General features: G+C 47.3%; 1 protein-coding gene and 1 non-coding gene across 3 annotated transcripts; both read right to left on the reverse strand.

The window, feature by feature from the left end:
* Window positions 1-18,816: 18,816 nt before the first annotated feature.
* Window positions 18,817-60,224, reverse strand: MTARC1 (mitochondrial amidoxime reducing component 1). 2 transcript variants are annotated; one of them, XM_086694318.1, is made up of 7 exons: window positions 59,751-60,224; window positions 56,105-56,278; window positions 49,759-49,921; window positions 48,425-48,565; window positions 44,106-44,167; window positions 43,937-44,008; window positions 18,817-19,579 (listed from the first exon to the last, which is right to left on the reverse strand). In XM_086694318.1, exons 1-7 carry the CDS (start codon window positions 60,035-60,037, stop codon window positions 19,552-19,554), a joined length of 927 nt encoding a protein of 308 aa, XP_086550444.1. In that variant the 5' UTR covers window positions 60,038-60,224; the 3' UTR covers window positions 18,817-19,551. The 2 variants fall into 2 exon arrangements, with proteins under 2 accessions (XP_086550444.1, XP_086550443.1); XM_086694317.1 differs by lacking the exon at window positions 18,817-19,579 and adding an exon at window positions 30,421-37,078 and having other exon boundaries at window positions 59,751-60,222.
* On the reverse strand, window positions 23,801-23,923 carry LOC112864862 (U6atac minor spliceosomal RNA). The gene has a single exon (XR_003224019.2). It is a non-coding gene; the product is annotated as a U6atac minor spliceosomal RNA (small nuclear RNA).
* Window positions 60,225-60,948: the final 724 nt, after the last annotated feature.

Here is a 60,948-nt window from a genome sequence, read left to right on the forward strand (position 1 = left end):
CCACTTATAGGGGCAGCCTTTACCTCACCTGATACAGAGTTTACTTGGTGTGAATGGCCTTTTCCTGGCGTCATTTATCAAAACAACCAACAACAATTGTTTAACCTCACATCTACCTGAATCTGCAATAACAGTTGGGGCAAACACGAACCTGGTCAAAGTATGGTTTTAAAACGTCGGGAGGGGCGCCTGGGTGGCGCAGTCGGTTAAGCGTCCGACTTCAGCCAGGTCACGATCTCGCGGTCCGGGAGTTCGAGCCCCGCGTCGGGCTCTGGGCTGATGGCTCAGAGCCTGGAGCCTGTTTCCGATTCTGTGTCTCCCTCTCTCTCTGCCCCTCCCCCGTTCATGCTCTGTCTCTCTCTGTCCCAAAAATAAATAAACGTTGAAAAAAAAAATTAAAAAAAAAAAATAAAACGTCGGGAATGAGGGGCTCCTGGGTGGCTCAGTCGTTGAGTGGCCAACTCTCGATTTTGGCTCAGGTCATGATCCTAGGGTCATGGGATTGAGCCCCACGTTGGGCTCTGAGCCGAGCATACAGCCTGCTTGGGATTCTCTCTCTCTCCCTCCACCCCTCTCCCCAGCTTGTGTGCTCTCCTTCTCTCCCTCTCTAAAATAAATTTAAAAAAATTTTTTAAGTCGGGGAACAAGAGGTCTCCAGGCAGCCTTATAAAGCTCTGGCATATTCCTGAGAATCTGTAAGGCCATGCACACAAGCAAAGGCTGGCATGTGCTCAGGATAATCTGAGGAGCCCTAATCTCCCATCTCTGGCTGACCCTGAGGATGTGCAAAAGCAGGAAATAAAGGCTAAAATTTGATCGTAAACTGCCGGCCACAGCATTAAAGATGCACCCTCGACACATCCACAGAGCCTCTTGGCAGAGGCAGGAAGACGTACCAGTACAAGGTATATAAAGAAATCTCTTCCCTAGGGGTGCCTGGGTGGCTCAGTCGGTTAAGCATCTGACTTCGGCTCGGGTCATGATCTCCCAGTTCGTGGGTTCAAGTCCCGCGTCGAGTTCTGGGCTGGCAGCTCAGAGCCTGCAGCCCGTTTTGGATTCTGTGTCTCCCTCTTTCTCTGCCCTTCCCCCACTCACGCTCTGTCTCTGTCTCAAAAACAAACATTAAAAAATGTTTTTAAATAAAATGCTTCGATATGTGTGCACGTTAATACTTTTCCATCTTATTATTTTCTTCTTTTATGTTTAACTTTGTGATTGTTATTATTTCTGAGTTGAATGCTTTATTTATTTTTTAAATGTTTATTTACTTAATTTAAGGGGGGGAGGGAGAGAAAGCAAGAGCAGGGGAGGGGCAGAGAGAGAGAATCCCAAGCAGGCTCTGGACTGTCAGTGCAGAGAGCGAGGCAGGGCTCGATCTCACGAACTGTGAAATCATGTCCTGAGTCAAAATCAAGAGTCAATCGCTTGACCAACTGAGCCACCCAGGTGCCCCAGGATGCTTTATTTTTAAACTTTATATCTCCTAAATGATATACATTTTAAAACTCCAAAATTTCCTCTGAGTATTGCTTTGGCCATATCATTTGTTCTGATAACTTCACTTCTTATCATTTATTTCTAAATAGCCTTGATTTACTTTTAACCCCAAGAACCTAGAAAGACATTTAAAATTTTCCAAGTGGAGAGGCTAATATATGTGTGTGACAGTCATTTTTGGCAATTTTTATTTTTATTGCATTGCACTCAACGAATGCAACCTGTATGATTCCATTTATTTTGGGATATGTTGAAATTTTCTCTGTGGCTCAACATGTGTTCTAATTTTTGTAATGTTTTAAAAAATAATCTGTGTTGGGGCGCCTGGGTGGCGCAGTCGGTTAAGCATCCGACTTCAGCCAGGTCACGATCTCGCGGTCCGTGAGTTCGAGCCCCGCGTCGGGCTCTGGGCTGATGGCTCAGAGCCTGGAGCCTGTTTCCGATTCTGTGTCTCCCTCTCTCTCTCTGCCCCTCCCCTGTTCATGCTCTGTCTCTCTCTGTCCCAAAAATAAATAAACGTTGAAAAAAAAATTAAAAAACAAACAAACAAAAAACAAAAATAATCTGTGTTGTCACTGGTGAAGGCCAAGTTTTACATATATCTATTAGGTATATACAGGTTATTCAAATGCTATTATTATATCATTACTTATTTTTGTATACTTAATCTGATTTTTGTGTATCTTCATCAGTTTCTCCTTGCATTTCTATTGGTTTTATTTTGGTTTTTTTTGAAGTTGCTGTCAGATGCTGAGGTTAACAACTTCTCCGTGGACTATACTTCTAATCAATATAAATCCATTTCCCTTTCCTTTTAACCTTCGGTTCTAAATTCCATTTTATCTTATATACATACTCTAATTTAAATTTAATTAAAATTTTTTGGTAGTGTTATAGCCACATATTCCAAACTTGAAAAGAAATAAAGACATATTCAGAGAAGTTGACTTTTCACTCCAGCTTTCCCCAGCCGTAGAATTTCCCTCCCCGGACACAAGTGTTATCAGTGCATTTAATATATATCTGGATTTGGGAAGGAGTAGGGAAGGCCAGCTCACAAGCTCAAGCTGCCATCTTGATTCAGTCTCTGACTATTATTTTCCAGTGTTGTGAATGCAGCCAGAGTATATATAATCTTGCATTAGTCTAGAGCTGTAAATTCTCACATCAGACCCTAGAAGAATTTCTTGTGATCGTTCCATCTCAGGGCTTTGTGGCCCAGGAAAGCCCTACTGTATTCCAGGACCCAGTTTGTTGGTGGGAGGAGAGAGAGGAAAGGGTAGTGGGTGTGGAAATGTTGACATAGGTTTGAGCCCCGACTTAACTCATCTTGAAGAAATTTTCCAGTTTTTATTTCTTGAAATGCTCACACATGAGAGATTTTCTAGCATTTCAAAACTTTGGTACTCAATAATTAACTGATCAATCAACCAGCAATTTCAACTGATGCTCATTGTCTTAATGTAGATAACCATCACAGACACAAGCTAGTTCCTATCATTGGAAAGCTTAAAATTGACATGCAGCTAAAAATATTCATGAGACAAGTAATAACATGAAAAATATAAAATCAGCTCTATGCTTCAGGATGATCCTGTTGGTGTGAGAAAAGTGCTATTGGGATAGTTTACATAACTAATAGGCAGATGATAGATAGATGATAGATAGATAATAGAGTTAGTTACACATGGTTATGGTGCATTTGATATATAATATATATTATATAGTGTTATAGAACTCATGTGTGTATGTGTGTGTGTGTGTGTGTGTGTGTATTTCACAGAACTCCAATATATATCTTTAAACGGAGCATTGTTTCCTGCTGGCTGTTCCTTGCACAAAGCATTTGAAACACAGCCCTCTGATCTTTACAAATCATACCCAAAGCATGATTTGTATTAACCGGCCATATATAGTTGCCGATACTTTGGGCCACAGATGGAGAATTAACTCTTCTCCCATTCATTTGCCACTTTCTTAATTTTCTCCCCATTCTTAATCTTGTTCTATCTTCTCTTTCTCTCTCTCTCTCTCACTCCTTCTCCTTTCGGTCTCCACTATCCTTCTTCTACCAGGTCTGATGTATTCCCCGCAAGCACTCTGAACAAACCGTCCTCTGTGGGCCTCCCTCCTGAGAAATTAGGTGGCTGGGTCAATGCCTCTGATGCCTATTTTTACACTCATGTTTGTCCGGAGTCTGACGTGGTTTATCACAGTCTCTCCAAAGGCCCATTGTTCAGCGCTTCAAGAAGAATGTTGTTATATTGACTGTTAGTGCGTCAGCCCCGCTCTCTCTGGAGGAACTTTTGGATGAAATTAGATAATTTCCATTAGGAGACCGTGCATTATTAGTCCCCGGTGCCAAAGTGGAGAATGAGCCAAGATGACTATTTCTGGCCAGGCTCACCTCAGGAAGGAACCTTCTCGGCTTTAATGGGATTTTGCTATTGTTGGTCGCCTTCTGTTTGACACTAGGCCAGCCCAGGGTTGGAAATTGTTTAGAAAGCTGCATGAAATATAATAGAACCCCAGCCATTTGCTGAGGCACATTCCTGCACAATGTTTATTTTGAAGAAGGAAAAAAAATATATTGTCCTTGGCAGACAACAATAAAAAAAAAAAAAAAAAAAAGCTGTAACTTGAATCTCTGACCATATGCTTCTTGTTGCCAGTTGTGTTTAAAAACTCCCTGCTGGTATCACAGAATTTCACACTGAGGTGATAAATCTCTTGTAATATTTATAAGCAGCTTCATTACAGACTCAGAAAGATATTTAAAGTCACCAAGGCCTTCAAGGCTGACTTCGGAACGGGTGGGTGATGTGGAGGAGATGGGCACCGAAAGCTATTCCAGGCTCACCCTGGTCCCAGTCTGGGCCTAGAGGTCAAGTCCACAAAAATCCCTCTGCCCTGCTGTCTCGCCAAGACCTTCCTCATCCAGCTATAGGAACCGAGCCTTTGTGAGCTAGCTCTGAAGCCAGGGAAGATGGTAGGCATTAACCCCTCTTCACTCTTGAGGAAAAAGTGTAAAGGTCAGCTTTTGAGCAGAATGGTGGGGTTTTGGGTTTTGGTTTTGTTCTGTAAAAGCTGGCTCACCATCAGAGTTGACTTTGGAGCAAAAGTTGTCTCTATTTTGGCAGCCCTATTGCATGAACTGTCTAAGGATATTGAAACCTTGGACGTTTTTAAATGATATTGAAATCCCTAAATTGCTTTCGTACATATTTGGTTAGTGTCACAGTCCTGGCCTTTTTTATTGTCCAACTTAGGCTAAGTGTATGTATGTGAAAATGGTAAACAGAACAAAGCAAAATAAAACCAAAAAAACTTAAGATAGGGTCTCAATAGACAACCCTTGAAAAGGCAATCAAATTCCATTTATAAGAGTTCCTTGGTTGAATAGCGGTTTCCCAAGACTGTTTAAAGATAAAATCTTCAAGTCTAGAAGCTGATTCCATCAATTGACATTTAGATGTCCTCAGACATGTTGCTTCCTTTCAATTATTTGGCGTTAGCCTTGGCCTTTTCCTTTTTAGCTCTTTCAATAAATAATATGTACAACTAAGTCTTGACTGTCGACAACAATAGGGGAGAGGGGAAGCAGAGATAATTAAAAGATAATCGCCAAATCTAATCACCAAATCAACTTTAGACATAAATGTCGCCGTTTTCCCATGAAATCTTGCACTGGAAATGCTGACCCGTGACCAAAACTGACTGATGGGTGGTAAGTGAGCCCTGCACGAGAGGAAATGGACACACAGAATTCCAAGTGCGCGTAGCTCACGAACAGAATCTGCGCCGGCCCTGCCTACATGATGGGATGGGGTCCTGTTTTCACCTGAAGGAGGCCAACACATCCACAGGCACCAGGAACGAGTTCCACATGGCAGGCGGACTCCTAAGATGGCCCCCAAATACCACTCCTGGGTGGACATGTCCAATGTAATCCCCTCCCCTTGAGTGGGGACAGGCCCTGTAAGCAGGGTGGAGTATCACGCTTGTGATTAAGGTAATTCTAAGGTAAAGATGGAGAGATTTTGCAAATGCAATTGAGATCTCAAATCAGTCAGTCTCAAGCAAAAGGGAGATTGTCTTAAGTGGATCTGACTTATCAAGTGAACAGCCTTTTCAAAGGAAGCCTCAGTCCTTCCTCAGAAGAGAGATATTCTCCTCCTGGCCTTGAAGAAGCAGAAAGCTATGCCGTCAACTGCCCGTGGAGAGGGGCAACATCTAGGAGTCAAGGAGTCCTACAACTGCCAGGAACTGAATTCTGCCAACAGTCTGAATGAACTTGGAAGGGGAAGCTGAGGTCCAGATGATACCACAACAGCCCAATAGCTTTGTCTGTAGCTTTGTGAGACGCTGAGCAGAGGACCCAGCTAACCCATGTCCAACAGCAGCTGTGAGATAGGGTGTTTCTGTAAGCCGCTACGTTTGTGGTCATTTGTTATGCAGCGATAGGTGACTGATACAAGTGCCCCATGGACAACTTGGCCAGTTTGGAAATGGTAGAGCTCTACCTGACGTCTGCTATTGCTGTAGGTAAATCAATGGCGGTTCATCTATGGGGATACACCGATGGTGGGCAGAAGACATTGCAGGGTCCGTGCCTGAGATCTCTCGATGACTTTCGGTGACACATGACTGCCTTCCTGGAGCTCCTGAGGCCCTCAGGGACCAGTGGCCACTTTTTTTTTTTCTTTAGTCAGCATTGCGGATAGTTGGGGGACATGACATATTTTGAGACCATATCCTCCTGGGTTTAAATGCCCCTTCAGGGGCGCCTGGGTGGCTCAGTCAGGTAAGCATCCGACCTCAGCTCAGGTCATGATCTCACAGTTTGTGAGTCTGAGTCCCATGGGGGACTCTGTGCTGACAGCTCAGAGCCTGAAGCCTGATTTGAATTCTATGTCTCCCTCTCTCCCTGCCCCTCTCTTGCTCACGCTCTCGCTCTCTCTCTCTCTCAAGAATAAACATTAAAAAAAGATTTTTAAAAATTCTTAATGTTTATTTATTTTTGAGAGAGAGAGAGACAAAGACAGAGACAGAGTACAAGTGGGGGAGGGGCAGAGAGAGAGGGAGAAATCCAAAGTAGGTTCCAGGCTTTCAGCTGTCAGCCCAGAGCCCGAGGCGGGGCTCAAACCCAAGAACCGCGAGATCATGACCTGAGCCAAAGTTGGACGCCCAATCGACTGAGCCACCGACGCACCCCAAAAAAGATTTTTTTTAATGATATTTGTTAGCCAGGTAACTTGGTCAGTTCATTTAATCTCACTGAGTCTCAGACTTGTAAATGGAGACAGCAATATAATTTCCAGGGTTATCAAAGACGTACGCGAATTATCCGTATGAACACCTGGCCCGGAGACTGGACTACCGCACGTGCTACATACGTTCATTTTCTTCAAGACGTCGCTTGAGCTCTGTGGGACCACCAGCTTTGATTCTGCCTCTGCTGCCTGCTGGTAAGTCACTTCACTTTCTGCTTCCATATCATCATGAATGAAATGAAAACAGCATTAGTACTTACTATATTTGGTTATTGTAAGCATTCAAGAAAATCATCCTGGGGGGCCTAGGGGGATCAGTCTGTAGAGCATCCGACTCCTGATTTTGCCTCAGGTTGTGATCCTAGGGTTGTGGGATCAAGCCCCACATCGGGCTCCCTGCTGGGGCCCTCTCCACGTGTGCACGCATGCTCTGTCTAAATAAATAAACACACAAACAAATATGTGAACAAAATATAGAAAATAACCCAAGTAAAGCACTTAGCACTTGCCCAGCACATAGGCACGTTAGTTTGTTATTATTGTTACTCCTTTCCCAGTTCCCAGGCTTGAGTGCATCATTTCCTATTCCATGATCTCATGAACCTTGATTGATTGCTAAGATACCACTTCTCATATTCTGAAACAGGTGTAGTATAGTAAGCTATGTACATCTCTTTCTCTCCCATCCCACCATTTCCTTTTTTGAGGGCATGAGTCATGACTAATTCATTTCCGCAGTGCACGCAGAGCTTTGCCCATTGCCTTCCACGTAGCACAAGACCAAGAAGTATTGACTTGATCAAATTTTCAACTGAAGTAAAGAGGCCAGGATGAGATAGGAGCTGACTATGGAACCCAAGAAACAGTAGTGGTTTTGTAAGATCATTTGGTCCTTCATCTCAGTAGATCAAGTCGGCCAAGAACAATGCATCTCTAGTCTTGGTTGAAAGATCCCTACATAAGTAGTTGTCCATACCATTCATTAATCAACCAATCGGGCATCTGTTTCTGAGAATAGATATCTAGTAGATGCTGTGGCGGTACAAACCAAGAGATGGGAGACAGATCTCTGCCCCCAGAAGACTTCTTTTTCTTTTTTAAGTTTATTTATTCTGAGAGAGAAAGAGAGAGAGAGAGAATGGGGGGGGGGGGGCAGAGGGAGAACAAAAGAGAGAGAATCCCAAGCAGTCTCCACCCTGTCAGCGTGGATCCCAACGTGGGGCTTGAACCCACAAACCAACCGTGAGATCGTGACCTGGACCAGACCCAGATGCTTAATCCACCGACTGAGCCACCCGGTCACCCCAAGCTTCTCGATTTCACAGGGAACGTGACCCCCCCTAGACCAAGAACTCTTTTCCCTCCATATCCCTCCCTCCCTGTTGAGGCTCTGCTCACATCCTCTCCCCTGAACCCAAGACAGCTGTTCCCCATCCTCAGCCACATGACCCGCACATACTTAAGGCCCATTACCGGGTCACTCCTCAACCCCTGCATCGCTTAAGCTCTGCTTCTAAAGCGGGGATATTGATGACGACCTGCCCGGTGGGGTGACTCAGAAATAACTCATTCAAATGGCTGTGTGGTACAAGGAAAAGGCCAAGGAACAAGGCCGCGCGGCTTTCCCCAGCACTCCATTCATTTTCGAGGGAAAACAGCTCTGCATCGGAGCTATAAAAAGAACGTTGAAGATAAAGTCTGCGTCTCTCCCCACCTCCAGGTCTTTGTTTTCAATGAGGACCCAAGCACTTGCCCGCCTCCTTTCAGACTTTATCACAGCACATTCCTCATCTGCTCTTTTATTCACGCGGGCTCATTTTCATTGTCTCCTGCTCAGAAGTGTTTGATAAGAATCTAGCTGAGTGGCATTAGGAAAATCCGCTGTTCAACAAAGGAACCTGCCATTGTGCCCCGAAGCACTTCAAAGCTCTCACAATATCTTATTTTTATTATTCCTTCATTTTTTTTTTCAAAAGTATGAACAATGTGTTTTGCATCCTAGACCGTCTGTGGGAAAATGTAATTCTCATTCGTTGCATCCTGAGCCGCTATGAGTGACAAAACGCTATAGTAATTCATGCTAAGATTTGTAAACAGGCTTCAGTTCTTTTCTCTTCTACTGAAACGGACAATGGTGCCGATTAGACGTCACTGCGGGCATCGGGAGAAACCAAGGGTCGGAGGTCGCACATAAATCATTCCAGACTTCATGTTAGAACATCTTTGTTTAAGTATTAACTCATTGTAACGGAGTGTTAGGGGTGAGGAGAATGAAAAGAGCCTAGATTCTCACAGAAAGGGCCTGATGGGTCCCCCAGACCCTAGAGTAAGGGACAGTAACAGGGGCAGACGAATGGTACATACAAAGAGCGTGAGGCTCAATGGATTTTAAATTCTTTTAATGTTTATTTATTTTTGAGAGAGAAAGAGAGACAGGGTGGGAGTGGGGGAGGGGCAGAGAGAGAGGGAGACACAGCATCTGAAGCAGGTGCTAGGCTCCCAGCTGTCAGCACAGAGCCCCACGCGGGGCTCGAACCCACGAACTGCATGATCATGACCTGAGCCAAAGTCAGACGCTTAACCGACGGAGCCCCCCCCAGGCACCCCTCAAGGGGATTTTAGACCCAACTCGGGCTTCGCGATTCTATAGATCACTCTTAACAGACGTGGGGCTCGTTTCACAGATCAAATTTATCAAAACAAAACTGATGCTTCATTATAGACACCAGGAACTAAGAGGAAATACCGCAGAAGGCAAGGAAGCATAAACTGAGAGGGAACGAGAAAGTTGGTTCCTGTGATGCAGTCCCAGAAGCAGAAGTAGTGTAGACTCAGCCAAAAGCGGTTCTTCCGGACCCCTTCCTCTCCAGTGCCACCCTGGGCCTTCCCTGGCGGCGCGTGATGAATGCTCACTCCTCCGGCTTAGTGTCCTGGACGGGAAAGCGAGGGCCCAGAATGTTCCTACTTTACCCAGACCGTTCACCCAGCGTCTGGCAAGGTGCTTGGTGCTCAGTAAGTATGTGTTGTATGAACGAAATAATGAATAAAAACCTGAGTCTAGGGGCGCCTGGGTGGTTCAGTCGGTGAAGCGACGGACTCTTGATTTTGGCTCAGGTCATGGTCTCATGGTTCTGTGAAACGGAACCCCTTGTTGGGCTCTGCCGTAACAGCACGGAGCCTGCTTGGGGTTCTCTCTCTCCGTCTCTCTCTCTCTCTGCCTCTCCCCTGCATGCTCACACACTCTCCTTCTCTCTCAAAATAAATAAAAACTTAAAAAAACAAAACTGAGTCTAAGAGGCATCTCAGCACTTCCTCCCCTCTGCTTTGTTCTGCTGTTGTCGTGATGGTTGGACACAGTGGCAGGTATTGAAACTAAACCTCTTTCTCGGCCGTGTCACACCCTCATCATCAGTGCTTGCAAGTCCCCTCCCTTAGTTACCTTTTACTGTGTGACCTCCTCCCCCTACTCCTCCAGCCCGACTCCCATCTCCCTCTCCTCACCGGCCCCAGGGTATCCAATTTATGTTCTTAATTCCGGGCACACCTGTAAATACCGCGGTATTATCGCTGTGTATGTGTGTTTGATTCTCACATTCACCGCGGACCTCAGTCTGTTTCTCATCAGGAGACGGTATATGATAAAAATCTAGTCATGTTGTTGTACATCTACACATGTTGGTTTTTTGTTTTTTTTTTTAATTTGAAAGAGAGAGAGCGGAGGAGGGGCAGCGAGAGAGAATCCTAAGCAGGCTCCACACTCAGTGCGGAGCCGGACTCGGGACGCGATCCCACCACCCTAAGACCAAGACCCCAGGCGAGATGGAGAGTTGGATGCTCCACCAACTGAGCCACCCACGCTTCCCGCGTATACCTATTTTTAATTCTGACAACCACATTGTCTTCCACCGGTTGTGTATACATAGCATCTTAGACTTATCTGTTCCCTTAAGAAGGGACAGATGAGGGGCGCCCGGGTGGCTCAGCTGGTTAAGTGTCTGACTTCGGCTCAGGTCATGATCTCGACTTTCCTGAGTTCGAGCCCCATGTCGGGGCTCTGTGCTGACAGCTCTGTCTCTCTCTCTCTCTCTCTCTCTCTCTCTCAAAAATAAATAAATGTTAAAAAAAAAAAAAAAAGAATGGACAGAGATTGCCTTGAGCTCTCCACTATTTCAATTACTCCTACTAAACAATCAACTCTTTCTCCGTAGATTTTGTTAAGAATTTCTAATTTTGAGGGGCGCCTGGGTGGCTCAGTTTGTTGAGCGGCCGACTTCAGCTCAGGTCATGATCTCGCAGTGAGATCATGACCTGAGCCGAAGTCAGAAGCTTAACCGACTGAGCCACCCAGGCGCCCCTTCCCTAAATATTTTTAGTGCCTTTTTCCTTGAGAGCAAGAACTTGCTCATAGGTATCACAGTTTTATTATCAAAATCAGGATATTAGTTACTGAGTGCGTAATTCAGGGTGCATATTCAAATTTCATCAGCTGTCCCACTAATGGTATAAAGTTATTATGCTTTTCCAGTCCAGGGTCGTGCATTTTGCGTCTCTTTAATCTCCTTTTTTTAACGTAATCTCTACACCCAATATGGGACTCGGCCTCACAACCCCGAGATCAAAAGTCCCATGCTCCACTGACCGAGCCAGCCAGGCACCCCCTCTTTAATCTCCTTTTATTTGGAATATTTCTTCAGCCCATTTCTCAAGCTTCACATTTTGAAAAGTGCAGAACAGTTCTTTTGTAGAATGTTCTTCAATCTGGGCTTGTCTAAGGTTTCTTGATATAAGGTGGTGCCACTGTAACAGGAGCACATTTTTCCTTCCTGAATAATAAGTAATATATTTGAAGATCCTTTGACACCATGTAAATATTCTGTTCCTCTCCAAACTTTTAGTCATTAGTTTTAGCGTTCATTTAGTATTTTCTTTTTTTTTAAGATTTTTTTTAAGTTTATTTATTTATTTTGAGAGAGAGAGAGAGAAAGAGAAGGGTGGGGGGGGCAGAGAAAGAGAGGTAGGGAGAGAGAATCCCAAGCAGGCTCCACACTGTCAGTGCAGAACCTTATGCAGGGCTCGATCCCACAAAGCGTGAGATCATGACCTGAGCCAAAACCAAGAGTCAGACGCTGAACCAACTGAGCCACACAGGCGCCCCCATTATTTTCTAATTCCACCGTGCCTTCCATCATAAGAAAGAGCTTGCTCTTTACCCACATTTATTTATTATTCGTTTATTCATATCACTATGGATTGGTAGATTCTCATTGTGTTTAATGAGCTCAATCCTTTACTGTTTTTCCTTATTTTGATTATAAAATTGTCACAGATGTCGTTAGTGATAGCCACTTCAAACTAGCTTCAATATCATTTTGACATATCCCAATTATTGGTTGAATACTTCCTGACTTTCTGGCACAACAAAATGCTCTGGACTCACCTTAGAAATTCCTGCCCTCAGGGCTCTGGGTAGCTCAGTCGGTTAAGCATCTGACTTTGGCTCAGGTCATGATCTCGAGGTTCATGGGTTCAAGCCCGCATCGGGCTCTGTGCTGACAGCTGGGAGCCTGGAGCCTGCTTCGGATTCTGTGTCTCCCTCTCTCTCTGCCCCTCCCCCACTCACATTCTGTCTCTCAAAAATGAATAAACATTAAAAAAATTTAAAAAAGAAAAAGAAATTTCCTCCCCTAGCCCTGGAATCAGCCTTTTCTTTGAGGATCTATCTATCTATCTATCTGTAATTATATGCGAGTGTGTGTATATATACATGTAATTATATATGTGTGTATATATATAATTATATATATGTGTATATATGTAACATATAATGATTTGTAATCTAATTATAAAAAACATACTCTGTAAGATTTCGATCTTTTGAAATGTATTCAGACTAATTATACAGCCCAGCATGTAGTCTATCTTAGTAAATGTTCCATGTGCACGTGACAAGAATGCAAAATCTGCAGGTGTTAGTTATAATGTTCTATAAATGTCATTTAGATCAAGATATGTTGATAATATTATTCAGATCTTCCATATCCTTAATTATTTTTTTGTATAGTTCTATCAACTTCTGAGAGGTAAAAGTATCTTTAACTATGATTGTGGGATTGTTTATTTCTCCCTTTAGTTCAATTGATTTTTGCTCAATGTATTTTGTAGGTCTGTTATCACACACACACACACACATCTTTTGGGTAATGTTAGGTTTTCCTGATGAATTCGCCATTTGTGATTATGAAATGCCTCTCTTATCTCTGACACTATGCCTTGCTTTGAAGTCTATTGTGCCTGATATTAATATGGTCACTCAAACTTCCTCTTTTTTATTTTTATTTTTATTTTTTAAATGTTTATTTCTTGTTGAGAGAAAGTGAGGGAGGGACAGAGAGAGGGAGACAGAGGATACAAAGCAAGCTCTGCACTGACAGCAGCAAGCCTGACGCAGGGCTCGAACTCACCAGCTGAGAGATCATGACCTGAACTGAAGTCAGAAGCTCAACCGACTGAGCCATGCAGGTGCCCCAGTCCTTCAAACTTTCTTATGTGAATTGTTTGTATTGTGTATCACCATCTGCTCTTTACTTTCAAACTATCTGTGTTCTTATATTTAAGGTACTTCTCTTATAGACAGCAGGTAGTTTGGTCTTGCTTTTTTAATCCATTCCCACAAATTCTCCTTGTGAAATTGATCCATTTACATTTGATTTAATTACTGATGTGTTGGATGCAGGTCTACCATTTGCTCTTTGTTTTTTGTTTCTCCCAGTTTTTTTTTTAATCTGTCCTTTCATATTAGAGTTAATATGAAAATATAAGTACTATTATAATAGTATAGTATAATAGTATAATATATTATAGTAGTATAGTATAGTATAATAGTATAGTATAGTAGTACTATAGTATAGTAGTATATAGTATAGTAGTATAATATTATACTATATTTTATATATATATATAGTATACTATATATATATAGTATATAGTATAATAGTATATATATATAGTATATATAGTATAATAGTATAATAGTATATATATAGTATATATAGTATATATAATAGTATAATAGTATATATATATAGTAGATATAGTATAATAGTATAGTATAATAGTATAATAATAGAGTACTATTATTTTTGCTTTAAATAGTCATACGTTTTCAAGAAATTAAGGAGAAAAAAGGAGTACTTTCAACCACTGAGTTCTTTATTTCAACTGTTATTATTTTCATATTCAGGTTTGCCAAACGGAAATATGGCTCATATTCATAAGTTATTATTCCTGCTTCATGTTTTTAATATTCTTCATTAAGGCTTTGAAATATTTATTAAGTTTATTTTACATTCCCATTCTTCCCTTTTCATTAATTCTGCTTCCTCTAGCATATGTTGTTCAGTTTTTGGCCTTTTTTTCATGATGTTTGTATTCCTTGGAGATCTCTTTTTTTTTTTTCTTCTGAATTTAAATCCACTGGACACTCCAAAAGCCCTAGACTTCATGACATCCAAGTGAGTTGGGAGATGGAGAGTCTCTCCATGCTACAATTTCACTATAATCATTACCTATGTAACTACCCCTTCAGGAAATGCCTAGAACCTCGACCCTGGACCTGCTCTTTTTCAGAGACGATCTTTCTCTGTGGTCATCACCAAACCCAAAACCATCAGCAGGGATGTTTTAGTGAGGGAGTACTCAGAGGGGGCTAGCTAGCCTCCACTAACATTTCTAAGCAAAAGCTAGGATCATATTCTGCTGCCTTTGAGATACACAATTTTTTTTTGTTGTTCGGTAAGGTCCATGTGGTGGACGTGATTCATCTAAGTTAATATGAAGGAGAGAAAAAAATCCAACTGGAAAGTACTTTCCTGGCACAACTATTGTGCCTTAGTCAGGGTTCTCCAGGGAAACAGAATGAATAGGTGATCAATCGATCAATAGATAGATTAAAAGGAATTGGCTCCTCCAATTATGGAGCTTAATAAGTCCCAAGACCTATAGTCAACAAGATAGGGATCCAGGAGAGCCAATGTGTTGATCTAGCCCAAGTCTGAAGGCCTAAGAATCAGGAGAGCCAATGGTGTAAGCTTCAGTCCAAAAGTGGGCAGGCTCGAGACCGGAGAAGAACTACATTTCAGTTCAAGTCTGAAGGCCAGAAAACACTGATGTCCCCACTCAGCAGTAAGGCAGGAGGGATGTCCTCTAACTCAGACTTTTTTGTTTCATTCAAGTCTTTGATTCATCCACAATGGGGAGGGTAATCTTCCCTAGTCATCTACAGATTCAGATATTAGTCTCATCCAGACACAGGACAGCATTTGACCAAATGTCTGGGCACCCCATGGCCCAGCCAAGTTGACGCCTAAAGGTAATCGCCATGTCCTGTCCTTGCCCCCTTCCACTCTGCATTCCTGTATCCCACCCTCACCATGATCCCTAGACTCTTCTCTTAAGCTCCAGGATCCATCAACTCCCTCTCACTTCTCCAAGACTGGGCTCTGGGAGGAAGCCAGCACCCTGTGCTAGGTGACCATCTTTTGTGGAACCTGAAGCTCTCAATATGTTTAATTTCCACCTTCTTTAGAAAACCCCTGATGGTGAGAGATTTCTTTAAAAGGCGTGAAAACCTCATTAGCAACGTTCTTAACACTTAACCCTTTTCAGATGTTTAAGAAACTTGTTATTTACCACGTTTTGTTTGGTTGGGGATTTGTGCTTTGTTTTTGGTAAATGAGTTCTCATAGTTGCAACTCAACATAGTAGCCATAGGAGAAATATGACAGGTCATGGGCCAAACATAGTCAGCTATAGGAAGTGGAAATTCTCAACAAGGCAGTTAATAAGATTCACTGACTGATAAATATAGTACATGCAGCAAGCTCTTAACCCCAGAGGAAAATGATTTTATAGACTCGGCATTATTGATGGCACCAGATTTCCCCTTCCCCCAAGGAAGCGTTTCTCAGTTCTTCATCCAAACTTCCCGTTGCTCCCCTGCTCTCTTTTTCTTGATGGATATCCCCAAAGCCCCAGTTAGAGAATGCTCCTGGATGAATGGAGAGGTGCAGAGCTTCAGCCTGAAAAAAACTAATAAAATACAAATAAATATGCCAAGGGGCGCCTAGGTGGCTCAGTCAATTAAGCGTCTGACTTCAGCTCAGGTCACGATCTCACGGTTTGTGAGTTCGAGACCCACATCGTGCTCTGTGCTGACAGCTCGGAGCTTGGAGCCTGGAGCCTGCTTCGGATTCTGTGTCTCCTTCTCTCTCTGCCCCTCCCCTGCTTGCACTTTGTCTCTCCTTTCCTGTCCGTCAAAATAAATAAACATAAATTTTTTTTTTTTAAAACAAAGATACTAAGTATCAAAGTGCTATTAAGAGCTTCATCTGGACTCTGGTGTGGTCTGTTTGTTCTTTTATTTTATTTTTTTAATTTTATTTTAAAGAGAGTGGGGGAGAGGGACAGAGGAAGAGAGAGAATCCTAAGCAGGCTCCAAGCTCAGTGCAGAGCCCGACTCAGGGCTTGACCCTGGGACCGTGACCTGAGCCGCAATCAAGAGTCAGATGCTCAACCAACTGAGTCACCCAGGCACCCCCGGTCTGCGTTTTATGTTGCACTTCAATATGCGTTAATCCGTCTCTCCGTTCTTGAGGAAGAGGGGAGGGCATGAGATTTCCACTGCACCTTCCCCCGTTCTGTTCTGTGCAGAGCAGAGCTCTGGCCATTCTTGTAGAAGGAGGCAGGTGTAGGTTTGGCCACATACCTTCTTTAGGTTTTCCTTCCACCAGGTTGCCAGGACTCACTCAGATGGTGAAAGTCAGAAAGAACTCATTTTACAGGGGTAGGGGGAGACTGAGGCCTCGATGGAGTCAGTCATTCGCTTAAGATCTCACAGTTGCAGAGGTGGACCGGAAGCCGGGTGATCCGACTCCTCCCGATGGTTTTTCTACCAATAAGGATTGCCAAAACCTGCCCTTTATTTTATTTTAAATGTTTATTTATTTTTGAGGGAGAAAGAGCGTGGGAGTGAGGGAGGGGCAGAAAGACAGGAGGAAAGGGGATCCAAAGCGCCCTTCGCACAGAGCCCGACGTGGGGCTCTAACCCACGAACCGCGAGATCCTGACCTGTGCCAAAGTTGGATGCTTCACCAACTGAGCCATCCAGGCGCCCCTAAAATCTGCCTTTTAAAGCTCCCATCTGGGGGCGCCTGGGTGGCGCAGTCGGTTGAGCGTCCGACTTCAGCCAGGTCACGATCTCGCGGTCTGTGAGTTCGAGCCCCGCGTCGGGCTCTGGGCTGATGGCTCAGAGACTGGAGCCTGTTTCCGATTCTGTGTCTCCCTCTCTCTCTGCCCCTCCCCCGTTCATGCTCTGTCTCTCTCTGTCCCAAAAATAAATAAACGTTGAAAAAAAAATTAAAAAAAAAATAAAGCTCCCATCTGTTCGGGGTGCCTGGGTGGCTTGGTTGGTTGAGCATCCAGACTTTTGATCTTGGCTCAGGCCATGAGCTCACGGTTGGTGAGATTGAGCCCTGCATCAGGCTCTGTGCTGAGAGCAGAAAGCCTGCTTGGGATTCTCTCTCTCTCTCTCTCTCTCTCTCTCCCTCTCTCTCTCAAAATAAATAAATAAAACACTTTTTTAAAAATAAGAAATAAAGCTCTCACCTGTTAAATGGAATTAGGTTTCTCATCCTGAATGAATGGCTGACCTTGGTTTTCAGAGATAAATTTTTTTTTTCTTATTTGTTTCCATGGTTTTGCTTCTTCACATTTGGGGGAAGGCAATGGGGGTGATGGGTAAAAGGTAGAAATAAAGTAGCCTAATTCGAAACAATTCACATTTGCCTTTTTGTTGTTGTTAATTTGTTTTGGTTTGGTTTTACAGTGTATTTATATTTATTTTGAGAGCAGTGGGGGGGGGGGGGGGGGTGGGGTGGGAGGGAAGGGAGAGGCAGAGGGAGAGGGAGAGAGAATCCCAAGCAGGTTCTGCACTGCCCGCTCAGAGCCTGAAGTGGGGCTGGAACTCGCAAACCGTGAGATCCTGACCTGAGCTGAAATCAAGACTCAGACTCTTAGCCAACTGATCCACGCAACTGGTCCTTGCATTTGGTTTGTTTGTTTTTGGACCCAAGTGTTTCTTTCTTCTTTTTTTTTTTTTTTTTTTTTTTTTTTAATTTTTTTTTTCAACATTTATTTATTTTTTGGGACAGAGAGAGACAGAGCATGAACGGGTGAGGGGCAGAGAGAGAGGGAGACACAGAATCGGAAACAGGCTCCAGGCTCTGAGCCGTCAGCCCAGAGCCCGACGCGGGGCTCGAACTCACGGACCGCGAGATCGTGACCTGGCTGAAGTCGGACGCTTAACCGACTGCACCACCCAGGCGCCCCTCTTTTTTTTTAATGTTTATTTATTTTTTGAGAGAGCGAGAGAGCGAGGGAGGGGCAGAGAGAGAGAGAGGAAGACGGAAGATCTGAAGTAGGGCTCTGCAATGAGAGCGCAGAGCCCGTGCGGGGCTCGAACCCACAGACCGCGAGATCGTGACAGGAGTCGAAGTCAGACGCTTAACCGACTGAGCCTCCCGGGCGCCCCAGGACCGAAGTGTTTCTAAAGCGGTGGCTGAGAGAGACGGAGTAGAACACAAGAAGACCCTCCCTTGCTCACAGCCCTGAATGATATGCAATAATCGGTGGACCAGCTCGGGCCCAGCTCCAGCTCGCACTGCTGTCCCAAACTTCCAGTGAGTTGCATTTTAGTCACCTACTCTCCCCGGCGTCCTCCATAGGACCAGCTCACGGTCGGTGGCAGCTACTTATTAAACGAATGAGCACACAGAGAAGCATTACAGGTTTTGCAAACACCAGGTAGAATGTATAAAGGACCGACTACTGTGTCTACACACACAGGTAGCAAAACCAGCAGCCACAGGTTAAATCTGATCCACGGACTTTTGTCTTTGGCCCACGTCGTGATTTTTAGAAACTGAGCCACATTTGACTTAAAAATTTCCATTCTCTTACTCATAAATATGGAGAACCAACTGAGGGCTCCGGGAGGGGTTGTGGGGGGGGGTGCTAAATGGATAAGAGGCAGTAAGGAATCTACTCCTGAAATCATTGTTGCACGATATGCTAACTAATTTGGATGTGAATTTTAAAAAATAAAAAATAAAATTAAAAAAGATATACATATCGATTCTCTTGAAAGACCAGCGGACTCTCTGGCAAACAGTGCATGCTTATTCCGGAATGATGCCACCTGGTCCGAGCTACGTGGAACTTAGATCCCTTTCAATGGAGCGCAGGCCCAGAGGTGATTGTGTCCCTGCCTGTCATACTGGGTGGACTTGCGCGCCTCACCCAGACGTCTTCTCTCATTTGTGTCACCGACGAGGATCCCGGAGGTGTTTCAATCTTGGTCTGGACGGTCACAACGGTGGAAATGCATGTGGGGAACAGTAGGTATAGCTGGGGGACCTAAAGGAAAGATTTCTGGAGTCCCAAAGGCCCGTAGAAGTGCAGACAGGTGGATGTGGGGACAAGGCAAGCTGGAGAGAGGGCAGCTCACCCTTTGCTAACACTTAACATTGGCCCCGCCTAAGTGACCTTTGAGGACAAGGAAGGCCTCGCCTCCAGTTTCCCTCCTGAGAAAGGAGATTTTCAGTCGATGCTGACTTCTCAGGATGGGGCTGGGAGCTGCTGGTTGAATTGCTTCTCTGTTGAGGTTCTCCCAGGAGAGACGAGGAGTGTTAGCGCTCCAAAGAAACCGGGGTCCTGTGATCCGTCCTCACGTTTTGCCTTTGAAGAAACTGAGGCTGAGACAGGAAAAGTGGGTTAGCCAGGGTCACACGGCAAGGTTAAGAGCCGAGACTAAAACCAAACTTCTCGGGGCGCCTGGGTGGCGCAGTCGGTTAAGCAGCCGATTTCAGCCAGGTCACGATCTCGCGGTCCGTGAGTTCGAGCCCCGCATCGGGCTCTGGGCTGATGGCTCAGAGCCTGGAGCCTGTTTCCGATTCTGTGTCTCCCTCTCTCTCTGCCCCTCCCCCGTTCATGCTCTGTCTCTCTCTGTCCAAAAAATAAATAAACGTTGAAAAAAAAAAAATTAAAAAAAAATAAAACCAAACTTCTCTCTTTTGCTTATTACCCCACCAGAGAAATACATCAAAAGGGGAGGAGACGGAAGAGATAGGTTCACAGAGACGAAAATATGGAACAAGTGCTCTGCTTTTAGGATAATCAACTCTGAATTCAGAAGGTCTTTTCTTTTTTTTTAAGAAAGGAATGTGTTTTTATCGTCCACTTCAATGGCCAGTGGCGGGGGGAGGGGGGGAGGGAGGGGGGCAGGGGAAGCCCTTCAAATCCCCCAGGGAATGTGAGAAAAAACTCCATTAAATTCTAGTCTTCAAGTCTGTCTGGGTCATAATAACTATAATAAACTCCGGGAGTGTGTGTTTTCTTCGGGTTTCTCTTTTGGTCACTTATGTAAGGGGTTGAGAGGGGACAGCAAAAAGGAACAGGCAAGTTTAGTGTTTTTTTTTTTTAATGTTTATTACTTACTTTTGAGAGAGAGAGAGAGCGTGCACAAGCAGGAGAGGGGCAGAGAGAGAGGGAGACACAGAATCCGAAGCGGGCTCCAGGCTCCGAGCCATCAGCCCAGAGCCCGATGCGGGGCTCGAACTCACGGACCGCGAGATCATGACCTGAGCCAAAATCAGACGCTCAACCGACCGAGCCACCCCGGTGCCCCATGGAACAGGCAAGTTTTACGTGGATAATAGGAAAGTGGACAAATTGGGATGGTTTCATAATTAAGCACAGCCTCTCTGTGTCCAGTCAAGAAACTACATTCGCAGACTTCCGGAGGTGTCGAGATGAGAGGCTGGGGGTCGGATGGGGAGAGGCAGACTATGGCGTTACACCCTTCTCATGGAGGAATACGGACATATGGACTGTTTGCTGGAAATGCTTTTCCCGACGTCTGACCCTAACCTCCGCCACACCCTTCCCTGGGCTGAGGCCATTATTCTTCAGGACTCAGCTAAAACACCCCCTTGGCACCCTGCATTTCCCCCTTCAGAGCACTCATCACACTTGCAATTAATTACCTGTGTCATTCGTTGGTTAATGCCAGGCTCCCTTACTGCACAGCCAGTTCCATTAATGACTGCAATGCCTGTGTCTGTCTTGCTCATGACTAATGGTGCCTCACCCGTAGTAGGTTCTCCATAAGTATCTAGTGAATGGCTTCAAGATCTCATCCTTACCTCTAGGACCTCACAATCTCATGGACAACACTCAGAGGGCAGCGAAGCAGTAAACGGGTGTTCAACATGGCTGCCCCTGGCCTCCCTTCCCCTCTCAAATGTTCCCTGGCACATCTCATCTCCAAACCGAGGCGTGTGCTTGAGGAGGCGGGTAGAGAAGAGGGGGAGTCCATTGGCCTGGGTCCAAATAAGCAACGTAGAAAAACTTCTAAAGGCGTCAGTTGCTGTAGAAGAAGTGAGTCTCGGGACGCCTGGGTGGCTCAGTTGGTCAAGCGTCGACTTCAGCTCGGGTCGTGATCTCACGGTCCACGAGTTCGAGCCCTACGTCAGGCTCTGTGCTGACAGCTCGGAGCCTGGAGCCTGCTTCAGCTTCCGCGTCTCCTTCTCTCTCTGTTCCTCCCCTCAACATCATGCCTCTACTATGAATGTCTGCACAGAGGTCGGCAAAGCCCTGGTCACACATTCAGTGGAACCAGAGCTGGAGCGTGGTCGGGCTGCTCTCCTGGCCACTTGCCCGTTCCCTCTTGCCTGTCACATGAGGGCCAGAGTTTCTTCCAGGGAAAGCGGACGATGATGATGTTGGGACCTGGAGCCTTCTGTTCCAGCAGGCAGGCGGACCCCTGGACGTGAGCGCTTCCGCAGGGGTCAGTCGGACCACTCCCGGCTGTGCTCCAACGCAAGGGAAACCTCCCCACAGGCAGACGACCTTGTTACTAAGCTCTCTTGACCTGGCTACCTCGTGGTGACCCCAGCATTTGGTGTCCCTGGTGCAGGGGAGAGTGGGGAGGGGGTCCCCCTGCGCGTATAGCCTTGTGTTCTTTGCACTTCAGAGGTGGGGGGCCGGGGGCCGAGTTTGTGAAGCCCCTGCCCCGGGGAGGGGGGTGGCTCTGGGAAGCCCGTCCAGCCCGGGAAGTTCACTGCGGCGGGGTGGGTGCAGGGCAAGGAGGGAGGAGCCGGGCCTGGTTTGCAAAATCAGTCTCCAGGCTGTTTTCTCCAGGAGAGGAGATGGGGGGGCGGCGGCGGCGGGGGGTGGGGGGGGAATTGCAGTCCCCAGCACAGAATCAAAGACTAGTAAGGGAGAAAGCAGATGAAGCTGCTTATCTCATTTATTTATTTTTCCTTCCCCGCTTCCGCTTATTCTCCTCCAACCCACGTCCCCCGTGCCTCTCCCCAGCCGCTATCTGGCTAACGAGCTCCCCCATTAGAACTCCCGGCCCCCCCCCCCCTCCCCGGCATCTCTTCTCCAGACTTGGCTGAGGGCGGGATTTACCACCACCCAGGATTTCCGTGGGTGATACTGCAGCCAGGGCCCCGCTCACCCCGGGACTGTCCCTCCGAACGCGACCGTCCTCAGAGTTCTCACCTACGCCAACAGCTCAGCCCGCCTCTTGGGTCAGCGACACCTCACCCTTGACACCCCTCCGCCCTGGTCTCTGAGGGCCTGGAAGCCCCCAGATGGAGAGACGGGAGATAAAGTACCAAGGTGAATTTTCTTTTTTTTTCTTTCATTTTTTTTTTCAACGTTTATTTATTTTTGGGACAGAGAGAGACAGAGCATGAACGGGGGAGGGGCAGAGAGAGAGGGAGACACAGAATCGGAAACAGGCTCCAGGCTCCGAGCCATCAGCCCAGAGCCTGACGCGGGGCTCGAACTCCCGGACCGCGAGATCGTGACCTGGCCGAAGTCGGACGCTTAACCGACTGCGCCACCCAGGCGCCCTGAAAGTACCAAGGTGAATTTTCTGAGGTCACTCACAGGTCTCTAGACCGGGGAAGGACCTCCAAAGGCCCCCTCCTCTGGGCCTCTGCCGACGGCCCTTGTCAAGCCAGGTCCCTGGCGGCCATGCTCACGAAACGTGCATTCACCCTCTCCAGAGCTGTCAGCTTTCCACTCAAAAGAGCATGCACCTCACAGGGTGATGTGTTGTTGGCTTTTTAACCTTTTATGGATGTGCATTCGGGGCGTTCGGAAAAGTACCCCAGCCCCAAGCCCCACAGAGTTTCACAAGATGGAGACACTGAGATCATCAGCGACCAGACCCATAACAGAGTATGTCCCACAGCCCTTTATTAGGCCCCAACCTCACCACCACCCACCTCCTCCCGACCCCCAGCCCCCACCCCCCTCAACCACTGTCCCGGCTTCCAACACCACACTCAGTTCGCCTCATGGGATTCCCTCTGAAGAAGCCGGATCCCAGAAGTGCACAGAAAAGATTTTATTTTTTCTCTTCATCAGCAATATCTGGGAGGCAGGGGCTGAGCCCGAGCTGGGTGCTGTCTTCTATTTCCAACCATCAAGATTCCTAACTCCTTAACGCCACATAACCTGTGAGGAATTTTAGGGAAAGAGTCATCTCAGAGAGAAACCCCCCGCAGCGGGCAGAAGGCCAAGTGGGGAGGGACGTGGAGTGAGATAAGAGGAAGGCAGTATGAGGAGATAGGGGCCCCGGAAGAAAAGCATTCCAACCGCTCCCACCAGACGTCAGCCTGTCCTTGCCTCTCTCCACCTTTTTCTCTATTTCTAGAGACGCTGTTTTCAGCAAAGCCACACCCCCACCTCTCCGCTTGAAGCAAACGTTGAAAACAGAAGTGTAACGGGAGACACATAAGCAATTTTTTATGTTGGTAAAATACACCGAGCATACAATTTATCATTAGTGACACTTAAGACATTCACGCTATTATGGAACCAACGCCACTGTTTATTCAGAATATGTTTGTTATCCCAAAAGGATACCTGGTACCCACTCAGGGGTCACTCTCCTTTTCTCAAAACCACGTTTAGATGCCCTCAAGTAGGTGGCAGTGTGTTGTAACTATATGTGTGCTGCACAGGCCCCCTCTTCTATCCTTGTCAAAGGGGATGCTAACCTTCTCTCCTCCATGCAACATCTACATATGTCATTTTAAATTTCCTAGTAGCAGGGCGCTTGGCTGGCTCCCTCGGTAGAGCATTCAACTCTCGATCTCAGGGCTGTAAGTTCACGCCCCAAGTTGGGTGTAGAGATTACTTAAGGATAAATACATAAGTAAATAAATAAATAGATTTTCTAGTAGCCACATTAAAAAGAAACAGATGAGGGGCGCCTTGGTGGCTCAGTCGGTTAGGCGTCCGACTTCGGCTCAGGTCATGATCTCTCAGTCTGTGAGTTCAAGCCCTGCATCAGGCTCTGTGCTGACAGCTCAGAGCCTGGAGCCTGCTTTGGATTCTGTGTGTGTGTCTCTCTCTCTGCCCCTCCCCCACTCATGCTCTGTCTTTCTCTCTCTCTCTCTCTCTCAAAAATAAGTAAACATCAAAAAAAAAAAAAAAATTAGGGGCATCTGGATGGTTCATTCAGTTAAACATCCGACTGTGGCTCAGGTCACAATCTCGAGGTTTGTGAGTTCGAGACCCACATCGGTCTCTGTGCTGACAGCTCGGAGCCTGAGGCCTGCTCCGGATTCTGTGATTCTCTCTCTGCCCCTCCCCCACTCGCACTCGGTCTCTCTCAAAAATAGATAAACATTAGAAAATATTGTATTTTATAAAACAAATAAATTTTTTTTAATTTAAAAAAGAAAAAAAGAAACAGATGAAATGAATTCCAATAATTTACTTAATCCAATTTATCCAAATTGTTATCACTTCAACATGTAATCATTTTAAGAACGATTGCTGAGATACCTTATACTCCTTAATTTTTGCGAAGTCTTAGAAATCCTGTATGTACGTTACATGTACAACGTATCTCAGTTTGGACCAGCCACATGTCAATAGCCCCTAATGGCTACCATCTGGACAGTGCAGCTCAAAATAATTTGTAGAACGCTATTAATATCCTAAATCGTCTTTGTAAAAGGTGATTATTAAGTACACAAGTATTCTGAGGCTATAGTTCTATTTTTAATGTAAATGCATTATCCTAATTGTGAAAAATAATAGAAAAATTACCCATAGGTGCCAACACAAGAAAAACTGTAATAACTGAAAAACTTTTTTAAATGTTTATTTATTTTTGTGAGAGAGAGACAGAGCACGAGCAGGGGAGGGGCAGAGAGAGAGGGAGACAGAGGGTCCGAAGACGACTCTGTGCTGACAGCATGGAGCCCGACGCGGGGCTCGAACTCACGGACCGTGAGATCATGACCTGAGCCGAAGTCGGACGCGTAACCAACTGAGCCACCCAGGCGCCCCTTGTGATCACTTTTTAACGCTCCGTATGTTGACTTCTTTGTGGTTCTTTTCTCATGATGGTGAATGCCACACACGGGCACCACTACTTTGCAGTGGAAACTGAAGGCCAGCATGACCGCTGTCCAGAGGCAAACGTGGAGCTTTCCCCAGGGTCACGATTCTCTGTCATTGCCCAGGGCTGGGGATGACCCCCAGGGACGGCTGCAGTTTCGTCATGTAGCTGACAAGCCTCTTGTTCCCTAACAAAGCTAGAGGCCACCGAGCCTAACCTAGAAACCTGGCCTTGGATTTCGAAATTCCTCCCCACCCCCAGATTCGTATGGCTTTCTCTCCCACACGCATTTGAACCTAAGTTTGAAAACATGTCCTAGGTAATGAGGAGGCTGGTGATCTAGCTCGTGCCTAAGAGCCCTTCCAACCTGAACATTCCAGGGTACTCGGCTGCATTCATTTCTCCACTCGACAGGCACACATGGACACACAAACAGACTCACACACACACACACACGATCTGGGTCACCAGTTCTGCCCCAGAGAAGAGCTTGCAAAGAAGGAAGAACACCTCGACTCAACCTCGCTAACTCACTGGGAAAACACAGAGATCTAAACAGAAGCACTCGTATTTAGCATTCATGCTCAGAAGGAAGAAAACCCAGCAGAAACCAGTCTCAGTACCCAAGAATGTAAAAACATTTCTTTCTTTTTTTTTTTTTTTAGGTTCTCAGAAGCTTTGTACCACAATGCCCCAAGTTGGAAAAAAATGTGCCATTTCATATGTTTATAACAACATCTGATTTAATATTATACAGTTTTGCTTAGTCACAAACCAGAACAAATACTTTCAGATTTATTACATCCTTCTATTCAGAGACTTAAGTAATCACAGTTAATAATGCAGCCATTCCACAGCCCAAGGAAAAGCTTTATAATTTGAGGGGACCAAAAATTCCTGAGAGGCAGGTTATTTTCAAGAAGGATTTAAGGTTTTAGAGGTCTCAATGAAGCTTGAAATTCATCTTTTCCAGTTCACACGGAAAGGGTTTCCTCCAAAGCTTGGCTGGGAGGTAGAAAGAGAAAAACCAGTAGGCACACAGCGTCTCCCTGTGCCCTTCGAGAATGTAGCAATTACCCATCCATTACTAATCCTTACCTTGTCTTTTTTTTTTTTTTAACATTTATTTTTTTTTTGAGGGGGGAAGGGGCAGAGAGAGAGGGAGACACAGAACCCCAAGCAGGCTCCAGGCTCTAAGCTGTCAACACAGAGCCCGACACAGGGCTCGGGCTCACAAACCATGAGATCACGACCTGAGCTGAAGTCGGACGCTTAACCGATTGAGCCACCCAGGCGCCCCATCCTTACCTTGTGTTTAAACATTTTTTAAACCCATACCACGGGCTCCCATGCTCTTTATGTTATTAGCATTTTGGTCCTCCTTCTTACGTGTTGATTCATTGAAAGGCATCAATTGATTTAAAAAAGAAGCAAATATTCTTACAAAGCATACTTTCTCATTTCTTCCCACCCCCCACACATGCACATGGCGTTTGTTGCCCAACTTGTAAACAACTCTTAAACCCCAAGCATTGCCCCTTCCTGGCAAATTAATTCAGGAGTAGTTAATGACATGGCAGTGAACTCAACTGCTCGGAGGCTTGGGTCATAGGTTTGGTGGCTTCAGAGCTCTACTCTCTGTCAGGGCACAGATGGTCCTCCACTGCCTCCAGAAGGGGGACTCTGGCCCCCTGAGGGCTGGAGGCGCCTCTGTGTGTTTGGATGAGTATAAACCCATCATCCAAACTGTGTGCGTCCATGTTGCACTATACGTATTTAGTGAGTTCCATGTTTCAAAGAAAGCTGGGATCTGTTACTCCAATGTTTCTTTAGCCACCATTAAGGAGAACATCAGCACTAAAGTAGGGTGAGGATTGTAAGAACTTGGTCTACAGAAAATCAGGTAAGAGTTGAGGACAGTTGGGTTTGTATAAAAATGGGACTTCCTAAGTCCCGCTGCCGACCCACATCAGGACACCTACATGTCAGATACAGGAATATCCACTTGACCCAGGGTTCCCACGTGAGTCACAGACACGCTGCGACTTACATACACTGATTTTAAAGGTCCCCTCATTAAGTCATAAGCAAACGTTTCAAAACGAGATTGATTATAGGATTAAACCAGTTTCCAGTTGAAGATACTACCACACTTTGAAATAATTCTTGCCAACTGATTCTTTAGCAGCACACTTCCAGAAGCCAGAAGGCGTGAGTAATCATAGCTAATCATCGACTTCCATCAACCTAATAATCTAATTCCAGTAATCTAATTGTACTCGCCTACAACAGAGGCTAGTCCCTTAACGTCTTCAAACCTCACAGACACGACTGACGTGGGTAGGGAAAGTGTGGTTACAATACCGAAGGAGCTCACAGAAAGCTTTCACATCCATCCGACCTTCCTGGACCGTCGGAAGGTCAAACAGCATGTACGGGTGACAGGGCTCTGCAGACTTCATGACATGCTACACACGTGAAGGCATAACGAGAAGGTGGACATGGGTTAGATTTTTAAAAATCCTCTCGTTTTAGATCACAGTGTCTGTTTTATTACTGATAAAAGTTCGCTTGGCAAGGACGTGCTTCAGAATTATAGAAGCAATGGAGTTTCTCCCACTGGATCCCGGGGTTGAATTCATCCATCCAGCCTCAGGCAGCACTAGACAAAGCTACAGGGTTTCTTCCAATAAGGGCAGGGCTTTTCTGCCAAGCTCACCACCTGGCCCAAAGACACCCGGGACCTCGCACCTTGAAGATGAGCAGAGCCCAAGAAGAAAGGTGGAAGAGGGGCGGGGGGCAGAGCTCAACTGCGGCTCCCAGGTCCCCCATCAGATCTCTCCTGAGTAAGGGGATGTGAGGAGGCAGAGAGAGGCCAAGACTAATTAACATCCCTTCCTTGGGGTACATTAAGGGTAAGTGTGATTGTAATACTGAAGCAGTTTATTACAGGGAAGTTGCCACCCCTGCCCTGAAATTCTTCCATTTTTTGTTCTTTGGACCCACCGTGTCTACCCACAATGCCTCTGGCCATCCAGAAGTGGGACAGTACCCTTCAGCACCCCTAAGACCAGCCACAGCTCCATCATAGATCTTCCTGGGCAAACAGTGTGGGTTTTTGCCCCCATAAGATTCTGAGATGGGTCTATACAGGACATTGTGTTCTTCAAGGCCTTTCTGTAGTCAAGACAGAAAATATAGATTCTCTTCTATTTTCCATCTCAGTTTATCTTCAGCCTCCTCGACCAACGTAACCTATTAGAAATGATGCAGTTTAATCCAATGACATCATGAAGGCACCCCCAAAATAAAATGCCAACAATAAGATGTTCTGCATCTGAACTTCTCTCAAAATATTAAATTACGGGGTGCTGGGTGGCTCAGTCCATTAAGTGTCCGACTTAAGCTTAGGTCATGATCTCACAGCTTGTGGGTTCAAGCCCTGCATCGGGCTCTGTGCTGACAGCTCAGAGCCTGGAGCCTGTTTCGGATTCCGTGTCTCCCTCTCTCTCTGACCCTCCCCCGCTCACTTGCGCGCATGCTCCCTCTCTCTCTCTCAAAAATAAATAAACCTTTAAATATATATATATATATATATATATATACATATATATATTACCAGAGAGTCTGAAGCTCAAAATTAAATCCCCTTACAAGTTAAACTCCAAAGAAATTAAGACAAAAAAGTAAAGTCTAAAGTTAAATTATGTCACCCTCCATCAAGACTGAGGTTAAAGCCATTATGTGTCAATTTCTTATTCTCCTTATTCTCAGCGAGGGGAGTTCTGATGTTCTGGATGAGGGTGGGGGGTCCTCAGTGGCTAGCGTTGGGCTGTTTCCAGAAAAGAGGCCTTTCAGTTTGGATTTAAATCAGCTCCAACTCTCTGATGAGCCCAAATTTTTCTATTACTCTTTTTTTTTTTTTACTGTGGCACAATACACATAACGTAAAATGTACTCTCTTAGCCACTGTGAGGTATACAGTTCAGTGGTATGAAGTATGTTCACACAACTACACAACGACCACCACTCCCATCCCCAGAACTCTTTCCTCCTGCAAAACTGAATCTCTGTCCCCACCCCCACCCCCTCCCCTGCTTCCTGGAAGCCACCGTCCTACTGTCTGCTTCCGAGACGCTAGCTACCTCTTACAACTGGAATCGTGCAGTTTGGGCCCTTGGGTGACTGGCTTGGTGACTTATTTCACTTAGCATAATGTCTTCCAGCTTCGTCCATGCTGTGACACCTGTCAGAACTTCCTTCCTTTTTAAGGCTGCATAACATTCCACTCTGGACATACACTACATTTTATTTACCCATTCGGCCATCGGCAGACCCTTGGGTGGTTTCCACCCATTGGCTATTGTGAATAGTGTTGCTATCAACATGGGTACCCGTGCCTCACTTTCTAAATGAATCAAAGGTTTAAGCCACACAGGAGGTTATCACAGAACTATCTCCACACCACGAAATTGAGAAAATAATTCAGTCCCACGGGGTGCCTGGGTGGCTCAGTCAGTTAAGCATCCAACTCTTGACTTCGGCTCGTCATGACCTCATGTTTTTTGTGAGTTCGAACCCCAAGTTGGGCTCTGTGCTGACAATGCAGAGCCTGCTTGGGTTTCTGTGTCCCTCTCTCTGTTTCTGCCCCTCCCCTGCTTTCTATCTCTCTCTCACAATACATAAAAATAAACCGAAAGAAAAGAAAGAAAGAAAGAAAGAAAGAAAGAAAGAAAGAAAGAAAGAAAAGAAAGGAAGAGGGAAGGAAAGAAAGAAGGAAGGAAGGAAGGAAAGGAAAGAAGAAAGAAAGAAAGAAAGAAAGAAAGAAAGAAAGAAAGAAAAGAATTCAATCCCCAATCCCAGGGAGGTTAACCAGGCAAAATCGTGATTCAAAAGCCCATTGTGTGGTGCTAACAAGGACTACAGCAGATTCAGAAGAGAAGATTCTTCTAAGGGAAGAAGGGGAAATGGTTTTATCTGAAGTACTCCTCGGTCATTGCCAGGTGACCATAATCCACACAGAATTCAATTGTGGCTCCGTGTTTACCATATCCAGGGGAGATGAACTCAGCCCTGTAAACAGTGCGCTCTCTCAGAGAGTAGCATTTGAGACATTACTGTATTAAACACGTTTTCATGGTCCAAAATAAGAACGCGATTAAAAAGGATTCTAAACAAGGGTTTATTTTCTGCCTGAGAAGCTTAAAATGTGGACACCACCAGCAAAGGCCAACACTTCTGAGTGTGGCGTCACAGAGAGGAAGACGAAGCATTCGACCAGTCCTACAGCCCGCGCCCAGAAGGTCGTCTGCCAGTGTATAGACGTTGTCAACTAAAATGATGCAAAATGTCAGCCTCACATCTGTTGAAAAGGGGCTCCTCCTACAGGAAGCAAGATGGTGGGGCAGGGAGCACTAAAATAATTAAAACTTGAAGGCACAGTGTAATACAGGAAAATGTCGTTGAACAACACATCGCTAAGACTTGAAATCTTTAGGGGTACCTGGGTGGCTCAGTCGGTTAAGCGTCTGGCTTCAGCTCAGGTCATGATCCTCATGGTCTGTAAGTTCGAGCCCCACGTCGGGCTCTGTGCTGACAGCTCAGAGCCTGGAGCCTACCACAGATTCTGTGTCTCCCTCTCCCTCTCCCTCTGCCCCTCCCCTGCTCACCCTCTGTCTCTCTCTCAAAAATAAATAGACATTTAGAAAAAAAAAATTTTTTTTAAAGACTTGAAATACGTTGTTTCTTTTCAAAAGCACTGTGAGCACAATGAAAAGAATACAGCTTTAAGAACTAAGCTTCACCCCATCAGGCATTAATGGAGTCCAGAAACTATGTGAACAATCTTACTTGACATCCCAAGACGTTATATCGGTCCAAAGAGAAAACCAGAGGGGGGAACATGTTAATTTTCTCAGCCTTTTGATAGCACACACACAAGATCTCTTAGCCCCACAAAAAGCTCCAAATATTCTCTAGAACTTCAACTGCCTTAAAATATAGACTTGCATTTATCTTGGCCACATTAACGAGATCTGTTTGACCAATACATTTATATTTATGGTGACTAAGGGCAGATTATGGTTGTTAAAATTTGTCCTTGGGACATGAAAACACTCCTCTGTCATTAATACATTTTGTAATATAAACTATGATGTCAGGTCAACGTAAAGGGTAAAAACGTTCCTAAAGTATGCACACATCATTTTTTAAAGCAATTGAGCCTAATGGAATAACAAAGGTCATCATAACAAACCATTACAGCCTTGGTCTTGGCAACTCTGGCCACAGAAGAATCTCCAAGAAACGATCATCATTCCTCCAATGTTATGGCATCCAGACGACAGGAATGGCTTGCAAATGAGTCATACAGGCTCAGATCCTCAGTAGCTATGTGAGCGCTGGACGATCAATTATTCATGTGTTTACAGAGAGCTTTCCCGGTTGATGTTAACCAGAGCTGCTTGCAAAGAAGAGTTCTCCAGCTGTCCTCGGCCATCCTGGGCCTCCAACTAACAAGCCGATTTAATTGCTGGGCAAGGTCATCTGGAAGGTGCCCCTCCCCTAGACCACAATCCCTTTGAGACTTTGTTAGGTGTAAAAATATTAATCAGAAATAATTATGGCAATACTTTCTTTACCTTACTCCCAGCAAATCCCAAAGACAGAGCTAGAAGTTAGCCTTAACTTAGGTCCCACTGAGCTCCGCCAATACTGGAGTCTGGACTACGGAAGATACAGGTCAGGGATTGGTAGAAGGTACGGAGAAAGAAAGGAAGGGAAAGAATCAGGGTCTGTGGGCTTCATGAGGGAAGTGGGAGGAAGTGCAGTCTAGAATGCCCTGTGAAGGTATGGGGGCCCGACTGACGACCACCAAGGGCGAATAGATTAGGTTGGTCAATATCCAAACGTGATTGAACTTGACCCACCCATCAAAATTGGCCTTGGAACAAGTTAAATCAGAAGGCACTTCTCAGCCCCTTTTGTTACTACAGCCTGTCCAGGAAGACTAATAATGTGATTAGGGCAACTCCTCTTTCTGAGCTCGGCCCAAGAGGATGGGACCAGATGGCCCCACCAGTCCCCTATCAGCTGTGTTTTGAGGGAGACCAGGATCATGGCCAAAGCTGTTGCCTGGGCCTCTTCCTCTGAAGACGCTGCAGTCAAAGCAGACAAAGGGATACCTCAGGCACATTTCCATTATCCCAATTCCAAGAGCATTTGTTGAATCCTTCAACCAGATTCTTCCCCTTGCTTGAAACTGGGCAGATTCAGGCACTATCAAAACTCACTTGTCCATTTCTAAGAAAGTGGTAGAACCAAACGGTGCTCTTACTGATATAAGATCACAGTGTAAAGGGGGGCGCCTGGGTGGCTCAGTCAGTGAAGCGTCTGACTTCGGCTCAGGTCATGATCTCACGGTCTGCGAGTTCGAGCCCCACATCGGCCTCTGTGCTGGCAGCTCGGAGCCCGCAGCCTGCTTCAGAGTGTGTGTCTCCCTTTCTCTCTGCCCCTCCGTCACGCATGCTCTGTCTCTCTATCTCTCAAAAATCAGTAAACATCAAAAAAACTTTTTTTTAAAGATCATGGTATAAAGGGAGTATATGTGTATGGTCAGAAGCACTAAGACCCTGGGGTAGTTCTGCTTAAAGCAGGAGGTGGGGCGCCTGGGTGGCTCAGTCGGTTGAGCGTCCGACTTCGGCTCAGGTCAGGATCTCACAGTCTGTGAGTCCGAGCCCCACGTCGGGCTCTGTGCCGACAGCTCGGAGCCTGGAGTCTGCTTCCGATTCTGGGTTTCCCTCTCTCTCTGCCCCTCCCCCGCTCATGCCCTGTCTTTGCCTCTGTCAAAAATAAATAAACATTTGAAAAATAATAATAATACAAATAAAGTAGAAGGAGGCAGCTCTAGCTGAGAGGTTGCAGGGAAAGGTAAAGCTAACAGATGGAAGGATCGTGCCCCTCCCTGGTGCGGAGGGCATCCTGGAGCACTTGTGTGGTGTCGTAAGGCCAGGACTAGGGTCTGCGTCCGCCCCGCCAACCCTGATCCCCGCCATCCATCCATGAATGCAGGTTTGGAAAATGAGTCCAGAGGGAAGGAAGGCTTCTCCCCAAGGTCCGCCACAATAGCGAAGCTGGCCTAAGACGCTCTCTCCACACCTCCTTTCTTTAAGCCTCAGTCCCACCCTTCAGCCCCAGTCAGAGGGATGAGAGAAAAGACAGGAGGAAGCATCCCAAGAGAGGCCTCCTCCATGTGGCTGGGCCTTCTCGGGAGGGCACCATTCCTGCTAATCATGATTCCTTGCCCCTGGCTGGTGCTGTCTCTAGAGATCTAGAGGTCAGAGTAGATTTCTTGAGAGGGGGTCAGGTATAGAGCGTAGGGGAGGGCAGTGTCGAGCAGAATCCTTCATTTTAGGTCCCGCACGTCCCATGAGCTGCTGGGCCTGTGAAGAAAGCCCGAAGGGAGGTATGCGGGACTTACCAGAGTCACCGGTCCAAGAAATGCCTTTTCAGGAGCGTCCCTGCAGGCAAACTTTCAGGGTTTCACGGACCAACAAGACCTAGGGCAGCGTCGTGTTCGGGGGTGGCACCAGCGCCCTGGCTAGACCTACAGTAGCGGCCTGGTGTGAGAGACCCTCCGGCACATCTGAGGGACTCTCCGCCGTCATGGGCCGCTCCAACTCGTCACCCTATCAGAGTCCTGGGGTCGCGTGCCTGGTGCTCCAGCCTGCCATTACTGTGGGTCACAGCCTCACAGACGGCTTCCCAAAGTCACAAGCTGGCCCGGCCTCCGCACGGTCTCACCGAACTGGCCGAGATCCCCGAGCGCACCTCCTCACCCAGCCCCTGCATCCCTAAGGGCAGAAAGAGAGGAGGAGGGGATCTCTCGGTGCCGGACAACTGCCCGATTTCCAGCGGGCCTAGCCTGATTTCTGTCCGCCCCTTGCGTGTACACGTTGCTGCTTCTGTCTCCTGGGCGTGCAGCTCCCATTTTTTCTGTGGAACAACCATGAACGTGAGCCTTTGAGCAGCCTGCCCGGGGCCTCTCTCAAACTCTCCTTCTCAGCATCTCCAGCTCTTGGCTGCTAATTCTCTGCTGCGAGGACAGCATAAATTGCCACCTAGAATGAAACACAACACCCAGCAGGAGTGGACATTCTGGCCTGACCTCGAATGTCCATCGCCCACGGCGGTAAGACCGTTCTGAGGGTCTGTGATGGTCTCTAATCCTGATCCTATATTTCAAGTGGAATTGTGTGCAAATGGTCGGTATCCAACACAAACGAGGCATCAGCCCAGCCTTGGGCATGAACCAACTCATTAAATATAAAATCAACACAAGTAAATGGCTCTTAAATCTCACTGACACAAAGCTTGGCAGGTCCTCTGAGATTCTAGGGGTCATTGGAACTTCTCTCTCCAGACAGGAATCTTCCTCCCACCCTGAGGGGCAGAAGGGGACCCCCGACAAACGGTGTCCGCACGCCCCCTCCATTCGAGGGCTGCTCTGCACCACAGACAACGACAGGGTCTGCAGGAAGTGTGGCTTTTGACACAGAATGGGTCGCTGGGGAAGTGGATGTTACTATTTACAAAGGGCTAGAAATTCAGGCGAAGGCATTCAGCTTGCCACCGATCACAAATCCCTAGGAACAGCTACCGAACCAACCTTGAGTTTGTCACTGGTGCGTAACTATTGGCTGTTCTCAGAGTCAATCTTCACATGGTTTCTTAACTCCCGGCTGCATTGCACCACGCGTTCCCAAGGTCCCATTCGTAACGTTACTTGCCGAACTTTATTTTTGCCTCAGTCTACCTGTAGTTTCAGCACAAAGTGGATTTATAAGGGGAAGGTGACGGGCCAGGTGACCTGACCGATCGCTTTCGCTCTCTGCTCCGTGCCAAGGGTGCAGAAAACAAATTGCAGCGAATCACCAACCAGAAAACACACATAGATGCACCTGTTGACTTCCAAGGTTACCTCGGAGCTGGGCTAGATTCCAGTGATTACTAACCTCTTTTATAAAACCGACGTGGAGAACGCACAGCTTTTGGTGAAAAGCACGTTTGCTTGCCAGCCCATCAGAGATGGGTGTTCACCTGGGGAAGCTGTGTGTGAGCAGCTCCATCTGTAAGAGACCCAGCTCTGGTTGGGCAGCACAATTACCAGCTTCGCCCATTCACATCAGTCAGGCTTCAAAGTCCGATTTTTGTGCCAAGAAGTTAGTAAGACCTGAAGCGAGTTAGAGTAGCTTCCGTTTGTTTACAGTTTGGGAACATTTTTTCACGATTTAGTCAGCTTCCTAAGGACAAAACAGCAGTGAAGGATATGGTCCCTCAGCTCTTAGAGCTAAATCATTAGAAAGTAGAAAGATTAGATAGCGGTTTTTAATGAACTGACATGATTTCCTCTTCTCCTTCGAAAGGTTTTCAGCGGCCCATTCCAAACCACAAAATCACGCTTCTTCTCATCCACGGACTCCAGAACTTTCTCACCCTGAATTTGAGGAGGAGGACCCAGCCATGAGTTGATGAGACCAGCAAGGATCCCAGGGGGCTTTGTGACAACAGAGCCACCCTCCTGAGAGCTTTTAGGAAATCAAATACTTACAGCTGAGAAGCAGAGAGTACCTGGAGGGTGTCCCCACTTCCTTAAAAAAAAAAAATCAGGGATAGAAAATTAAAACCCAATCACAGGTATTTTTTTTTCCCAATCTTTTCCACAGCATGGGCTAAGCTATCATTTGCCACCACCAGGGGGCGACATCTTTCTGCTTCTTTTTGCTCATCTGCCAAGAGGGGCGCCACTATTTCACTGGGCAACATTTAACAGCGTCTCAGACAACAGCAAACCGGCGGTCTTCCCCTCTCTGGGGCTACCGCCCACTCTCCTATGTTGGGAAAAACGTTTGGATCACTAATGAGATGTACTTGACATTTGTCTCAAGACAAGGAAGTCTGTGTCTGTCTTGCTTTCCACGTGTTGCCTGTGGGCGTCTGCCAGCAATGGCTGTTCTCAATGGTTGACTTTGCACCATGACATTTCTGCTGTTCTACAGCCCAGAGGCACTGCGGGCTATTGAAGGATCCATCCAATCCTGTGGACGTTGTCTGAGAAGAAGTGCCAGTTCCATGATGATCTATAAGAGGTTGACATCTTAAGTGTTTCCTGAAGATCGGGGTCTTTATGCCTCCTCAAAACGTAGTCCAGGGCTTGGGGAGAAAAGGGATGTGACACTCCAGCCTTATCTGGGGAGCTATGTCATTTCCATTGCATTCTTCCAGAACATTCTTCACACTTCCCCACTCTTCCTCTTTCTCTTCTCTTTCCTCCGGAGTGGTAATGAGACGATGGAGGTTAGCCCTCTGGATAGGTGAATGGAAAAGGGGAACAGATTCCACAATCACAGTTAAACAAGGGATTTTCGGTGTTCTGCCTTGTCATTTAAGTGCCTTGCAGATGTCCTACTAAGCTCCCAAGGACTTATTTCTTTGCCTTGTGCACTGGGACCCTGGGAAGGACTGAGGCACAAAGAAGTCTAAAAGGCAAAAACAAAACAAAACAAAACAAAACAAAAACCCCAGAGGTCACAGACCCAAAGAAAATGCTGAGGGTTCGGTTCCACAGGCGTGCTTCCCAGCGTCTCTGACGATATCTTTTTTCAAGGTATCTGATATTCCAGGACAGGATTCCTGTCACTGGCCCAGCAGGTACACAGGATCTCCCACTCTGACTGTCCCTGGGTTTTCCAGAACAAAATACTGCCCAAAGAGAGGCGATTTTCCGTATAGCTTTTGCTCAGAAGGGTCACACAGGCGATAACTGCAATGGAAGAAAGAGCATGGTGAGTCTTGGTCGAACGAAGCAAGAGCTCAAATGGCCTCTTGGTTCTTCTCAGCTGAAGTCAATGCCCACTCCCCCCCCCCCCCGCCCCCCGTCCCCAACCCACAGCCACCGGGGGCCCAGCTCCAGACAGTACCAACCCCATCAAAGTCTGACAGGATGGCGCCTCCTGGAGTCGTGCGGGGAGCAGCCCACCAGGAGCACAAACTCTGAAAGGCACCCAGCCCCCCACATCTTTTCTCCATGGAATGTTCCCTCTGACGGCCTTACGAGATGAGGCACTCGGGAAGTTCAGACACCCTTTACCAGCTTCCTTTGCCCCAGGCAGCTCTCCTCCCGGCTCCCCCACGTCTGTCACTAGAACTGCCAGTCCTACCAGCCCCGGGGCATGGAGCCCCAGGGTCATCTAGTCCACCTTGCCCCTCACCTTCCGCCGCTTGTCCCTAGCTGCCAAGTCCTGAGCTTCTTCCTGCGCCACGGCCTCGCCTTGGCTCACTGCTTCTCCGGCCTGCCCTCGGCATGCTCAGACCATTGTGACAACTTCCCAACCCATCTCTTTTCCTCGTTCTCCGACCGCCACCCCCCTCCCCCCCGGGCTTCCAATTCATGGTTGGGACAAAGGGGCTTCCAATTCATGGTTGGGACAAAGGGGCTTCCAATTCATGGTTGGGACGAAGCTATGCCACTTCCTTCCTTTTGCTCTGGTCTTGTCGTTCCCAGGCCCAGAAACTGTCAATGGCTCCCCGGTGCCTAAAGATAGCATTCCAACTCTTCAGCGGGGCATGCAAGGCTCTCTACCTGGCCCCAGCAGCTTCTCCAAGCCTGTCACCCCTCTGCCCTTTACATGAACCTGTGTAGCTCTCCAATGGATTACTAAATGTCCTTTTTTTTTTTTTTTTTTAATGGGGGGAGGGGCAGAGAGACAGAGGGAGAGAGAGACTCTTAAGCAGGGCCCATGCTCAGCACAGAGCCTGACTCGGGCGGCGGGGCATGATCCCACGGCCCTGGGATCATGACCTGAGCCGAAATCAAGAGTCGGAAGCTTAACTGACTGAGTCACTCAGGTGTCCTTTCTCCATGTCTTTTCATCTTGCTTTGCATTTTACTGGCTCAGAGACTCCTGTGGGACACCACCCCTCGTCCACCTCCCCGTGCGTTATAATTCTACCTTTTCCTCAAGGCCTAACTCAAATGCCACATCTCCTAAGAAGGAAGCCCAGGATCCCCCAGCCGGGAGTACCTTTCCCACCCTTGATTTTCCCTGCCGGCTCCTGGAACATTCACATGCCTTGTCCTATAGTCAGGGCACACGTCTATCTGTCTGCAAGATTGGTGGGGGGCGGGGCGGGGGGAGTCCCCGGAGAGCAGGGACTGTGGCGAACTCCCTTGTACTGCTCACAGGTCACCAGTGACCCACAATCATTTGTTGAATGGATGAATGTGTTGGTGAGCAAAACCCTCCAGTCGAATCAGTATGAACATCTTCGTCAGGCCGAAAACACGAGCAGCACAGGAGGGCACAGGGGCAGATGTGTGGGAATAACGTGGCGAGATTCTTCTCTTACCCCCCCTGAACCGGGAGAAAGTTTGCCTCCAGTTTCGCACTTAAGCTAACTCCAATTTTACATCACCTGTTTATTTAAAACATTTTTTTTTTTAATTTTTTTTTTTTTCAACGTTTATTTATTTTTGGGACAGAGAGAGACAGAGCATGAACAGGGGAGGGGCAGAGAGAGAGGGAGACACAGAATCGGAAACAGGCTCCAGGCTCCGAGCCATCAGCCCAGAGCCCGACGCGGGGCTCGAACCCACGGACCGCGAGATCGTGACCTGGCTGAAGTCGGACGCTTAACCGACTGCGCCACCCAGGCGCCCCTATTTAAAACATTTTTTTAGAGAGAGGGAGAGAGGGAAGAAGGATGGGAGCAGGGGAGAGGGGCAGAGGGAGAGAGAGAGAATCTCAAGCAGGCTCCCCACTCAGTGCAGAGCCCGATGTGGGGCTCGATCCCACGACCCCGGGATCATGACCCTGAGCCGAAATCGAGAGTTGGGTGCTCAACAATCGACTGAGCCACCCAGGTGCTCCAAAACATTTTGATAGAAAACATTGATTTTATTCTAAAGTGCTTTAAAAAGAAAAAAAAAAAAAAGTTTGTGGCAACCCGGTCCTAATTTCGTTCATCGGATCAAAGGGGGCAGATAAGCCACTGGAGAGGATCAAATCCAGAGGCCCCTCACCAGGCTGCAGGCACCTTGCCTGACCGGCTCACTGCCAAGGGCGCCTGAGAACCGAGGTCTGGCCCCTCCACCCACAGTCACTAGGCTTCCTACCCAAGATGCGACTGATCCTTGGTCAGCTATATTCCTTGCGAGTGTGGACACAGGCCTGGAAAAACTGAGTGGGTTGCTATTAAGTCTTCTATACAAAGGTTTGGCCATTCATGGGTTTCACCTGCCTTCTCCCATCAACCACTCACATATACACTCACTCCCCCCACCAGGTAACTTAGAGTGCAGGGCCCCTTGCAGCCCGGCCCCTCAAACAGCGCAAAACGGGGCAAGGAGGTTGGTTTGTACAAGCGCAGGTTTGGTCACCTGGTTCGCAGGCGGCAGTCCATTTCGGGGCCTCGGAATCGAAACAGGAAGCGCTGTGGCAGCGGGTCGAGCCCTCCAGGGCTCCCCTACAACCCTCCCCCACTCTTGTCCCACCTTCCGGTCCCTTTAACACGGTGTCCCCCCCCCCCCCCCCGCAAGGACGCGAGAAGACCCCATAAACGAGTTTATCGGCGACCCCTTGTGGGCATGAGTGGGTACTGCAAGCGGTCTGCAAATTCATGTGCACACCGAGCTTTGTTCAACAGACGGCAAACAGAGTGCTGTATCTTGTGGGGATCGCCTACGATTTTTCTTCCCCGAATATGTACTTTTTGGTGGGGATTAATAAATTACAAACGCATTTAAAGGTTCCTTTCTTAATGCATTTTCCTTTTTTAATGAGTAGGGAACCTACAACTTCTCTAATGAGCAGGAAGTCCAAGCCCCCGTGTTTAACTTCAACAGAGGTCTCCAAACTGCAAGGGTAAGTGTGACTGGAAACGCTGCCACCTGTAAAGTACGTGCACCGGTGCCGGCTGCTGCCCATTATCACTCTGCCGGGTCTGCTCGTTTACTGGTCAATGCCCAGGCCGTGGCTACAAGCATGGTCTCTGGTCACCTCTGGGTCCCCACCTTGGGGCACAGGCCACTTCTGAGACCTCACAATCCACTACCTCAATGGCCAGGGTAAGAATTAAACAGCACTGGGGGGCACTTGGGGGGCTCGGTCGGTCAAGTCTCCACGACTTCAGCTCAGGTCATGATCTGACGGGTCGTGAGTTCGAGCCCCTCATCGAGCTCTGGTGTGGACAGCTCGGAGCCTGGAGCCTGCTTCGGATTCTGTGTCTCCCTCTCGCTCTCTGTCCCTCCCCGACTCACGCTCTCTCTCTCTCTCTCAAAATATAAATAAATGTTTAAAGAAACCTTTTATTTTTTTTTAAGAATAGTTCCATCTCCATATTTTCCCACCTCCCCTCCTCCTCTGTGCCGCCCGCTCTGAAGTTTTCTCAGGCAAAGGCTCCCTTGGGTTTGGCCCACGGATGGTCCGCAGCGCCTGACCTATTTCTTCTCTCGTTGCTCTGCCACCTGCATTCTGCCAGTGGGCGCCAGGCCTCCGCGGGTGAGGCTGCCAGACAGGTCTCCCCGCTGGGGACCAGCAGGCACCACACCCCGGGGCACCTGAAGACACGGCAAAACGCAAAGCAGTCTGGCGTCGGAGCGACCTGCCCGAGAGCGGGGAAGGTGTTCTGGACGCTACTGTTTGCTTTGCTTCGCTTCCCGTGATTTACGTCCCGAGGCCGGGCCTCTCTCTTCCAGATTTATGGCCACCTGTCCTGGGGAGAGCATAAATTACTACCTCTATGGCAGCTCCAATCCCCGTCAGAGACAGGGAAAGACACCTAGGTGGGCTGCTCCCTCTCCGGGGGGGGGATTAGGAGCCATGGGGGGGGGGGTGCTGGGCTGCAGAAAGCCTGCAGACCATTGGGAGAGCTGTGCTGGTTCCCGCGACCCCCGCCTGCTTGTCCTCACTCCGTGTGGGGGTCAATTATCCTCCTTCTCTAAACACAGATTCCCGATGCAGGAGGCTGTTCCCACCAACAGAGACACTTTCTAAATCCAGAGGGAGGGGGTGACAGACACCAAGTCGCGTGATGGGGGGAGAGAGAGAGAGAGAGAGAGAGAGAGAGAGAGAACAGGATGCACAGAAAAAGGGTGAGGGTCAATTCATACAAACGCTCAGCTGGTCTGCACACAGAATCATCCAGATCTGTCCTACTCGGCTTGTTGCAGAGGGAAGAACACCCATGGCCTGCACGAGAGGGGGACCGGCCGACGCTCGGGACAGCTGGCCGCAGAGCCGGGGTTCCCGGCTCCCGGGACAGGGCTCTTTCCCCGGCCACCTGCCCCTCTCCCGGCAGCTCCTTTACGGCCACAGGAAGTAGGAAGACCAAGTTCTGCTTTGTTCTGCCGCTGAATGAGTGAGTGCGTTTGGAGGCATAGCTGGTCTGTCGTTGCTGCTTCTCAAAACCCCACCCCCCTTACTAATATTCCAACACACATAGTATTTATTATTACAGCTCCCAAACATGCACACAAGTTAAAAGAGTTTTATAGCAAATACCCACTTACTCATCACCTGGACACTACATGTAACACTTTACTGTATTTCCTTCATCACATTTTATCCATCCCTCAATTCATTATATGTACATTTTTGCATTTGCAAATAATTCGCGGACATCAGTGGACTTCACCTCTACACAGCTCAGCTGGCATATCATGTCCTAGAGTTAAAATTTTCGTTACTTTTTCTGGGGTGGGGGGGAAATGTACATGCAGTGAAATATACAACTCTCAAGTATGCTATGATATTACGTTCTTCTTTAAAGTTTATTTTATTTTTGAGAGAGAGAGAGACAGAGCACAAGTGGGAGAGGGGCAGAGAGAGAGAATCCCAAGCAGACTCCGTGCTCACAGTCCAGAACCCCCCCACGGGGCTCGATCTCACGAACCCTGAGACCATTACCTGAGCCAAAATCAAGAGCTGGATGCTTAACCAACTGAGCCACTCAGATGCCTCTATCATATTAAGTTCTTAATATTAGGTAATAAATATTAAGTTAAAGTGAGAAAGTTAATTAATGTTGTTTTGAGCATTGAGGAATCCACAGTGCCCCTCAAAATGATGAGAGCTGCCTTGGGCTGTCTGTACCTCTCTTGGAATGTTCCTGCAACTCTACACCCAGCAGTGGGAACCCAGGTGAAAAGCAGCCATTTGCTATTCACTTCAAGAATACCTCTCCCGAGGCGCCTGGGTGGCTCAGCCGAAGCATCCGACTTCGGCTCAGGTCATGTCGTGGTTCGTGAGTTCAAGCCCCGCGTCGGGCACTGTGCTGACAGCTCAGAGCCTGGAGCCTACTTCACACTCTGTGTCTCCCTCTCTCTCTGCCCTTCCCCCACTCACACTCTGTGTCCCTCTCCCTCAAAAATAAACATTTTAAAAGAATTTTAAAGACTGCATATAAAAATATTTTTTTTCTCATAATTCCATTACCACAAAAGCACCTCCATTCATGTTTTTGTTTATAAATTTCTAGTCCTGGGGGCGCCTGGGTAGCTCGCTTGGTTAAGTGTCCAACTCTCAATGTCAACTCAGGTCACGATCCCAGGGTCATGGGATTAAGCCCCATGTCAGGCTCCAGGTTAAGCATGGAGCCTGCTTGGAATTCTCTCTCTCCCTCTCTCTCTCTCTCTCTCTCTCTCTCTCTCTCTCCCTCCCTCTGCCCCTCTCCCCCACTCACTCTCTGTCTCTCTAAAGGAAACAAAAAACAAAACAAAACCTTCCAGCCCTTTATTTACTCATGTGCCTTTATATATTTTAAAAAGTAAAATCAAATAAAAAAAGAAAAATACGTGCTATTTCGTTATCAGCTTTTAAAACTCAGTGTTATTTTAACTATCTTTCGATGCCATTTAAACTTATCTCTGTAACTGTATCTTTCACTTAAAATGTTTTATTATGAATAAAGTTAACATAAAAGTAGAAATGCTGATGGGGCACCTGGGTGGCTCAGTTGGTTGAGCATCTGACTTTGGCTCTGGTCATGATCTCACGGTTCGTGAGTTCGAGCCCCACATCATGCTCACTGCTGTCAGCCCAGAGCCTGCTTCAAATCTTCTGTTCCCCTCTCTCTGCCCCTCCCCCGCTCTGTGTGTGTGTGTGTGTGTGTGTGTGTGTGTGTCTCAAAAATAAATACACATTTTTTAAAAAAAAGTAGAAATGCTGCCATGAATGCCCATATAACTATCACCCAGATTCTATTTATCAAAGTTTTGACAAAATTTTCCATGTGACCTTTTTTGTGTGTGTGTGCTGTAGTAATATACAGCACATCCCAGACATCATGTCATTTCCCCTAATTACTTCAACACCCTTCTCCAAAATATACGTATCTATCTTATATCACAGTGCCATTATCACACCTAATAAACATTTGGTATCATCAAATACTCAGTTCCAAATTCGCCAAAATATCTAAACAATGCACTTCTTAAATCGGTTCCTTTGAATCATGAATTCTGAATGAGAAATATAGTTATTTATGCAAGGAGACATTCTGGGAACCATGGCACCCAGGCATATCTCCCCAATTACCCAGTCACTAGGACCCCCCTTGGCCTCAAGACTGTGTTCGTGCTATTTTCTCTGCTTCCCAGAGACATTAAGGTGCCTGCTCCTACCTCTTCAGGGTCTCCAGCGGCTCCTTCCTGCTCATGACGCCAGTGTCTGGGTCCACCGTGGTTAAAATGCACCTGGACACACACACACACAGCATCATACAAGGGACAAAGCAGGCTGACCTCGGCCCTCCCACCATCTCCACTCCGGGGGTGGAAGGAAGTGCCTTACCTGGAACAAGCCGTTACTCTTTTCAGTATGACGTCACCAATAAGAAGCTCATCCCAAGAATCCTACGGGGACAAAGCACGAAATTCATAGGGGCACTTCCGAGACTTAGCTGTGACACACCTGTGTAGGGACTTCACATGAGCTGACACCTAATGAAGCCACTTATACCATAGATGGGAGACTTTTACACCAGCCCCGAGAAGCCACACACCCTCCTGTCCTCTCTCTGCCTATGACAGTTCGTGCCCCTATAGTGAAATGCTCCCTCTGCTCTCACTGATAAAACTGCAGTTGAAATTCATCTCCCTGAGCGCCTGGGTGACTCAGCCGGTTAAGCATCCAACTGCAGCTCAGATCATGATCTCGTGGTTCATGAGTTCAAGCCCCGCATTGGGCTCTGTGCTGTCAGCACAGAGCCTGGAGCCTGCATCGGATTCTGTGTCTCCCTCTCTCTCTCTGCCCCCCTGCCACTTGTGCTCTCTCTAAAAAATAAATAAATACACTTAAAAAAAAAAAAGAAACTGACCTTCCTGACTGATCCCATTGGACTCAAGGAGGAGCGAATGGAGGGGTTGGGATTGACAGAGGGCGTGGGTGACAGAAAGGACATGGACAGGGGGTCACTCTAAACTATGCATGCCTCTGCTGGACCTAGATCCTTAGGGCACTGATACGTTCACCTTGTATCATCTCCCTTTGCAGATACGAACAAATCAAGAGTACCCCCACACCTTTATGTGCTCCACCGCAGGGAGCTTCTTAGGCATTTGCCCACAGCCTGGGTCACTGGTGCCTACTTTTCAGGACAAATAAAATCAATGGACTAGCACCCCCTCGAATCCAGCAGGGGAGACAGGGCATACACACAAGAAAAGTTAATGATCAATATATTTTTGAGGGTTCCAGAAAATTCGAGAGAAAGCAAAAATTGGAGAGAAACCCACGCTGTGCGTGGGTTTAACTACACAGGCAAGAATTGACCTGGAGGTTTTAGAAGAACAAGCCCTCAGGCTGCTCTGGTCAGGGGAGGTTTTAAGGAAAAGATAGGATTTGAATGGAACCTTCCAGAACAGAGACTTTGGAAGGCACAAAAGAAGGGTGAGGAGACTGGGGAAGTAATTAGAAGGAAGACACTGAAGAGACATAGAACATCTAATCATAGTCTTGAACTTCTTACCCTGGGAGAGAAGTGCCAGCTGCCTCAGGGCTGAAGACAAAAATTCATGAGCTAAAACCAACCTGCCCTGTCTGGTGTGATCACAAGCCAGAGACCTGGAGACTCAGAATTTAACTCTCAGAGTGCATATCATTCTTGCTATATGTATTGCAGCTGGTTTTTTAATGTTCTTATTTATTTTTGAGAGAGAGAGAGAGAGAGAGAGAGCGCGCACAAGTGGGGGAGGGGCAGAGAGAGAGAGGGAGGTATTGCAGCTTTTTAAGCATAAAATGGGTCTCTTAACCGCAGGTCCACAAAAGCTGGGCCCCTGGGGTTAGAGAAGCCCCAGCCTGTTCTGTGTGTGTTTGTCCACCAGGGGGCACCATGGTCATAAAAAACATAAAAGATCCAAGAGAAGAGAAATGTGGGCTCTGTTAGGAAATTAATTAATTACTAATTAATTTATGTGCACTAGAAACTGTTGGGGATCGAGTCACAGATAAATAAGGTAAAAAATTCCATAATAAGGAAAGCCAGAGATGTAAGCGGGTCCAAGCCCTGAGCCCTGTGATACTCAGGCCTTGAGCAGACCCCTAGCGGCCCTGTCATCTCCCAATACGTCGGTGCTAACAACATCCTTGTGGTCACCTAACACCCTGCATTCACCACCTTCGTTGCCTGTCTTGCTGGCCTGTTCACAATCTGATCGCCTTAGGAGAAACAACCATGTTTCTTCAATCCTGTTTTCCACAGTGCAGGGGACCCAGTGGGACTAACTCATCGTGCAATGAGTGACATATGACTGTAGTCAGTTAAGTGTCCAACTCTTGGTTTCAGTTCAGGTCATGATCTCATGGTTTCGTGAGTTCGAGCCCTGCATGGGGCACCACCCTGACAGCGTGGAGCCTGTTTGGGACTCTCTGTCTTCCTCTCTCTCTGCCCCTCTCCCACTCGGCTATCTCGGTCTCTCTCAAAATAGAGAAATAAACTTAAAAAAAAAAAGAGCGACATGTTATTATAAAATGAGCTCAGCCACAGTGTTGTATTAACATCCAATTTAAAATGTGAAATGTTCCCAGTTAGGAAACACTCGGAGTTATAAAGAAATGAAGGCCTCTAAAACAAGATTCAGTTCAAACAAATGTAAATCTGAGGTCCTGCTCTGAGAGAGCTGTCTCCGCTCATTTTATCTACATCTGACCATCTCAGAACTTTGGGGCAGGAAACGTCATCAACATGACCCAGGGCACAAGGATCGCAAAGGGGAAGGAAGCTTAAAGTTGGTCACAGTTGGGGGAATGCCTCAGTCAGGCTCCTTCACTCTGATTATAGGAAAGAGACCATCCCCCACCTCTCTATGACACTTTCTAAGAGCTTTTCCACAGATTGGTATAGACCTTGATTCTTACAGCTGCCATCAGAGGAGCTGAAATCATCTGCATTTTACAACTGCAAGAAGCAAAGGCCTTGAGGGGTTCAAGGACTTGTCCAGGGTCAAACAGACACTTATTGAAGCAGGTGGATTCAAACCCAGGTGTCCCAACCTCACGTATGCCCCTTAGAATGTTCAGAGTTCCTTTGGCACATGGTACTGTCTGGGTTCAAGACCCAGCTCCTCCACTTTGTGCCATGGGATAGCCTCAGGCGAGCCAGGTCACCTCCCCAGGCCTCTCCCTTCCTCCTTATAAAAAGGGAATATGACCTTCACCTCCCCAGGCTGCAAAGCACAGTGTGAGCATTAGGTGGAAGCCACCACCCTTTTCCTTTTTCTGAGAAGGAAAACCCTCAGGAGAAACTGCTTTCCTGGCCTCAACTGGTACAAGACAAATATCAATGAGACGATCAAAAGCAACCAACACTGATTTTCCCCTCTTGTCTGAGTCCAGCTGAACTGTGCTGGATGTGAGCAAGGGCAGATGAGCTCCCTTGTCACAGTGGAACGTGGAAGGACAGCCCAGGGCAGGCTCTCGGGGACAGCGCACGTTTCCCGCCTTATACTAGAAGCTGACCTGCCATCTTTGGAAAGCGTGGCATGTTTAGAGCGTTTGACGTAAAACATCAGAAGTGGATTTGGAGGTACTTTTACTGCCCGTCACTGACTGATACTGCATTTATACTTTTTGCGAGTCACCTTAGCCAACCTGACCCTTTGACAAACCCGTAAGGTAATCCTAGGCAGAAAGGATCACTCCATTCTCCAGGCAGGTACACAAGCCTGCACAGAGTCATGTAGGGGCCAGCAAGGAAGCTGGAGGCGGACCTCAGAGCCTCGGGTTTGAGTGTGGGCTTCAGTTTCCTAGATTGCTTCTTTCAGCACACCTAGCTCCCTCCTCACAGTAAGACGGAAAGGCAGAATCCGTCTCCCTGAGTATAAGGGATTAAGACTCAGTCACTTGGACTCAGTTCTTCCCCTGCCCTTTACCTCCACTTTCCATCTACAAACACCCACCACCAGAACTCTGGAATTCCCATCTGAGAGCTGGTGCCTCTGTCAAGTACCCACACCTGGATGGTGCCACTCACCAAGCCTCTAGGCCACCGACCTCTGCCTTCACGGTCAACAAGGGAAAGAACCAATGAAATATCCAAAGACAATGACAAAGGTAAATCTGCTGCCAGAATCATGTGACACCGTGGAAGCCCTTCATGCTAAGCCACAGTGCAGGCATCTGAGGGCAGATTGACAGTGGCACTGGAAGAATTTTATAGGCCATCCAGCTGGGGAACCCCACCCCCGACGCTGCAGCAGCCATACTGTAAATGCCTATCTTTCCCCAGGGACCATCAGTTGAACAGGAAAGCTAACTTCAACAAGACATGAGTATATCCTGCCTTTGTTCCATGGCCCACACACATCACGTATTTTATGCTACGTAAATTTGGCTCAAAAACCAATCTACCTACTGGGAATTATGCTGAGAAGTCTCAGACCCTGAACTGCTCCCTGTACACCAGCACCTCCACTTCATCTATATCTGTGTCCTCCGTGATGATGTCTGAACTAATCAGGTGCTCAAGAACTCGAAAAACTGAATGGACCAGCATACCACCAATAACGCATGAATCCTTTGGAATAATCTAAAGCAACATCAAAGAATTTCATACCTTAAAAAAAAAAAAAAAGTTAAATCCAAGGAAAGGGCAAAGGAAAGCAACCTGTTACCTCTGCATAGACACCACACCCTGAAATGACGATATTGGGCCTGAAGTTAGCCACTTTAACTTTCTTCTCCAGCCTGGAGTTGAGATCTGCCAAAGATGCCTCAGAGAGAATCAAGAACGGGCTGGCATCTGAGTACGCAATCTGGGAAGGAAACAGAAGTGGTTAGAACGTGGCACACAGAGGTCATATGTGGTTAGTTCCTGGAACCCTCCCCTCCCCAGTTCCCAGGGGAACACACACACACACACACACACACACACACACACACACAGTATTTCTAAGTATTTCTTTAGTTCTTTATATAGAAAAGTCACAGTGTTTCAGAAGTCTTAAAGAGCCTTGCAGATAATAGGAATTACATGATGGAATGAAAAAAAAAAACGTGGCCTTGGGATCCTAAAGCTGCCACTGGCCAAGTCCCCTTGAGGAAGTCACTCCACCTTCTTAAGCCTCAACTTCTCCAGTGCTGATGAGCTTCATGACCTCATTATGGATGATAAAAATATTCCCTGATTCCATGGATACCTATTTTGACGCCTCCTGCAAATCAACATCAAGTACTTTTACTGACCATATATGTAATTTTTTTTTTTAATGGCCGTAGGAATTGTGCTACCAACCCCTCCTTTTACCATGAATCCTTACATTCCTATAAGGGTCAACTTAGTCACTTTAAGTCTGTGGATCTCCATGCCCACACTCGTTTGCCCAACCATGATCTGACCATTGCAATCACACCGTAAAAAGGTTGAGCTCCACATACAATTACAGAATAGAGTGGAAAAGTTTTGAAACCCTGTTGGCACTGGAAGGCTTACATAAATAGGAAGGTAGATGGCCGTCAGGAAAATGCAAGAGTCCCCCAAATCAAGAAACACAAAGGAAGTTCCCAAAGGAAGGGCTTTAATTTTGCCTGTTCCTTAGAATCCCCAGCTGAGGGGCGCCTGGGTGGCGCAGTCGGTTAAGCGTCCGACTTCAGCCAGGTCACGATCTCGCGGTCCGTGAGTTCGAGCCCCGCGTCGGGCTCTGGGCTGATGGCTCAGAGCCTGGAGCCTGTTTCCGATTCTGTGTCTCCCTCTCTCTCTGCCCCTCGCCCGTTCATGCTCTGTCTCTCTCTGTCCCAAAAATAAATAAACGTTGAAAAAAAAAAAAAAAAGAATCCCCAGCTGCTGTTCAGGCCAAGCTTCCTGGGAGCTGCCTGGCAAAATGACAGAGCAGAGCTCAGCGACATGCTGCCCTGCCTGATGGGCTGCACATGACTGCTGTGCACTCCTGAGGAAGCCTGCCTTCCACAGGACACACCGAAGGCCAAAGCCAAGGAATGCTCCTCTGACCTGGTCTGTGGGCTGGAACACATCCATTATTTGGTGAGAATTTCTCGGTCGCATGTGAGGCTCATAGTGTACCAGGCGGTAGGGCTGTGTCTTCAGGAAGCTAGTAATCCACTGGGCCGCAGCCTCCCCACAGTCCCTGCCCTCGATCTCCAGGCCGTGCACTCTGCAGGGAGTGGCAGGAGTAAAGACTGGTCATGGCTCTGAAAACACAGGACACCCTACCATGTCCTACACATATCAAAAAGCTGTGATGTCTTGGGGCAGCTGGGTGGCTCAGTCAGTTGAGCATCCGACTCTTGATTTCAGCTCAGGTCATGATGCTAAGGTGGTGGGATAAGTTCCATGTCGGACTCCATGCTGAGAATGCAGCCTGCTTAAGATTCTCTCTCTCTCTGTCTCTCTCTCTCTCTCTCTCCCTCTGCCCTTCACCTACTCATGCTCTCTCTCTCTCTCTCAAATTAAAAATTTAAAAGAAAGAAGAAGAAGAAGGAGGAGAAGAAGAAGAAGAAGAAGAAGGAGGAGGAGGAGGAGGAGGAGGAGAAGGAGAAGAAGAAGAAAGAAAAGCTGTGATGTCACTGTGATTCTTTAATTATCAGGAAACATGATTTTAGCCTGGTCCTGCCTCTGAACCACTGTGTAAACACAAATGAAGTCACAGTTTCCAGCCTTGCTTTATCCAGGTTTACAATAGAATGATACATGCCTGTGCCTCCCTATCTGGAAGGAATGCACGGAAGAATAAAATCAGATCGGATGTTTGAAAAGATACTGAGTTCTCCAGATGAAAACAAATGCATCAGTATCAAGTAAACTCAAGATTACTACAAAATCTGGTTCACGCAGCTGGACAGCAGCCAGAAGTCTTTATTAATAGGGTCCGGCTATATTTTACCAGTATGATGATAATACAACTAGATTCAGCAGTGTATGTGAAAATGTTCTATAAAATCTAAAACAGTATAGATAATACTCATAATCTAATTTGGGAGCACCTTGGGTGACTCAGTCAGTTAAGCACCTTGGTTTCAGCTTGAGTCATGATCTTACAGTTCAGGGGATCAGGCCCTGCGTGGGGCTCTGTGATGATAGCGTGGAGCCTGCTTGGGATTCTCCCTCTCCCTCTGTCTCTGCCCCGTCCCTACTTGCAGGCTCTCTCTCTGTCTCTCTTAAAATAAATAAGCTTAAAAATAATAAAATCAAATTAATTAATTTAATTAATTTAATTAAACTAAAAAGATAAAATTTGCATCAAAACATGTCCCATTATAAAACAATATCAGGGGGCACCTGGGTGGCTCAGCCGGTTGGGCGTCCGACTTCAGCTCAGGTCGTGACCTCACAGTTTGTGGGTTTGAGCCCATGTCGGACTCTGTGCTGACAGCCCAGAGCCTGGAGGCTGCTTTGGATTCCGCGTCTCCCTCTCTCTCTGCCCCTCCCCTGCTCTCACTCTCTCAAAAATAAATAAACATTTAAAAAAATTTTTTTTAATAATAACAATAATAGGGACCCCTGGGTGGCTCAGTCGGTTAAGCGTCCAACTTTAGCTCAGGTCGTGATCTCACAGTTCGTGGGTTCGAGCCCCGAGTCGGGCTCTCTCTATGCTGACAGCTCAGAGCCTGGGGCCCACTTCAGATTTTGTGTCTCCCTCTCTGTCTGCCCCTCCCCTACTTGCATTCTGTCTCTCTCTGTCTCTCAAAAATAAATTAACTTAAATAAATAAATAAATAAATAAATAAATAAATAAATAAATAAATAAAATAATAATAATCTAATTTGATTTGACTGCTACTAATAAGCATAGGATTTGAAGTCTCCCCCGCTCTCCCTGATATACAGCATGCAGGACAGTATGGGAGTTATACGTATCTCACAGCTGCAGAGAGGAAAGAAACACTTCGGATAGGCCAGTGTTTCTAAAGTGTAGGACCACTGCTACTGTGGGTATTCAAGACAATGGTAGTACTTGGGTACAACAGGAAAGAATGGTGAACTGCACAGAGAGAAAGTAATTCTATTCAGTTTCATGATAGGAAGTCCCGAATGTCCAGCAACACGTGATAATAATCTCTTTCTAAAAAGGAAAAACAGACCTCAAGTCCAGAAACCTCTACAGGCAATAATTTCTGGCTAGAACTGGGTAACATTCCATTTGTAGCATATTTATTATTTCAGTTAACTCCTCCACCTGGAAAGTTGTCTAGGTATCCCTATACGGTTCCCTTTTTAAATAAATGCATTTAAGGTTTGTTTGTTTGTTTGTTTTTAAGCTGAACCAATTGGGAGAAAAACATTACGTAAATACAGTTGACCCTTGAACAACATGGAGGTTAGAGGTGCCAACCCCCCATGCAGTCAAAAATCCACCTAGAACTGATGACTCTTCCAAAATGTAACTACGCAGAGCCAACTGTTGACTAGAAGTTCCACAGTAACGTAAACAGTTGATGGACACATATTTTGTGTGCTCTATGCATTACATACCATATTCCTTCATTACAGTAAACTAGAGAAAAGAAAATGTTACTAAGAAAATCTTAAAGAGGAAATGCATTTATAGTGCTGTACTGTATGTATTGAAAACAATCTGCATGTAAGTGGACGTGCAGAGTTCAAACCTGTATTGTTCAAGGTTCAACCGTGAGAGAGGTGGTCTGTGACCAGCATGAATCATGGTTGTGTTGTGCCAATGCCCGACGTTTGAGAAAGAGGAGTCAGGTAGACCTACTTGGGTGTGAATCCTGTTCCCACAAATGACAAGCCCAGTGACCTTGGAGGATATTTCTTACTGTGCCTTAGTTTCTTCATCTATAAAATGGGGATATGGGAATGCAAGCTGGTGCAGCCACTCTGGAAAACAGTACGGAGGTTCCTCAAAAAATATGGAGGTTCCGAAAAATAGAACTACCCTACGACCCAGCAATTGCACTACTAGGCATTTATCCAAGGGATACAGGTGTGCTGTTTTGAAGGGACACATGCACCCCCATGTTTATAGCAGCACTATCGACAATAGCCAAAGTATGGAAAGAGCCCAAATGTCCATCGACGGATGAATGGATAAAGGAGATGTGGTATATATATATGCAAGGGAGTATTACTCGGCAATCAAAAAGAATGAAATCTTGCCATTTGCAACTACATGGATGGAACTGGAGGGTGAAATTATGCTAAGTGAAATTAGTCAGAGAAAGACAAAAATCATATGACTTCACTCATACGAGGACTTTAAGAGACAAAACAGATGAACATAAGAGAAGGGAAACAAAATTAATATAATAACAGGGAGGGGGAAAAACATAAGAGACTCATAAATATGGAGAACAAACAGAGGGTTACTGGAGGGGTGGTGGGAGGGGGATGGGCTACATGGGGACGGGGCACTAAGGCAGCTACTCCTGAAATCATTGTTGCACTAGATGCTAACTCATTTGGATGTAAATTTTAAAAAATAAAAAATAAAATTAAAAAATAATAAAAATAAAACAAAAACAAAAACAAATAGTAAAATGGGGATAAAATCACAACCTTCTTCTGAGGGTCAGGGATAATCTATACAAATAGATACAAATCCCCCAAAACAATTCTCAGGTTTCGGGTGTGCTCAGTAGATGGTAGTAATCACTCTGGTTTTGGTTTATTGTTTTGTTTTGTCCAGTTATTTCAGGTTAGCTTTCTTCATTGCAGTCTCTTACGATCCTTCGTATTTCTGTGGTGTCAGTTGTAATGTCTCCTCTTTCATTTCTGATATCATCTGAGTCTGCTCTCATTTTAAAATGTTAAAATGTTGGGGCGCCTGGATGGCGCAGTCGGTTAAGCGTCCGACTTCAGCCAGGTCACGATCTCACGGTCCGTGAGTTCGAGCCCCGCGTCAGGCTCTGGGCTGATGGCTCGGAGCCTGGAGCCTGTTTCCGATTCTGTGTCTCCCTCTCTCTCTGCCCCTCCCCCCGTTCATGCTCTGTCTCTCTCTGTCCCCCAAAAAATAAATAAACGTTGAAAAATAAATAAATAAAAAATAAAAATAAAATAAAATGTTAAAATGCATATTAAGGGCACCTGGGTGGCTCAGTCGGTTAAGCGGCCGACTTCGGCTCAGGTCATGATCTTACGGTCCGTGAGTTCGAGCCCCGCGTCGGGCTCTGTGCTGACAGCTCAGAGCCTGGAGCCTGTTTCCGATTCTGTGTCTCCCTCTCTCTCTGACCCTCCCCCATTCATGCTCTGTCTCCCTCTGTCTCAAAAATAAATAAACGTTAAAAAAAAATTTTTTTTTAAATAAAAAATTTAAAAAATGCATATTAGGACACCCTCAGGATGAAACAGTATGCTAACATGAAAACAGTTATTTTGAAGATTTTTAATAATATGAAAAGGTACTCAACATATCAACTTAAGAATATGACATTAATCGTGTATTTTTATATTTTTATATTATTTTTACATTGTTTCTTTCCAAGTATGAGCTACGAAGACAGAAAAAAAACATCGGAATATTATTTATAGTTACCTCACAGGTTTTTGTTGTCTCCTGTTTTTTTAGTTTAGCATTTTGCAATTTTTCAACAATGAATATGTATTATGTTTATAATAAAAAAATCATCAAAATTAAAATAAGAACATATCAGGTCTAAAACTCTAAGACAGTGTCGAAACTATACTCATATTGCATCTTATAAACTTCTTGGGGTCTTCAGATACTTTTCAGCTAACTCGGATCTATATTTTTTTTGCTGTGATGTTACTTTCTATGATAGGCTTGGACTACATAAAAACAAAATGCATTCACAATGCATTTTATTTTATTTTAATTTTTTTTAACGTTTATTTATTTTTGAGACAGAGAGAGACAGAGCATGAACGGGGGAGGGACAGAGAGAGAGGGAGACACAGAATCGGAAGCAGGCTCCAGGCTGTGAGCCATCAGCCCAGAGCCCGACGTGGGGCTCGAACTCACAGACCGCGAGATCGTGACCTGAGCTGAAGTTGGACGCTTAACCGACTGAGCCACCCAGGCGCCCCACAATGCATTTTAATTCAACATGCAGAAACTGTGACAAGAGTAGAATTAGACCAAATTCTAATTTTCCCATAATGGGATAAAAAGTCAACTCTAGACATGAGCTCTCAGAAGCAAAGCTAGTTTTCCTACACTAATTGCTTCCTGGCAGTCCTTCTAATGTTGGGGAATGAGCCTCTGTACAGAGCGATCTCCTGGCTGAGTCTGTGCCCTCACTACATGCAGACCCCTGGGCATCTGTGGCTCAGATCACTCTTCTGGACGTAGGTGTCTTTTCTGTCTAGAACTTCCTTTCATTAGTACCAAATGTTCACAAAACATTTGCGACTTCATAGTTCACAAAAACATTTGTGACTTCTTTCCTAGGTGTGGAAGGTTCCCAGTCTTTCCAGGCAAAATAGGACAAGTCCTACGGTAATGGTAGATCTAATCTCACCTCTTCCTGGACATTTTCCACTGTCACTCCCACCCCATTTTTGTCCTTTATCCTTATTTCTCTCTCGCTGACATGTGAATATGCTTTTTCCCCATGGTTTTCTACATAGGACTTCTACATAGGACTTCTCTCTCAGCCCCACATTAACACACATTTCTGAAGCTGCTTCCTTTTATTTTTAAGTTTATTTGGGGCGCCTGGGTGGCGCAGTCGGTTAAGCGTCCGACTTCAGCCAGGTCACGATCTCGCGGTCCGGGAGTTCGAGCCCCGCGTCAGGCTCTGGGCTGATGGCTCAGGGCCTGGAGCTTCTTTCCGATTCTGTGTCTCCCTCTCTCTCTGCCCCTCCCCCGTTCATGCTGTGTCTCTCTCTGTCCCAAAAATAAATAAACATTGAAAAAAAAATTAAAAAAAAAAAAAAGTTTATTTACTTATTTTGAGAGAGAGAGAGTGGGAGAGAGTGCATGTGCACACACAAGCAGGGGAGAGGCAGAGAGAGAGAGAGAGAGGGAGAGAGAGAGAGAGAGAGAGAATCCCAAGCACGCTCTGTGCTAAGCAGCACAGAGCCTGATGTGGGGCTCGATCCCAAGAACCGTGAGATCACAACCTGAGCCAAAATCAAGAGTCAGATGCTTAACAGACTGAGCTACCCACCTGCCCCTTTTCCTTCTTTCCTTCTTTCTTCCTTCCTTCCTTTTATTTTTTTTTTTTGAAGCTGCTTCCTTGTTCCTCTTTGTTTTACATCATCATGATGTTGAGGACTTGGCCCTACATACAGTATGTTCTCAATCAATGGTTAATTATCACCAGTGTCTTTTTTTCAGGACTCCTCCTAGTTCACGCTCCCTCAAAACTGCGTGAATAAATACTCACGCAAGGAGTACGACATACCTTTCCCTTACCTGCACTTGTACACGGCATTTGTGGCAGGTGTCTTGATGGGCAACAGCAGGTCCTTCGTGTAGGCTGCACTGAGGGTCAGGGCATCGCCCTCACAAGTCAGGGAAATCAGGACCAGACGGGGTTCCTGCCGAGCAGTGACCATGTTCCCCTTCTCGTTGACCACAAGCCAAAACCTGCCATGTTCAAAACCCAAGAGATGCGTGGCCCACTGTGAAAGGCACCCAGTCACTGCGGGAGCTCCGGTCACGCACAGTCCTCTTTCATTTCCTCCCCGTAAGCCTGGTGTGTGTGTGTGTGCGTGTGTGTGTGTGCGCGCGCGCGTCTGTCTGTCTGTCCTAAACATCAACTCAACAGCACAGCAAGGCTGAGTCTGTCCCTTTATTTCAAAGGGTTTGGTAACCACTCAAGCATCCAATGTATATAATCTCTTCAGAACCTGCGGAGCTCCTTGATGGCACAGAAATCAAAGACGTTATCATACTTTCATCTCAACTGCGAGAAGGTCTGACCGCTTTCGTTAAACGTGCCCCGAGAGACGACAGGAAACGATTTCCCAGAAAGACTTGAAGGGCACACGGAAGGAAGCACAATAACGAGATTGTGGTTCTATTGTTCTCAGAGCGTGGACTTCAGCAGAGAAGCATACGAGGCCACTTCTACCTTGCCAAATCCACCCCCGCCTTTTAAAACATTAATGTTTCAATATTCAGGGCTGTGGATGCTGCAATTTGCTCAAAGGTCTATTGTCACCATGGACGATATTTCTTCTAACCCAATACTCCTGACCTAGAGGTACTTCCAAGAAAAAAAAGATACATGGAGAGATCAGAGCAACAGGAAACTGTCTGGGGGTGCGGGGCGGGGCGGGGTGGGGGTGGGAGCCATTCGTACGGGTTATTCCTCAGCTGCCAAGGAAGCTGAATATATTGACATTTTGATCATTTCTCACTGGGTCGAGTGACTACAGTTATAGAAGTGAGCTCGAGCTCTTGGAATCCACAGACATAAGATTAAAAGACGGCAAATACGTTAGGGCGTTAAAGCTCCTGTGCGCCACCCCCAGTGGGTCATCATGGTTGAGATGTTTCAGCTACACGAGAAAAATAAGGTTAATGGAAGCCCTTCCCTGAACCGCCTGCCTATCGGCCCTCATCCTGGACCCAGTCAGAGCTCTGCCCTGCCCCAGATCCTTGCTCCCAGCACATGAATAGTCTTCTTCGTGTAATAATTCTTCCAGGTGATGATGGCAGTCTGATCTTTCTAAACTACAAATCTAGAAAATTCCGCCCCCCCCCCCCCATGAAAAATCCCTCCATGGTTCCTGCTTTCAGGATAAAACCCTGAATCTTCAGCAAGGCAGGCAAGGCCCTTCATAACCAGCTGCTCACCAGCCATTCACAACCCCCTGCGCCCTCACGCAGGCCAGCTTTTTAAATGTTTTTAATTGTGGTAAAATATACGCAACATTAAATGTCTGGCATGCTCCTCCGTATATCCAAAAGGATTGAAAACAGGGCAGATACGCATACCGTGATGTTCACAGAAGCAATGTTCACAACGCCGAAAGATGGAGGAAACAACCCAAGTGTCCATCAGCAGAAAACAGATTTGTTTTTTTAAATGTGTTCTTAACTATCTTAGGTGCACAATTCTATGACCCTGGGCACCTTCACAATGTTATGCAACCATCACCACTATCTATTTCCAAAACTTTGTCGTCACCCCAAATAGAAACTTTGAACCCATTAAGCAATAACTCCCCCTTCTCTCTCCTCTCCCCTGGCCCCCTGGGAAACTTCAATCCACATCCTGTCTCTATGAATTTGCCTACTGTAGATATTTCATATCATTAGAATCATATAATATTCGCCCTTTTGTGTCTGGCTTATTTCACCTAACATAATGCTTGTAAGATCTATGCTGCAGTGTGGATCAGAACTTCGTTCCTTTTTGTGGCTAAACACTATTCCCGGGTGCGTCTATACCACATGTTGTTTACCCAGTCATCTGTTGATGGATATGTGGGTTGATTTCACCCTTGGGCTACTGTGGGTGATGCTGCAGTGAACGCTGGTGTACTTGTATCTCCGTTTTCAGTCCCTTTCGGTCATTCCCTCAGAGGGCACTAGCCTTTCCCCCAGTATACCTTGCCCCCAAGTCCGGGGTTTTTACCCTCCTGGCCACCCCAGAGAGTTTCTGGGGCTCCTTCTCTGTGCTCCCTGGCACTGGTCACACGGAGTCCGCTATGCCCCTCACTTCTCCTTCAGGCTTGCTGGTACCATGATGACAAAAATGGCGCCTGCCACAAATGCCAGCTCTTGTAATTATTTATTATCGTACGAGCTCAGTAAATACTCTCAATCGGTACAGTACAACACCCTTTGCCTCCGGGGCCTACAAAACAAATTCAATACATTGGACCGTCTTTCGGAGTCGGTGACCTCTGTACAAACCATGAAATAGCTAGGATTCTCGCCTTGCTTCCAGAAGCAAAGATGCAGAGCTCACCACTCACGTATGTCGTGGATGGCCCTCCGCCTCTCTGCTGCAAGGCGGGGGGAGGGGCGGGGGCGGGTCACAGCCGTCCCCCCTTGCCCAGTTCTGGGTTACTTGCAGGAGCTGAGGGCTCGTCTGGCAGGAAAGAGCTTGATGCGCAGCCTTAGTGAGGCCCCGGGCTGGCCTGACGCCAGACCCGGAAGAGAACAAAGCCGCTCGCTCCGGGCCGTTGCAACCTTCGCTGAATCCCAGGAATGCACGCAGATCGTGACTACCCTGATAGGCCATTAATAAAACGACTCTTGGGGCGCCTGGGTGGCGCAGTCGGTTAAGTGTCCGACTTCAGCCAGGTCACGATCTCGCAGTCTGTGAGTTCGAGCCCCGCGTCAGGCTCTGGGCTGATGGCTCGGAGCCTGGAGCCTGTTTCCGATTCTGTGTCTCCCTCTCTCTCTGCCCCTCCCCCGTTCATGCTCTGTCTCTCTCTGTCCCAAAAATAAATAAAAACGTTGAAGAAAAAAAAAAAAAATAAAAAATAAAACGACTCTTCACAAAGCACCCACGTGCTAAACAAAACAAGAGTCCTGGCTCCCCCGCTGGGTGGCGCGGAACCCCAGTTCCTTTGTTCATAAAACGAGTGCTTGCGCGCATTAGGGAAACAGAGGCAATAGCACTTCTCCGGCCGCAAGAAGCTTAAGCTTCAACAGCTGTCCTTAGGGGCGCTCCACCTGGGTGCGCCCTTTGAGGGCTGCGCTCCGCCGCCCCAAGTTTCCCCCAAGTTCTCCAGAGACAGTTTAATGAAACTAATGTGGCGGGGACCAATCCCTGGAAGCTCGCCGCCTCTGCTAGATGGGGTTGAAGAAGTTGGCGGGCACGCGACAGACACCTGGGCGCCCCGACCACTGCTCGGCAGGAGCGCAGACGTAAAAGCGCCCGTGGGAGGTGGAAATGCAGCCGTCTCGGGGAAGTGGGTCGGGACACTTAGGCCTGGGTCTCGGGCCCCTGGGGTCGGCTGTTGGGACGTAGTTGCCCCTCGTTCTCTTTGTCCTTGCCCCATCGAAAGGGAAGGAAGGACCTGCTGGCGGACTCTGCAGACCGCCCCCGCCCCCGCCCGAAGCCCTCCCCGCGGAGCCCCGCCCGGCTCGGCCCTACCTGTCCCGCAGGTGGCCGCAGCGCAGCCCCAGGGCCGTGCACTCCGCCGCGCTCACCGCCACCCCCTTGCAGGACTTGACCGGGTAGATCCAGAGCTGCGCCACCGTGCCCACCTGCTGCAGCCGCCGGCGCCGCCTGGACCGCGCGCGGCGCCAGGCGACGGTCCCCAGCGCCACGGCGGCCAGTCCCAGCGCGGTCACCGCGAGCCAGCCGGGCCGGGGCTGCGCGGGGAGGCGCGACGCGGGGAGGCCGAGGCGGCCCAGGGCCGACGAGCCGGCGGCGCCCATGGCGGAGCGGGCGCGGGCGGCGACAGCTCCTGCGGGCCCTCCGCGGACGCCCAGCCGCCACCGGTCCAGAGAGCGGTCGCCGCCTGGTGCGGCCCTTGGCCCGGAGCCCAAAGGAAGGGCCGCTCCCGAACCCCTTCCGGGCCGCTCGCAGTATCGCACGACCTTCTACCGAGGGGTGGCCCCTGGGGCGCTGCGGTGGGAGGGGGTGGCCCCGCTGCTGCAGGGTCCTGGCCCCGCTGCTGCAGGGTCCTCGCCCCACCGCCTCCTCCGCCTTCCGCCGCCTGCGGCTGCAAGGCGGTGCGCCTTCCCCCACGACCGCTACCGCTACAAGTGACCTCTTTATTTACGTATTTATGGGTTTTTATTAAACGTAAAATGGTCAGATACCAAGTTTGCAGGACAAAGCGTGATTTCTAAATTAGAAAGCAGGCAGCGGGGAGATCCCTGTCTTGGGGATAATGGAGGGCTGGCACGGAGTATCCGCTGACCTCCACCACCCTCCCCGCCTGCCAAGCAGGACCAGGGAGCTTGCGGGAGCCGGAATCAGGGCTGCCGGATGCGACCAGGCGCGCAGGGCCTGAGAACAGGGGCTGGCGGGGAGCTGGCGGTGCGCCCGGGCTCTCCGAGCCGCAGGTCGGAGTTGCACTGGGCGGCGGAGAGCGCCCTCTGCAGGGCTTAGGGCGCGGTGCGCTCCTCCCGGCAGCCTTCCCCGGGGCCACGGTTTGGAAGGTGGGTACTGGCCCAAGATCCGGAGGCTTCAGGGCAGAAGGGAATGTCCAACTGGCGCTGCAGGCACTGACTTGTCTCTTTCAAATCAGGTCATGTTTCAAACCACAAGGTCAGTCATCAGGGTCAAGGTGATTTAAGAGTATTAGGCTCCTGGGGCACCTGGGTGGCTCAGTCGGTTAAGC

Source organism: Puma concolor, chromosome E4 (assembly GCF_028749965.1).
Source record: "Puma concolor isolate L17-30 chromosome E4, mPumCon1.1.hap2, whole genome shotgun sequence".
Classification (NCBI taxonomy): Eukaryota; Metazoa; Chordata; class Mammalia; order Carnivora; family Felidae; genus Puma; species Puma concolor.

Excerpts from the sequence above, each read along its gene's own strand:
- MTARC1 (XM_086694317.1), bottom strand. The coding sequence starts at position 60,037 with ATGGGCGCCGCCGGCTCGTCGGCCCTGGGCCGCCTCGGCCTCCCCGCG. Across the intron at positions 48,566-49,758 it reads TGTTCCAGCCCACAGACCAG|ATTGCGTACTCAGATGCCAG; the intron begins GTCAGAGGAGCA and ends TTTCCTTCCCAG. Across the intron at positions 44,009-44,105 it reads AGAGTAACGGCTTGTTCCAG|GTGCATTTTAACCACGGTGG; the intron begins GTAAGGCACTTC and ends GTGTGTGTCCAG.